Source organism: Silene latifolia, chromosome 2 (assembly GCF_048544455.1).
Source record: "Silene latifolia isolate original U9 population chromosome 2, ASM4854445v1, whole genome shotgun sequence".
NCBI lineage: Eukaryota > Viridiplantae > Streptophyta > Magnoliopsida > Caryophyllales > Caryophyllaceae > Silene > Silene latifolia.
In genome coordinates this window covers 128,834,806-128,906,894 of record NC_133527.1, presented here as the reverse complement: position 1 = coordinate 128,906,894, position 72,089 = coordinate 128,834,806, and the positions used below count along the sequence as shown (strand labels likewise).

Sequence of the window (72,089 nt, the reverse complement as noted above, 5' to 3'; positions counted from 1 at the left end):
TACTAATGATTAGGGAGTTTATTCATACTTGATATATCGTCGGCTATATGCATGCAATGCAACATCCATTGTTTTGTTCCTAGCATGTGAAGATTAGACTAAGTCGGTTGACACGTAATTAGCAAACAATTGGGTCGAAGTTGGATTTAAATGTTGATTACATGTGAAAGCATACAAGCAATAAAAGATACAAAGGAATAATTATAAATTACAATAATAGAAAATTACATTAATTACAAAGCATAAGGCGATTTATGTCGAAAATACCTTAAAAACGGATTATTTGATAAAAATGAATAAAAGAACAAAACACGACAGATCAGAAGGTGATAATACGAATATTAGTTGAATTAATACGTAAACTAATTAAACTACGTCAAGGCAGAAAAGGAGTTCAGAGACAGAACTCATCCTGGAACAGGCGCAACAGACACTGCGCCCTTTGGAAGAGGCGCAGCAGTTGCTGCGTCTGTTCCAAGGGTGAGTTATGGCTGTGAAGCCGGAACTGCAAGTCGTTAATGTTAATTGGTAAATTAACGGATTGATTTGATAATATGACTCGGATGAAAGTAATTAATGGATTATTTACATGCGATTAAAGTCATAAAAACAGTAAAACATGGATGAGACGGAAACTAACGGATTAATTATGTGAAGGGTCGATGTTAATGAATAATTAATAAACTAACTAACTAAACTAATTATACTAAACATGACGAATATATGAATATGGATGCAAATATATCAATGGTAAATCCTAGAAACTCGATATGATGAAATTGAACTTCTAAAACTCGAATTGAATATTAATGACGAAAACCCGCGAATATTGGTTATAAGGGATTTAAGTCGGAACAATGATGAATTAAACATGTGAATTAATGATGATGAATTAATATACATATGAATTATTAAACTATCATGATGAAGAATTAACAGACGAACAAGACAAAAGAAATATTTTTGATACGAATTACAGAGGACGGAGGAAGAAGAAAAGAAGCAGGAACTGCGGCAGCCTCACGAAGAGGCGCAGCAGGTGCTGCGCTCCTTTGAAGAGGCGCAGCAGTTGCTGCGTCTTTTCTCGACGTCTGTCTACCAGAAATCCGCAAAAAAAGGTTTTAAAGACGGCTTTAGAAATCGGTTTTAATTAGATGTTTTCGACATAAACCTTACAATGATGATACGATAAGATAAATAACAATAAATAAAGAGGAATTATTACACCCTCAGACTTACATGTTGACGGAACGAGATGAACTAAGAAGATCGATTAGTGAATGCTCGACGCGAATGCAAGGAAAGAATGCCCTCGTGAGAGGAAAACGATTTTAACAAGTTGATTAATTAGATTGATTGAGTGTAGTGGTCAAATTGGTCGGTCATGCAACGGAGAGGCTGGTACCCGGAAAGATCCGAGCTTACGTGGTCGAAGGTTCAAGCACGTAGGCGCCAATTAGTAAGAACGAAGTCTAGAATGCAAAGGGAGAAGAGAAGGGCGGACACTCGCGTGAGAAATATGAGGAACGAAGGCTCCTATTTATACTAAACACGCGGAGGTTTAGGGTTTCGGAGACTCTTTGGAAGTGAATCTCGGAAAGATATAAAAAAGATACGTAAATCATGCAAAGAAGGGCCTGGGAAGAGGCGCAGCAGCCACTGCGTCTCTTGGAAGAGGCGCAGCACCTGCTGCGTCTATTCCCAGGAGGTTTCCTCCTGTTTAAGAAAGATTTCCGTGTTTTAGTTATGGTAGGACGGAATTAATTCGATTATCTTTAATATCTTAGGTAAATATTACGGGATATTATTTGCCAAAAGATAAAATTTGAGAAATATGGAATAGAATTATCCGGAACATTCCAGAACATTCCGACTCGGGATTTAACAGCTATCAGAAAATGGAGACGGTTTTTGACCCGGACTCCGAATGTACTCTAATTACTGCCAAAACGACCGTATCGGGACGTAGATGACAACTAAGAGGCTGACATTAATATTTGAGCAATCACTTGACGATAATCTTATGAACTGTCACAAATCGTTCCGCATACCAAACATGCGGCCCAATCATCACCGGGTGGTTTGCGGGAGGTGCAGAAACGAGGTGTCTACAGAGCCCCCACTTTGACTGAGGCTTGGACAAGGCGAAAGTCAAAGTATAGCCATCAGGTCAATCGAAGATTACAACCTGACGACTATGGCGACGCGAGGCGGCTCAAGGGGTCTGAGCCAAGGACCTGTCGTCGGGAACATTTTAGAGTCTGTCGACTATCGGGAGGGTCGTTTAAAGTCCATTAGACTACGTAAGGAAGCTCGACCACAAGAAGAAATCATACCTGAGACTTAATCGAACTTCGCGGGGAAACAAGAAATATTGAAAGCAGCAGGACGTCGGTAGAAACTGCTGAGGGTCCGCTTGCGTCGGTCTCAAGCGAACTCTTGTTGGGAAATTTGGAGGCTGAATCTGCTTGCGTTGGTCTCAAACGAACTCTGGCTGGGTGACCATATTGATGACTTCGGGGAATCTGCTTGTCTCTGTCCTCAAGCAAACTCTCGTTGGGTGATTATTTTGACGACTAGGAACATCTTGATCGTCATGGGAGAAACTTCGAGTGAGCAGTACTGCAAAATACTACTGCGCTGGATAAAATAAGTTGAGCAATACTGCAAAATACTGCTGCGCGGGATAAAATGGGTTTGGACAACACTGCAAAATATTGTCGCGCTGGACAAAACGCGGGCCGGAACGGAAGAAAATCGTCGAAACGGACCAAAATGGTAAAATAGCATTGAAGAAAAGGCGCACCAAAGATGGGTCCACAAATAACGAACTCATAACGAACTTTTGAAAATTCGTATGGAGGGAACAAAAGGAAGAGGCGCAGCAAGAGCTGCGTCTCTTGGAAGAGGCTTGCCCGCCCTTTCTTGCGTCTTTTCCCCAATTTGGCAATTCTTGCGTAAAAACGCGAAATCAGAAGGTTTATTGTTCATTTTATTCGAAACATAAATCACTCCATCCTCTCTCAAATCTTCACCATTTCCGTCAAGGTTGGATTCAAAAGCTTGCTTTAAATATGACTAATCGAGGTATGCGTCTTAATCTTGCATTAATCGTCCGTATTTGTCGAATTTTGAGCCGCAATGATCTAGGGTTTTCGACCCATTTGATCGAAAATTTGGGGCTTTTCCCCCAAATGGATTTGCCTTGCCAAATTGATGCTAGAAATGGATAGTAGGTAATGTTAGGAACATAACCATGTATTTGCTTTGAATTTTCATCGGGTTTTGAGCCCTTGAGCGAATTTTGAGACGGTTTCACAGCTAGATCGTAAATTGCTTCGAAAATGGCCTTAGGATTGCCCATTTGTGATGAAATTTGATATTTGGAACCCTCGGATGATGGGTAAACTTCCCGTCATTTCGGAATTTTGGTTGGTGACAACTTTTGCAGGGCACCTTTCTAGGGCATAACCGCCATTATAGCGAAATGCTGCCGAATTTTCGACTTGGACCCGGGACTAGGCTTTGACTTAGACTTGACTTGACCCAATTTGTCACATGAGTGATTGGGTTGGCGGGAATATGGCCAAGGATGGCCAGAAATGAGGAATTCTCGGGCCTTGGAGGCTCGAAAAAAAAACCTTAACAAAGGCTCGCCGTCACGTGACGCGGCCTGCATTTGCTTTAATGTTGCAGGTGACGATGCTTCTATACGGGAGGACTCCCATGGATGTAGACGCCTTTGTTGTGGAGGAGGCTTTGGAGCAGGCCTTCAACGCTGCGGTGATGGCTGCTGCGGACGAGATTCCCGAGGAGGAGGCTGCCGAGGAGGAGGAGATTCCGAGACGGGCCCACCTCGGACGAGGGGGTCGTCAGCTGAGAGGGGCTCCCGCGTGGGCGGAGACTTAGGAGAGTAGGCATCTTGTGTGGGCTGCAGAGGGTCACTTGTCCTACAGGACAGTGAAGAGCTTGGTAAATAGGAATTCCCTAACTCATTGCCTATCCCTTTCTATTTTTGTTCAAATTTCTTTTCGAATTTACTTAAAACTAAAGATAGCTTTATTTCGAATCATAATAGGAGGCCGGGAACATCAGGTCGTTTTCAGGATACACGACGGCGATGCAGCACTACGAGCGGCTGTCGGCGGAGGAGAGAGCCATGATCGAGCGCGGGGCGTTCGGTCCTCTGGTTCAGGTTTGGAGGGATATCGTGAAGAGGAAGTTGCGGGCCAACCTTAGCCTGGTTCGCGCCTTCTTGGATCGATTTTGGGATACGACTTCCACGTTTCACCTGCCTTTTGGTGAGGTGGGAGTCACCTTGGAGGATTACGGCATGATTTCCGGTCCGTGCGGGGATCGAGGAGATGGTGTGGCCGGAGACTGGCATGAGGGCGGATTCGGCCGAGGCGAGGAGGTTGATTGGCTAGAACCTGTCGCCGAAGGCTGTTGCGGTGCCGGGTTTGGTACCAAGTACCTATGTTCGAGATTACTTTGCGGGGAAGACCCCGGCATCGGTGGTGATTAATGGGAGGGAGTCTGCTCCTCCTCCTTGTACAGCTGAGCAGAGGGCTCGTCTTTGGCTTTGGTGGTTCTTGTCTTCGATTTACCTCGGAGACAAGGGCGAGAGGCTATCGACGAAGCTTCTCCCCTTTCTTTCTGACCTGAGCTCCCTAGGGCGTTGGGATTGGGTCACTGCTGGTTTTGCGGTCCTCATCCGCTTTATGAGGGCCATGGTTCGTCCGGAGTTGATGGAGAAGGGGACTTCTCCGGTGCCGTCGGACACAGGCTCTATGTTGGAGGTATGAACCTTCCTTTAGATCAAAGTAAATTCTTTTCTTTTATCAAAGATCGAAAGACCGTCATTGACTATCCTGTTTTACAGGCGTGGGTGTACTCTTACTTCCCGGGCCTCGCGCCCAAGAGGACGGAGAGCCGGAGAGGGCCTATCCCGTGGTGAGGGATCGGGTCATGTGTCGGACGAAGAGCAAGCGTTCTTCTCACAACGTCTACCGGCGGGATGTGAACGCTCTTCACCGAGCAAAGCGTGAGTATCCCATTTGTATGCACTTATTCTTCTCATACTTTGTTTTAAATTGATCCTAGGAATGATCTCTGACTTCATATCATCGCAGTGGGTGCCCAGACCTTGGGCGGAGTACGCTGGAGCGCCTCCTTTTGTCGCTGAGGTCCTTCGACCTAGGAGCTCGAGTCGGCTGTTGTTGTGGACGTCGATGGGTCCTGTGTGGTACTTAGGCGAGCGTTTAGCTCGTCAGTGCTTTCGGGGCGCGTTGACGGTTCCCATTGACCCTCCGAGGACGATGTTGTGGAGCCTTCGAGGAGGCCGAGAGGAGGCGACTTGGGTGCGGCGGCGACGACCTTCTTCCGCCTCGGGTGAGGACTACTCGGCGTTCCTTTACGGGAGGTTGGCGTACTGGCCAGTGGTGGTGAGTATCCCTTATTTTTGATTTGACTTCGGGAACTACGATGAAAGGTCGTCGATTAATGAGAGCCATTTGTCTTTGCAGGAGGTTGAGGCGGCGGGCATCGAGCCCCCAGTGTACCCCGAGCTGCGTGACTTTGACGTAGCTGTGACGGATGCTGGCTTAGATGACTGGCAGCATCTGATTCGGAGGGTGAGTTCTTATTTTGCACAGTTTTCGTGTAAGAACACGTTTGATTGAACTCGGTTCGATTTCATCGAGAATTCTTTTTGAAATGCAGTCGCGCCATCTCGGTTTGTGGCACTATGGAGGGTGGCCAACCGGCTACGAGCTACGGCCATTGAGGCACTCGTGGGCGGTCGAGGTCGTCAGGTATGAACCTCATTTGTTTTCCCTTGATCTTTGGTTTTTCAGTTTTGTTTGAAATGATTGACACGAGCCAATTTCTTGTTGTCCACAGGCCGATCGTGAGCTGGAGCGAGAGTTGACCCAATCTCGGGAGGAGACGGCTCGTTTGTCGAGGGAGCTCGAGTTTCGGGATGCCGAGATCGCCGCCCTTATGGCGAGGGTTGCCGAGCTGGAGGGTGCTCAGCAGTAGTCTGCGTGGTTTTGTTTTTGAACATTTTTGGATTTTTTGGGCGCAAGCCCCCAGTTTAGATTTGGACTTGTTTGGGCGAAGCCCCCGATTATTTGCATATTTGAACTTGTTTGGGGCGAAGCCCCCTGATTGCTTGTATATTTGCTTTTTGTTGTATATACGACGGCCTGAGTGCCTTTTGTTCTTTGGGTTGCGTTATTTGTACTGCGCAGTTAGCTTTTGAACAGGTTTGGTAGACAACGGTTTGCACCGTCATGCTGCCGAAATTTACATAGACAAATCACGTAAGACATACATTTTATATACATATAAGGCCTTTAATTAGTGCAAAATGAGACTCGAAAGGATGTGAAAATGCAAAAATTTTGTCGGAAATGACCGGACGGTAGGGAGGGTTACCCCCGAAAAAAAAAAAAGAAAAAGAGAAATCTATAAGTTAGAAAATGGAAAAAAAAAGTAGAAATTAAGAAAATGAAATGATTAAGAACATATTGAAAATAAAATAAAAATGAAAACTAAATATAAAAGTGTGAAAAAATGGCGGAAAATGTCGATGTCGCCTCGAAATGCGCGCTTGTGGATTTAAGGAAACCTGAAGCATGGTAAATTACTCGGATTTACCAAAATAAAATCCCGTAGGAATAGGAAATTATTCGCATATAGAGTTAGGAAAGATCCAAACGCGGAAATCACAGGAATAAGGCTGGGGAAGAGGCGCAGCATGAGCTGCGTCCCTTTGAAGAGGCGCAGCAGTGCGCGCACTGTTCCCAAGTGTCGGTTCTGACGGATTTTTGGAAACAGCAATTAGTATAAATAGAAGCGTCGACGAAGCTTTGAATCATATAATTCTTCCGTCTCTTCTTCGTCGATTCACACATAAAAACTCCCAATAAATTTTCAAGAGAAAATTATCATCATGAAGACCTTAGAGATTCGCTTGAAGGAATGGACTAATGAGTTTTCGAACATTGAGAAACATGACATGGGTGCTTATAACCTTGGATCTTTGTTGAGTTTGAAACTCATTAAGGTCGTAAAACCGTTCTTGGACGCTTGCCTTGATTATTGGGACCCAAATTACCATGTTTTTGCGTTCCCAGGAGGTGATATTTGTCCTTTTCCGGAGGAAATTGCTGCTATTGGGGGGTGGGACCCCGAACATTTACCTGCCATCCCTTCTACTGCTCAGGGGTATAAGAGCAAGTTTAGAGATTTGCTTGGACTTACTAGACTTGAGGTGGATCGCCTTGTTACTCCGAAGGGCGTGAGGATGCTAGATTTTATAGACCGATTCATCAACAGGGCCGACCCTACCGTCTCTTATGTTGCTAGGAGGAGAGCATTTGGCTTCTGTTTGCTTCATGTTTATGTCTTTCAGGGACATGTTGATGAAGATTTGAGAGGTGATCCCCGTCTATTGGGCCTTATTGAGCAAATGGAGTCGCGCAGAGCCCACTTGTCTATGTTGGGGGAGATTACCTTGGGTTTGGACAATAGGAAATCCAACCGCGATCTTCCATTTTTGGGGAGTCCCGTTATCCTACAGGTAAAAGACATCCTTCTTTTTTCTTCTCTTTTTTTTTTTTTTTTTTTTTTTTTTTTTTTTTTTTTTTTTTTTTTTTTTTTTTTTTTTTTTTTCGTCGGTGTCTAATACCTGTTTTTTTTTTTTTTTGGAAGGTTTGGCTTATGGAACGGCTCCGATTGCTCGAGCCCCCAGTTCATGCACTTTCCTATCATGCCCGTATGATTTCGATGAGGACACGACTGTATATGGTGGACTTCACCCGGGTCTGCGATTATTGGAAGAACAAGTGAAGAATGATGATGGCCGATCGGATGGGTCGTTCCGTGGTGGCACCTCAAGTCTGTCACTGGAGTGTCTTCTTTGGATCCTACTAGGTCCGCGCGCATTCCTGGATTGGAGTTTATGGTGTGCATCTTTCCTGAGAGATTGATGAGGCAAGTCGGGTTGAAGCAGATGATCCCTAGGCTTGACACCGTTCCGCAGACTGCTATGGCGCTTACTACAGAGAGCCGAAGAGAGTGGGCTATGAAGTGGGCCCAAAGAAACATGTGGTTCTTGAACTTCTCCTCCAATGCCTTGTGGGTGTCGGACTCTTATCTGAGGTGGAGGAAGGCCGCAACTTCGGAAGAGCGAAAGATCGAGGAAGCGCGAGCCCGTTGACTACAAGGTGCGAGGGAGAGAAAGAGAAGGAGAAGCATCCGATGAAGGAGAAGAAGAAGCCGGGTTCCAAGTCATTCATCCTTCGAAGAAATCGAAGACTACTCTGTTGCGAGAGATGGTGGTTGGCAAGAATGGAAGAGTCAGGCCTCGAGAAAGACCGTTGGTGATTAGGTCTGAAGTGGTGCAAGAGCGCCCGGCTCGAGGTCGTGACAAGAAATATGACAAGAACGACAAGGGCAAGGGGAAGATGGAGGAATAGCCCAAGTCTTATTTATTATTTGATTATTATTATTATTGTTGTAATAAGAAAGGAGGGATTTTTAGAATCCTAGCCTAGTCTATTTTTATTATTTGCCGTATTATTATTATTAGAAATTGAATGAAATAAAAAGGTTAAGTGGTTATGAAACCGTTGTGATTTTCTTTAATTATCCTTGTCGAATTTCAAATGCAATGCAAATGTCCTTCTATTTACATTTTAAATATAATGGTGGGTTGAATCCCGTGAAGGATTGCCTACGTATTCACTTAAAAAAGCGAAATCAAACCCTTGCGCGTAGTTCGAGTAAATGTAAAAGAATAATTGTTCGAAGCAAGAGCTTGTAATGAACATAGAAAATAAGCATGAGCCTTTGCTTACTCGGGAGGTGCGAATTTAGTTTGTTTGATGATATGAGGATGACAAGTTTGCCAAGATGCACGAGCATGGTGACATTCAAATGGGCCAGGGGCCGTTTATTTAGTGCCACAAGAGCGACACGTAGGTTTACGCGAGGCGCGTTTTTGTTCCTGTTCTAGGCATAGTATCGTTTCAATTGGTCGAGATTTGTGGGGTTTGAGAACTCATTCCCGTCTAGGTCTGTGATTCTAACCGCACCCCCTGGGAGTATTGATTTGACTAGATATGGTCCGGCCCAGTTAGGTTTGAATTTTCCCCTTGGGTCGACAGGTAAAAGAGCTCTGACCGATTTGAGAATTAAATCTCCTTCTTTGATGTTTCTTGGCCTAACCCTTTTGTTGAAAGCTCGTTTGATACGTGCTTGATATGTTTGGACATTATGTAAGGCACGAAGCCTACGTTCATCCAGGAGGATGAGTTCTTCGTATCTATCCCTCTTCCAATCGGCTTCAGGGATTTGACTTTCGAGTAGGATGCGCAGGGATGGTATTTCTAGCTCGACTGGTTGTACGGCTTCCATGCCGTAGGTCAAATAGAAAGGAGTAGCCCCAGTGGGCGTCCTTACTGATGTACGATATCCCCATAAAGCAAAGGGTATCTTGCTTGGCCAATCTCTATAGTTGTCAGTCATTTTCTTGAGGATTGTGACGACATTTTTGTTAGCCGCCTCTACCGCGCCGTTGGTCTGTGGTCTATAGGGCGAAGAGTGGTGATGCTTGATCTTGTACTTGGCTAGCAATTGTTCGGTTTCGGCTTGGAAGTGGGACCCATTATCACTGATGATCTCATGTGGGCAACCATATCGACAGATGATGTTATTTTGTATGAATTTGGCTACATTTTTGGCCGTAAGAGCGGTGTAGGAAGCCGCTTCTACCCACTTGGTGAAGTAGTCAATTGCTACTAGGATGAAATAGTGACCTCCTGTTCCGGCTGGGGTTATTTTCCCAATGATGTCAATTCCCCATGCGGAGAATGGCCAAGGAGATGTCATCGTATAGAGCAATGAAGGAGGGACATGTTGTACATTCCCGAAGATTTGGCAATTGTGGCAATGTCTCACATATTTGATGCAATCGGATTCCATTGTGGTCCAATAGTACCCTAGACGTGTGATTTTCTTTGCCATCATAGGTCCACTCATATGAGGACCGCATTCTCCGTCGTGGACTTCTTCCATCACCTTTCGTGCCTGTGAATGATCAAGGCAACGTAGGATTACACCAAGAGGTGTTCTTTTGTATAACTCTCCTTGCATGAGAACGTATTGTGAAGACAATAGGCGTATAGCCCGTTGTCCCCTCTTGTCCATATCTGGTGGATAGGTGCCATTAAGTTTGAAGTTTAGGATTGCTTGGAACCAGGGTTCCTGTGCGATTTCTTCTTCATCGGTAATTTGGTGGACATAAGCCGGCTCCGACCGTCGTTCGATACACAAAGGCATTTCCATCATGTAGTCTGGCATGTTTATCAAAGATGCAAGTTTCGCAAGAGCGTCTGCAAATTGATTTTCTTCTCGAGGTAGGTGTAAGTAGGTTACGTGATCAAAGAATTGAGCGACTTGGTCTATCCTAGCCTGATAGGGTGCTAGGCTTTCACTTCGGATTTTCCAGGATCTCGTAACTTGGTTGATGATTAGTGACGAATCCCCATGCACTCGGAGGTTTTTGATGCCTAAGCTTACTGCCGCTTGTAGTCCAATTAGACAAGCCTCATACTCTGCGGCGTTGTTTGTCACCTCGAAGTCGAGTTTGACAGCAATCGGTGTATGCTCACCCTCAGGAGAAATGAGCAACACTCCTATCCCAAATCCTCTTAGGTTTGATGCTCCATCAAAGTATAGGTCCCAGGAGCCTACATCTGTTTGAAGTATATCCTCGTCGGGAAATGACCAAGTATCTATGGTTTGTGCGTCGTCGATGGGATTTTCTGCGAAGAATTCGGCGACGGCGCGACCCTTTATTACTTTCAGTGGCACATATTTGAGGTCAAATTCCGAGAGCATCATGGTCCATCTTGCCAGGCGTCCGTTGAGGACGGGTTTCTCGAAGAGGTATTTGACTGGATCCATTTTGGAGAATATCTTGACGGAATAGCTAAGCATGTAGTGACGTAGCTTCTTTGTTGCCCACACAAGAGCGAGGCATGTCTTCTCGAGTTGTGAGTATTTGCATTCGTATTCCAAAAACTTCTTACTTAGATAGTAAATAGCTCTTTCTTCACTTCCTACGGTTTGAGCTAGCATGGCACCCATGGCGGTTTCGGTTACCGTGAGATACAAACCAAGAGGTTGATCTTGTTGTGGTGGCATGAGCACTGGTGGTTTAGCCAATATCTCCTTGATTCGGTCGAACGCCTTTTGACAATCATCATCCCACATGGTGTGGTCTGTTTTCTTGAGTTTCTTTAAGATGGGCTCGCAAATCATCGTAAGTTTCGATATGAATCGACTTATGTATTGAACTTTTCCCAGGAATCCTCTGACTTCTTTTTCTGTTTGAGGTTGTGGCATTTCAATCAGAGCTTTGATTTTGGAAGGATCTATTTCTATACCTCGTTGGCTAACGACGTATCCTAGGAGTTTGCCAGACGTTACCCCAAATGTGCATTTCTGAGGATTGAGTCTCATGTTATACTTCCGCAGCCTTGCGAAGAACTTGCGAAGGTTCGCAATATGTCCCTCTCTCTCCTTGGATTTGACGATCATGTCATCTACATACACCTCAACTTCTTTGTGCATCATGTCGTGTAAGAGTGTAGTTGCGGTGCGTTGGTATGTAGCTCCGGCGTTGATCAATCCGAACGGCATTACTGTATAGCAATAGGTTCCCCATTGGGTGACGAACGCGGTCTTATGCATGTCTTCCATGGCCATCTTGATTTGGTTATAACCCGCATACCCATCCATGAAGGATAGTAGCGCGTGGTCTGCAGTATTGTCCACCAATATGTCGATGTGAGGCAGAGGGAAGTCATCTTTTGGACTCGCTTTGTTCAAATCCCTAAAGTCAACACAAACTCGGATTCTCCCATCCTTTTTGGGTATGGGTACTATGTTAGCTACCCAGTCAGAATACTCGGAAACTTTGATGAACCCGGCTTTGAATTGTTTGTCAATTTCTTCCTTAATCTTTAGAGCCCACTCTGTTCTCATTCGTCGGAGCTTCTGTTTCACAGGCTTGAAACCTGGCTTAATTGGAATTCTATGTTCGGCAATATCCCTGTCGATCCCTGGCATGTCTTTGTAGGACCAAGCGAAGACGTCTTTGAATTCATTTAGGAGGTCTATGAGGTCGACCCGTTCGGTAGAGCTCAAGTTAGTCCCTATCCTAAGTTCTTTGGGTTCTAGTTCAGTTCCTACATTGATGGGTTCGGTGTCCTCATTCATGGTCCCCCTTCCCTTTCCGTAATATTTCTTTGGCTACGTAGGGAGGTATTTCGGTCAAGTCCGGGTCTTGGTCATCCTCAGTATCATCATAAACAGAATTGCACTCAAGATAACGCAAAGAGTAAGCGTAACCGATTTATTCATATTAAGATTCGAGTAAAGTTGAAACAAAGAAGCCAACTGATCCATGGTCGGTGGCGGCAAAGGAACAAAGAATGGTGGGGCATTTCCCGAACTACCGTGACTACTCGATGCTAAGCTAGGAGAAACGAAGGGAGTGGGGATGACAACAGGAGTAGACTCTCTAATGACTTCTCTAGACTCCGACTCTGACTCCGACTCCGACTCGAACTCGTCGTCTTCTGGTTCTCCTTTGAACATCTCTCCTTCTCCAGTAGTGAGCTTGAAGAGCCTTCCTTGATTGTTGGTCCATTTGATGGATTTCCTCCATCCTTTCTGCTGCTTTGTGTCGATTTCTGTGATCAATGCGGTGGGGTTGAAACGATCGTCTTGAAGTATCATAGTAATGATCTCATCCTGCGCGGCCCTAATGAATCGGTCCTCTCCAAATAATAGGCTAACGGCTTGTTCGTCAAAGCAGGGTGCTTGACGGGTTTTGACGGTAGGAACCGTTTCGGGAGGAATGAAGTAGCAATCGTGAAAGATCTCGATTCCGGCTAACTTCCTCTCAAGGTAATGCCAAGGTTCGGGAAACCCGTGAAAGAGTTCTGAACTTCCTTCTTGAACGAAGTATCCATTTAAGGTGGGGAGATATGGCCTCATTTGGACTCCTACATACTTGCGATTTTGGACTTGAGCGAGCATTTCGAGAACTTCTTGTTTGTGGGTTTATACCCTAGTCCAAGTGGTATTCTCGATGAGTTGCCTTTCTTGTATGGCGCGAAGGTGTTCTTCCGAATCGGGTTCAAAGGCATTCCAGGGAAGTATCCCTGATTTTTGAGTATGTGGTTGACCACCAAGTTAGAGTAGGGATTATAGTATAAGGGTGCCAACTCACTTTCTATGACGTTCACACTTTGGAAGCCCCCAAGTTCGTATATGGGATCTGCAAGGACTTGATTGTTTGATTGCTTCTCAATTATTGCCTTGATAGGCGACGAAGTGATCGTCACAACTTTGCCATTGAGTGGGATCTTGATCTTTTGGTGAAGGGTGGATGTCACTGCTTTGGAAGCATGAATCCAAGGCCTCCCCAGAAGTATGTTGAATGAAGCTTCGATGTCCACTATTTGGAAGTTGACCTTTCGCTCGATTGGTCCCGTGGCTATGGTTAGGCTAGCAAGTCCAACCACCTTTCGTCGCGTACCGTCGTATGCACGTACACCTTGATTGGTGGGAGTCCAATCCGATTCTTTCATGCCCAATTTATATGCCGTTTTGAGGGGTATGACGTTGACCGCGGAGCCATCATCTACCAAAGTCATTGGCACATTCTTCTTTAGACAGATGACAGTGATGTATAGAGCAAGGTTGTGACTAGCGCCGAAAGGTGGCAAGTCTTCATCTGAGAAAGTAATAGGATTACTTAACTTCGGTGATTCTTGGAAGACCAAGTTGACTACATCCTCGGGAGTAGAGTTATGCGCTACATTCAATTTGGCCAAAGCTTGCAGTAAAGCTTGGCGATGTGGAAATGAGCTTGCCACTAGTTGCCAGACTGAAAGATCAGCCTTGGTTTTCTGTAATTGCTTGAGCAAATGATCAGTGGGATCGTCTTCGTTGTCATTTGGTGTGATGACATTGGTTGGACCGTTTTGAGTAGTACTTTGGTATGGACGACCCGAGCGAGTTAGGTGATCCACATCTTGATCTTCGCCATTTTGGACTATTTCTTTTACCAAAGAGTTTTCAATGAGATATTCGTCTTCATCGTCATCGGCCCAAACTCCATTGATTGCAGCTAGTTCTTTCATCCTCATGATGTCACTTTCTAGTTGTATGATTTGATCGACTAGCTTGTCGACCACGGCGACTACTTCTTGCATAGTGGCATTTTGAGCGAAGGTTAATGGTATGCGTTCTTTAGGTGTTGCCTTGGGATTGCGTAAGGTCGTTACCATGTTTTCCAGTTCCCACACTTGTCTATCTACACTCCTTGCCCATGCGATGAAGTCGGAAATGGTAGGGGAGATGGTAGAGTAGAGTCTTTCTTTCTCAATTGCATGAATTTCATTTTCGGTGGGAGAAATGAGATGTGAACAATCTAAGGTAGATTCGTCACTTGTAATCACTAGAACTCCAAGAGGATTCTGAGTGTTATTGGGCTTACCTCCTGGTGGAATTGGGAGTCGACCGTCTTCAATCATATCCTGAAGCACGTGTTTTAACTTGTAGCATTTTTCTGTGTCGTGCCCTTTGCCCCTATGGTATTCACAGTAGGAGTTTTCATCCCAGAACTTGGACTTCCTTTCAGGTTCGGGAGTAGGCCCAATGGGTTGAAGTTTGCCTTGCTTCATTAGTCTTTTTAGAGCATTGGAGTATGTATCCCCAAGGTTTGTGAACTTCCTTGGTGGGCTAGTTTTCTTGGACGGCTCGAGAAGGTTAACTTCGTCGGTCTTGCTAGTAGAGCCGTATGAACGACTTGTGGACCCTTGATATCCTCGACCTATCGTTTTGGACAAGAGCCCTTTACGGATGTCGTCTTCAATTCGTGTCCCTAGTACAGTTAAGTCCTTGAAGGTCTTGATGTTTTGATATCTCAAATGGTTGGCATATATGGGCTTGAGATTATCCACAAACTTTTCCACGAGAGTAGCCTCGTCCGGGCGTTCAACTAGTTGGGTACTAGTTTTCCTCCACCTACTTAGGAAGTCGGTGAATCCTTCCTTGTCATTTTGGGTAAGAACCTCTAGAGTACGCATGTTGACTTGGATCTCGGCATTATCCGCGTATTGTTTCGAGAATTCGATGGCGGCGTCCTCCCAAGTAGCGACCTTTTTGTGATCTAAAGTGTAGAACCATTGCTTTGGGATGGTGTCAAGAGATGAAGGAAAGATCCTTAAGAACATCTCGGGTTTGATGCCTTTGATAGACATGTAGTCCTTGAAGGCGCGGATGTGATTCAAAGGATTCTCATGTCCTTTAAACTTAGGGATATCTGTCATGCTAAAGTTAGTGGGCAATTTGGAATTGACGGCTTCATACTTACGATTGTTCTCCCTGTAAATGTCATCCCCCTTAAGGTACATCAATTGCTCCTCTAGGTATTGGAGTCTTTTCTCAGCTGCAGTTGTTCCTAGGACAGGATTCTCATCTTTAGATTCGTCATCGGAAAATTGTAGCACTCCACTTTTAGGGGGCGGTAGCTTTCCCTCCACATCAAAGATGCGGCCTTCGATAAGTTCGAGGCGGTCATAGGTTTGTTCTTGAGTGATTTGCATTTGGGCTATCGCGGCTAGGATTCGATCACTATTTTCTTGAATTTGCTGGAGGTTTGTTTCATCACTTGACCCAGGCATCTTGGAAACTGGATAAGAGATCGACGACGAATCAAAACACGATCGACCATTCTATCACACTTGCTAAAAGAGGAAAAGTTTTGACTCGTGAAGTGGGTGTGTGCCACTTGTGTTGAGTGAGTTTTGAAGAAAGACAAGGTCTTTGAAAATGTGTGTCCTAGCCAACTGTAGTGTAGTTGTAGGAGTGGACTCGAGGTGAGGTTTGAAATGGGCTTATGGCCCGAATTTTGACACGACAAACGGACAGAGTTTTGACCGGATTTTGTGCTAATTAAAGGCCCCTTTTTCGAAATTCTTGATTGAAATTGGGTTTTGATTTTTGAAAATTCGTCATGATTTGTTTTGAAATGGTGATCACGTAGGGTATACACATTTATACAAGCATTATAACGGGATGCTGAGTGCATTTAGAAGGGTTTTGGTTTAAAGGGTGGGTTGCCATACCGAACCATCAAACCCGAAGTCTGTGGAGAGGCTCGTGCCAAACAAGAGTAAGGCCGATTCCTAGTCCATTTCCTCAAGTAGTGAAGGCCCTTGATACAAACAAGAGTAAGCATCATGGTATGGATGACGTCAATCGTTATCCATCCTTAGGCCCAAATAAGAATTAGGACCGTTTAGACGGGACGATTGGTCGAATGGGTTGGGTTGGGCCTAGGAAGGCCGAATTAAACGGTCTAGGAAGACCGAGTTATGAAAACCGACAATTGTCTTGTACAAACTTATTCCCTAACCTTGTTCAAGTTTCACCCTAGCTACACGTAAGTGTATGATCCCCAGCGGAGTCGCCAAACTGTGGACAGCGGGCCGCCCACGGGGGCGCTTGGTTGAGAAACGAGGGACAAGCGTTTGCATTTTGTATGGAGTCGCCACCAATTTTTATGGGAAATTGGAACCGTTCGAATACCTCGTGTCATGTCAAGACACAAAGTAGTGACATGAACACTAAGCAATCGTTACCCTTAGCATTCTATGTCTAGAATGACTCTCGTGGATGCCAATGAACACGGGTGCTCACGGAGATCTGGAGTAAGGGGTGAGGGTACGTATTAGGAAGCTCTTTTGATCGAACACCTAATCCCGCCCGCCTCGATAGAGGCCTCTACTAATGATTAGGGAGTTTATTCATACTTGATATATCGTCGGCTATATGCATGCAATGCAACATCCATTGTTTTGTTCCTAGCATGTGAAAATTAGACTAAGTCGGTTGACACGTAATTAGCAAACAATTGGGTCGAAGTTGGATTTAAATGTTGATTACATGTGAAAGCATACAAGCAATAAAAGATACAAAGCAATAATTATAAATTACAATAATAGAAAATTACATTAATTACAAAGCATAAGGCGATTTATGTCGAAAATACCTTAAAAACGGATTATTTGATAAAAAGGAATAAAAGAACAAAACACGACAGATCAGAAGGTGATAATAAGAATATTAGTTGAATTAATACGTAAACTAATTAAACTACGTCAAGGCAGAAAAGGAGTTCAGAGACAGAACTCATCCTGGAACAGGCGCAGCAGACACTGCGCCCTTTGGAAGAGGCGCGGCGATTCTTTGCGTCATTCAAGGGTGAGTTCTGGCTGTGAAGCCGGAACTGCAAGTCGTTAATGTTAATTGGTAAATTAACGGATTGATTTGATAATATGACTCGGATGAAAGTAATTAATGGATTATTTACATGCGATTAAAGTCATAAAAACAGTAAAACATGGATGAGACGGAAACTAACGGATTAATTATGTGAAGGGTCGATGTTAATGAATAATTAATAAACTAACTAACTAAACTAATTATACTAAACATGACGAATATATGAATATGGATGCAAATATATCAATGGTAAATCCTAGAAACTCGATATGATGAAATTGAACTTCTAAAACTCGAATTGAATATTAATGACGAAAACCCGCGAATATTGGTTATAAGGGATTTAAGTCGGAACAATGATGAATTAAACATGTGAATTAATGATGATGAATTAATATACATATGAATTATTAAACTATCATGATGAAGAATTAATGATTTAACAAGACAAAAGAAATATTTTTGATACGAATTACAGAGGACGGAGGAAGAAGAAAAGAAGCAGAATCGGCGGCCCTCACGAAGAGGCGCAGCAGTGCTGCGCTCCTTTGAAAGAGGCGCAGCGATTCTTTGCGTCTTTTCTCGACGTCATCTACCGTAAATCCGCAAAAAAAGGTTTTAAAGACGGCTTTAGAAATCGGTTTTAATTAGATGTTTTCGACATAAACCTTACAATGATGATACGATAAGATAAATAACAATAAATAAAGAGGAATTATTACACCCTCAGACTTACATGTTGACGGAACGAGATGAACTAAGAAGATCGATTAGTGAATGCTCGACGCGAATGCAAGGAAAGAATGCCCTCGTGAGAGGAAAACGATTTTAACAAGTTGATTAATTAGATTGATTGAGTGTAGTGGTCAAATTGGTCGGTCATGCAACGGGAGAGGTGGTACCGGAAAGATCCGAGCTTACGTGGTCGAAGGTTCAAGCACGTAGGCGCCAATTAGTAAGAACGAAGTCTAGAATGCAAAGGGAGAAGAGAAGGGCGGACACTCGCGTGAGAAATATGAGGAACGAAGGCTCCTATTTATACTAAACACGCGGAGGTTTAGGGTTTCGGAGACTCTTTGGAAGTGAATCTCGGAAAGATATAAAAAAGATACGTAAATCATGCAAAGAAGGGCCGGGGAAGAGGCGCAGCAGCCCATCTGCGTCTCTTGGAAGAGGCGCGCAAGACTGCGTCTATTCCCGTGGAGGTTTCCTCCTGTTTAAGAAAGATTTCCGTGTTTTAGTTATGGTAGGACGGAATTAATTCGATTATCTTTAATATCTTACGTAAATATTACGGGATATTATTTGCCAAAAGATAAAATTTGAGAAATATGGAATAGAATTATCCGGAACATTCCAGAACATTCCGACTCGGGATTTAACAGCTATCAGAAAATGGAGACGGTTTTTGACCCGGACTCCGAATGTACTCTAATTACTGCCAAAACGACCGTATCGGGACGTAGATGACAACTAAGAGGCTGACATTAATATTTGAGCAATCACTTGACGATAATCTTATGAACTGTCACAAATCGTTCCGCATACCAAACATGCGGCCCAATCATCACCGGGTGATTTGCGGGAGGTGCAGAAACGAGGTGTCTACACGACGATAATTAGAACCGTTCGTCAAATGCAAATTCCGACAATGCCAAAGTGCTTAAACACGAGCTTACAAGAAGATTGAGTACTCATATGACCCATTTCCAAAATCGTTTGCCCAATTTTCACAAGAATCGCCATTTTCCCCGATATGCCCTTATTTCGAAATAAAAGGTTTTTACATGGTTTAAACTATTTTTAAACATTTCGAAACTATCAAAATAAATAATTTACTTCAAAATATAATAGAATTATATTTCATTGAATTATTATTATTTCATATACATTAATATTAAATTCAACTTGATTAATAAATTACTTTCGCAATATAATAACGGTCCGAAATTACGGGGTGTTACAGATTCAAGTCCATTGAGATTTTACATTAGTACATTCGTGCTTGTAAGTTCACTATTTGATTCTTTCTAAAATTTATAATACTATTTATGTATGTGTTGATATTTGTTTGTTATATTTTAATCTTTTTTGTGCTTCTAGATTGTGTTTACTGATTATAGGAAGAATAAAAGCGATGAGAGTAGGTACAAATTTTTCAAAAATGCAATGAATAATGAGTTGAAGCAATTTTCCAGGATTTCATTGAAATCTGTTGACATGGTGATTTCTTTAAACCTTAATTCAATAATTAGTACTTTTATTTATCAAGTCTAATCAATTTTTTTTCCTACTTGTTAGTTTTTCTTTCCGGTCGCATTGAACGCACCTTATTATCTCATGGTGTTTGACTTGAAGACCCCTGCATTTTACCTTATTGACAATTGGCTTACTCGCGCCAAAGTTGAAAACTGTTATGGTGATACTCCCATGCTCGTGGTAAGTGTTTGCGTAACGATCTGTTTGCACAGGTTTTTTGAGAGAGGCTGCCGCATTTCTGTATATTTTTATGCATGTTGCCTTTGCAATAGGCTGCCGCATTTGGGAATTTTTTGAAAGAGACCAGAGACACTTATTCTAAAGGAGTTGTGGTGTGTAAGCTTACTCCCGTTAGGATTAATATGCCTTGGAGGACAACTGACAATGTTGATGATTGCGGAGTGTTTACCATGAGACATATGGAAACGTTCATGGGTGATCCAAAATGGAAATGTGGTCTTAAAAAGAATGACGTAAGGGTTCATTTATTTAGTTTTGCTTATATTTTGTTGACTGATTATTTCAATTATTGAAAATAGTTTTATTCAAACTATTCTATACATATAGGTTGCAACACTTTCCAAGCTGAGAGACAAATACGTTTCGACTTTGCTTCTTTTTGATGGGAACGAATTGTCTACAGAAGTTCTTCTTCGAGCAAAACACCATCAGAACCAGGTTCAAGGACTCCAGGTTCAAGGAGTCGGGAAAGATGGTGAAAAATGTGTTGATGATTCTAATGAAGCATAATCCCTAGTTTAGGCACCATATGAATTAAGTATCTTTTGTTAGCACTTGTTATCGCATACCCTATGGTATTGTACTGCTGTATACACTATGTGAAAGGTGGCCACAACCATGTAATCATGTAATGTGATTTTTCAGAAAATTTCTCAAGCATTTGGTGTTTGACCAATTTCTTTGTTTTCGTTTGGTATCTGAAAATTTCTTTTGTTGAACCAATTTCTTTATTTTCTCAAGCATTTGGTGTTGGATTTAACAAGGCAGCCAAATAAGAGACATTCTGGGGAAGTGAGGCAATCAAATACGGGATTTCTGAAAACAAAGCAAACGAATACAGGAAAGCACAATAAAGACTATCAGACATTAAACAGTATACCTATATGGTATACTGAATTATATTGCGACCATTTGTTAGAATGAACGTGGGGTATTCTGAACCTGTAGCACAAATTTTCTGAATCTTTCATACATAAGTTCTGAACCTTTCATGTATATATAATAACGTGTAATGTGGCTTTGGAGAATGAAAATATACATGTAATATATAAGATTAAAAGCAATTTAGAGTCATAAATCATCTGTAGAACATCAATTAAAATTATTCAAAGCTTTTAGAACTCTTGTTCGGCCATTGACAATCAATCTTCATCATCTGAATCTTCATACTGTGAATCTGATTCTTCAACCGTTTTAGAAGATGTTCTTGAGTTGTGACCTTTTTTCCCACAAGTCTGGCATACTCTTTGTTTTTTCCCGCTTTTCTCGAGCGCTTTTAGAACACTTGACTGAATTCGCTTACCACTCCCTTTATTACGTGATTTTTGTGGAACTTGTATGTTTATCTCTTTAGGAATGCTGCACCCAACATACCATTCCATTTCCGACATCGTGTTGAGGATTGGTGGCTCGTTGCTTCGATGTTGCTTTATCTCCATTTTGACTTCTCTAAGTTTATCTATTAACATTTGTATGTCTTTCTTATTTTCTTCTGTAAGGCTGACACAAGAGTACATTTCTTCCCAAAGCTCATTTGTCATTCTTTTTTTGTTGTCTGATTTCCCAACATCCTCCATTTTATTGCCATGCTTATCAAAGACGGGCTTCATCAACGCATTCTTCGTCCATCTATTAAGAATATATATGTCTGGAATCCTTCTTATGTTCTTATGCTTTAAGACCCATATGACATGCTTACATAGCATACCCATTCGTTGATACAAACAACAACTACAAGTGATTTCTTCTCTACTTGCTGTAAATGCAACTTCCCACGACTTTCTTTCTCGCTCTATGTCGTTGATAATATATACCTCTGTGCCGTCCGTAACATGTACGTCCACCATGCCACAATTGTACACTGCTGCACATAACTCATTCTGGAAATCCTTAAAAGTTGCATGCGTGTAAAATTCTGAAGCGTGTTTTTCTAACTGAACTGGAGTTTTCAGTGGAGATGTTGAGTGTTTATTTTCCGAGTTCAGTTTTGATTGTTTGTGGCGTTGTGCATCCATTGCACTCTCAAAAGACATCCATAATTCAACAAGAGTCGCATGAGGTGTAAGAAAACGATCGAAGAAACTATTTTCACTCTCAGATCTTGATGTCACCCTCATAATACCCGCCATAAATATTTCTCTAAAATATGCAGGAACCCAATCCTCTTTAATTTCGTAGAGAGACGAGAACCAAGGATGGTCTACCAAATCATAATCAATCATGATATTAGCCCAAGCTTTTTCAAATTCATCAGGTTCACAATGATTGTTCCAAACGCATGCATTTAAACGCTTCTTGAAATCCTCGTCTTGCCATAAATACGCATCAACTTTTTCACGAAGTTTCTTTATAATATGCCACATGCATAAGCTGTGAGATGTATCTGGAAATACTTCTTCAATTGCTGGTTTCATAGAAGGACATTGATCAGTTATAATTGCTTTAGGTGCACAACCCCCCATTGCGTCAAGAAATGCTTTGAACAACCATGTATATGCTTCAATGCTCTCGTGTGATAGTAGCCCCGCTCCTACTGTTACACACCTTTTATGTTGATCAACAGCAGTAAATGGTACAAAAACCATGTCGTACTTATTTGTACGAAAGGTGGAGTCGATGGAAAGCATGTCACTTAATAAAGCATAGTTTTTCCTAGATATGGTGTCTGCCCAAAACAGCCCTGATTGACACTGTTTTTCATCAACTTCGAAGTCAAAATAAAACGTGCTACACGTCTCTTTTTTTTGAGAAAAATTATCTACCACCATTTGTGCATCAGACAAACCAATGTACTATTTCATATCTCTCACAAAGTTCTTGAAATCAGTCTCGGTAGCACCAACATTACTATAACCTCCCGACAACTCTTTCCAACCTCTAAATGCTTTTACTGGCCCTATCTTTAACCGTGCTGCTTTTACAACAAAGGTCTTCTGAATGGATGTCATTTTCCTGTTTTCCTTCATAAACAACATTGATGATGGTGATGCTAGAATATGGTTGTGTCCTTCATGGAATCCAGTAACCTTATACTTTCCATCTACTTGCAGCGAAAATTGTACCATAGCTTCACATTCAATACGAGTAATCAACCGCACACGATCTGTTTTTTTATCTTTACTCTCCTCCCTTGTTCCAGCCTTGTTGCATAACACTCTCCTCAACGTAAATACTTCAGCATTTCCTTTTTTCCTTTTTATTGTACCCAATCTAGTCTGAAAGCCACAATGTTTTGCATAATCTTTGTAAAACTGAACTCCTTCTTCTATGGTATTGTATAAATCTCCTAGTTTAGGTTTCTTCTCATCTACGCATGGTGGAAAGTACTCCTCAGGTTGTTCTGGTAGAATAGTGCAAATTGGTGTAGACAATAATGTCGAAATCGCTGTACTAACTTCATCATTTGCTTCCATTTAATCTGCACAATTGGAAATTAAAAATATTAGTACACACCATTGTTACAATCAATCAAACGTTTTATGAATCTATGATATATAAGTTCTGCACATTTACTATAAATGTTTTGTTATTTTACAAAATTACCAGTAATTTGCCAAAACCAAATTAGAAAAAATACCATACAACATTGAATTCAACTGGGTACATTGTTTCACTACATGAGGTCCACTATAAAGTAGTTACAAGTACAAATTAGGTGGAGTATCTCACACCCAACCCAGTACAAATTTTCTGAACCTACAGTACAAATTTCCTGAACCTATGGTATTTATTGCTGAACACTACAAAGAAGTACAAATTACATGGAGTATCTCACACCCAACCCAGTACAAATTTTCTCAACCTACAATACAAATTTCTTTGACCCTATGGTATATATTTTCTGAACCTATGGTATATATTTTCTGAACAACTTCTATAATACACATCATCTCTAATAACTAATCTTCCAACTCTGATCTTATAAAATTTGTTCAGAAAATATCCACACAATCAATCAAATATCTCTTTATGAATTTATGAAAAAATTCACACAATCAATCAACTCTGATCTTATGAATTTAAGATAACAATTACTGAATCCGTACAATTTCATCAATCAAACACCAATTCATTTAACCAATTCATGAATCTAAGCTAACAAATAATCAATCCGTACAATTCTTCAATCAAATAACAATTCAATCCACAAAAAAAATCGAACAAGTTTAATTAGTTGTTTACCTGGATATAATCGATTACTTGCTGTCAATTACTTTGATAATCTTCTATGCAATTGGTTTAATCATCCTTGTTTTTCGATTACGAAGAAAATTTGTGTTGTTTTTTGGGTGGATTTGTAATTGCAGTGACAGGGTTATGAAATTTAGGCGTTTTTGACATTAAACAGTGATTTTTGTAATAAGAAAGGCAAGCTAATTAATTTTGCGCGCGTTGATATATATATATATATATATATATATATATATATATATATATATATATATATATATAATGGTCGGTATCCGGTGAGAACCACCCATATAATGAGAACCATGAGAACCATTTAACAACCCTTGGATCTAATAATACACAGAGATTAACTTAACCAAACCCCAATCTTTTTTCGCGCGTCCACCCCAAACCCGCGTAATCTCAGTCATTGTCTAATTCTGCTTCTCTCTCTTCAACTCATCTCGTCGACTATCAAAACCTTCTACCATCGCCTCTTCCATAATCAAACCTTATCTTTATCTACAATCGAACGATAAACTTTTCGACAATCAACCTTTCGACGCTGCTTCAATCAATGAAGCCTTTAAATTCGAGGTAAAATTTCGATCTTGATGGTTATTTGTTGTGAAATTAGTTGAATTAGTCGATTAAATTAGATTGTTCGTGAAATTAGGGATTGATTCATCGATTAGATTTCTGAATTGATGAATTATGCTTCTGAATTTAGGGTTTCGTCAATTACATTGGGGAAACTGAGAAATAGGGTTAAGGAATTCGAGAAATTACCTAAATTTGTTGTAATCATGAAATTAGGGTTTAATTCGTCTATTAAGTTTCTGGATTGATAAATTATGCTTCTGAATTTGGGTTTCATGAATTAAATTAGGGAAACTGAGAAATTAGGGTTGGAGAAATTGAAAAATCACCTACATTTGTTGTAATCAGGACACTGGAAACCGTTTATGTGCATCAAGTTCCTGTTTAGGCGCATCAAACTATGATTTTGTGAATCAAGTTGGCTTAATTGAGAAATTAGGGCTGGAGAAATTGTGAAATTGCCAACATTTGTTAAAATCAGGGACTAAATTTCATGAATTATACTGTTGTATTGTTGCTTACTTAATTTTTGACATTTCTTGTTGCAGCAATAATGACAATGACAACTGCTCAATACTATCACAAACTTCTTCAAATGTCATTACAAACGAAGGAGTGACTGTTGAAGCTAATGCATGTCAGCCTATATTAGAAATATCTGCAATAGTAGTTGAACATGATGTGGATGAAGTTGTGACTTTCGAATTTGTTGAAGGTACAATTCTGTTTATCCTAAAGTTATGAGTTTCATGGTTATCTTAGTTATTATTGTAAAAAAGTTGGTAGCCATCCCAATTCTTGGTTGTCTAACTGGTAACTGCTTGATGTTTTCAGCTTTTTTTTATGCAATTAGGCTTAGTTTTTAGGATACCCGTCCTCTGTACATGCATGAAATAAGGTTAAGTGTGCATGAAATAAGATTCAATGTGCATCAAATAGGGTTAGAACAGTGCTGTAATTGAATGTTTATGGTCAGGGGGAGTGTACTTGGATTATCCAGTAACACAAATTTGTAAGAGTGTAATTCATATTCTTTTTTATCCCTCATCTTTCTTCCTTTAATTGCACCACATATGCAGATATCATAGTATAGGAGGCAGCAGAAGGTTCTTCAAGCCACACGAATCGGGTTTTTGAGTGTCTCATCCATCTTAAGCCTGTTATTGGTATGCTATTCGATAAGCTTGAACTAGGTGTTGAGTTTTATGAATCATATGCAAAAGAATGTGGGTTTATGACTAGATTAAGCTCACAAAAGTCTAAAAAGGGTGTCGTTACGCATAAAAAAGTTGTGTGTAATAAGGCTGGAGTATGTGAAGCGAAAGGGAAAAATCACCGGAGGCAAAGAACTAGGATAGAATGTCCTTCTTGTATTAAATTTAAGCGAATTTTGGAGGAAGGTCCTAATATGGGTAAATACCAAATTTATGGTTTTCATGAAGGTCATAATCATATGCCACAAACACCATCAACAATGCTACATTTGACACAAACGAAAGAGTTGAATGTAGTTCACAAAAAAATGATAATTGACAACTCCAAAAATAACATAGGTCCAGTTAAGTCGTATAGGTTGTTCAAGGAGTATGTTAGAGGTTATAGGAATGTGGATGCGTCATTGGAAGACTTTAACAACTTATCTAGAGATATCAAAAATTATTTATCAGAGGGGGATGCTCAAATGCTTATTGAGCATTTTATGAAGATAAAACACATGTTTCCATCTTTTTATTTTGATTTTGAGGTAGACGAGATAGGTCGATTGTCACATGTGTTTTGGGCTGACCCTATTAGTATTAAAAACTATTTGCTATTCGGGGACATGACCTCTTTTGAAACGACCTTTAGAAAAAACAAGTATAGGATGATATTTGGCCCTTTCACGGGGGTGGATAATCATAAGAGATGCGTGACCTTTGGGGCTGGACTTATTATTAATGAGAGCAAGGACTACTTTGCTTGGCTTTTTACGAAATTCGTAGAGGCTATGGGGGGTCGTCATCCAGTTTGTATGATAACTGATGAAGATGCGGGGGTAGAAGAAGGAATGAAATTAGCCTGGAAAGACAAGGTGCAACATAGATATTGCATGTAGCACATACTGAAAAATTTGCCTGAGAAGGTCGGACCTGTAATATGTAAAGATACTGAGTTTCTGAAGAAGATAAACCGATGTGTTTGGAGCGAAGATGTGGAGCCGCCTGAATTTGAGGAAAGGTGGACAACACTAGTTGAATCTTATGGGTTGTCGGATAACGAGTGGCTTAAGGAGAAGTACAGTCTTAGAAATATGTGGGTTCCAGCTTACTTTCGCGACCTGTTTTTAGGAGGTTTGATGAGGAAAACCTCCAGGTCAGAGTCACAAAACCGCTTTTTCAGCAACTTCACTAATCTTAATTTAACCCTAGTTGAGTTTTGGATGAGATTTGAGAGTGCGATGGATGCACTAAGATGGACTCATTCGAAACTCGTTGCACAATCATAAAATTCCTTTCCCCAGTTGTCGACTCCATTAGCCCTAGAAAAGCATGCATCAGAAATCTACACTCCAACAATTTTCGGCGAGTTTCAAAAGGAAGTCGAAGCAGCTTGCTATTCATGTGGTGTCGAGGATAAAGAAAAAGATAAAACCTATCCAATTCTGTACACAGATATCATAGATCAAGTTCAAAACAAAACGTATAAGGTTGGTTTTAAAAAGGATGATGTTTCAATGGTATGCAATTGCAAGAAGTTTGAAAGACATGGAATACTCTGTCGACATGCTCTGTGTGTCTTTAAAGATCGGAGAATTCAGAAAGTTCCAAGTGACTACCTACTTAGTCGGTGGAGCAAACTAGCAACCTGCCAGCCAATCGTCGACCCTAATGGCCAATTGCTTGCTGATTGTACATCAATGGATGTACAGAAAAACAAAGTTGGTGAGTTATGGTCAGAATTGTTTACTTGTGTGGAACTCGTTGAACAGAGTCCTGGGCATTGTGATGAGTTGCTTGAGATTTTGCGTGAGTTCAAGGAAAGGGTAAAAAATGCCCCTGATGAAAGTGGCAATATTGGTATTGTAAAGGTAAAGGATAAGAATGCTGAAATTGGGATGCTTTTAGGAACAAGCATCCCTAGTGAGATTAAGGTTTTGCCTCCAAGGCAGTGCAAAAACAAAGGCTCAGGAAAAAGGCCGATCTCACAAAGAGAACGAGCTGGGGAAGTGAACAAGAAAGCGCTAAGAAAATGCAGGGCTTGTGGGGAGATGGCGAACCACGACAGCAGGAATTGTGACCGAAGGACAACCGACAATGAGTAGAGTAAGTTTATTTAAAGAATATTTAAAGCATTCAACATTTGTCTTATTGAATAATTCAAGACTTTTTATTTTATTTGATAGATATTGGGACATTTGCCTTATTGAATAATTCGATTTTTTTTTTATGAATATAACACTTATAGAATGTAAAACGTGAGTTTTCCTGTCACCATTATTTCGTGCACATACGACGGTATTTCATGCACATACACATGTATTTTATGCACAAAGAACGTTATTTCATGCACACATTAGGCGAGTATCAAGAAACCTTAAGGCGATTAATTTATTCACTTTTTCACCAGATTCGGTAATCTAAAATGAGAAACTAAAATGTGATCAATTTAAATGAATCTTCGTGTACGACAAATTTTTAAAATTCAAAGTGACAATCCGAGCGAAAATATTAAGAAACCGGGGAAATGTACATGGTTTTATGATGCACTTTCATGGTTATTTCATGCACTTAGAACGTTTTCTAATGCAAGATTAAGACAAGTATTAAGAAACCGGAGAAATGTGATCCACCACTACATCCTTCTTTGCTACCACATCCCCAACCGTCGAAGTTAATAATAAAACTAGTGTAGATCCCCGTGCTACAGCACGGTATTTTTTTAGTTTTGTTTTAGAAAGAGACATTCTCATTAAATTAATTGCATAAATTAACTGTACATTTAATGTTATAATGTACTAATATATAATCTTAGTAAGAGGTAGAAAAAGAAAGTTTATTACCATCAAAAGACACTTTAAGTTAAGTTATTTTTGTCTTAAACCATTTTTACTTTACTATAAAATATCTCTATAATGCTATATCATTGCATGAAACTAATTTATGACATTAAATTACAATTAATTGGTGTAAAAATGTAAAATCTAATTAAAACGCATATAAACCTTATAACAAAAACATGTAAAAACAGTATAGCACGCACTTAAAAAGACGATTTACAAATAATTAGACTAATATTTTTTTTATTTTTAATTACATGTCCTTTAAAATATACACCATATTTAGAGTGTAACTGATGAGGATAATATAAGAAACATATTTACGTAATTTTAGGTTGCAAGTGATGTCAATAATTATATTAAGGATTGCATAAGAAGCAGGTTTGCGTAATTTTAAAGTGAAACTGATGAAGAATAAAATCTATGGAAATGGAAATGATTGCATAATAAATTATGGATTTTAATGAAAAAGTCATAAATATGAATTTTAATTAAAAAGATTAGAGTTTAATTATAAGAATATGTAATTGAAAAGATAATAATGTAATGAATTTTTTTTTACTTGTTACCTTATTTAGTTAGATGCCTTTTGGAGGGAAAACTAAGAGAATTTTTATTCTCTTAGTAGTAGGGGGGATTCCAAAATCTGAATGAAAATGCAACATTTTAAAAGTTCACATGAGATTACTTTAAGATTTGACTCTGGACACATGATTTACATATTTCATGCATGCACACTGTTATTTCATGCACGTGGAACATTTTTTAATGCATGTACGATGTAAGACAGATTTACGTACGACCTTTTTGTTGTCCAATTTTGAATATTGTCTCTCGTTTTCGTTGCCTCGTGACTTACATATTCCAAAATCTAATATGTACTCTCAAGACTTAGTGTATTACATATTCCAGAATCTAATATATACCAAAAATCTAATATTCCAGGGTCTACTCCCTTTGCACATCACTTGACTCAAGGAATCAGATCAAAAAAATGGCTCAGTGTTTCGAATGTTGGTTTACGTCATCGGCCACTCCCTTTCCACATCACTCGACTCAAGTATTTAGAAAATAACACCTACTGATAATCCTACAAAAAAACGGGGGGAAATACTGTTACGTAAAAATCACTCCGAGACAAAATATAATGAAAAGAAGATTAAAATTAGGCAAAATTTAAATTAGTCATTCAAAAGTTCTTGATATTTACCTTTCTCGTGTTTCGAATCCATTTAATGAGACATGCAATCATACTCGTAGCATATTCATTCAAATCCTACATATAAATTTCATTTGACAACAAATATTGAAAGGCTTGAAATAAAATATACTAAATAATGTTTACAAACGTTTGTTGAAAAATTTATACCTCGTAAGAACGCTCATCAGTCCATGATGCTTGATCACACAAATTTTCTAGCCACTTCAATAAATAAACTCCACAGGAACGCTAATCAGTCCATGATGCTTGATCACACAAATTTAAAATAATGTTTTCGAGTTAAAATTTTGTCTAATTTGATCGGATTTTTCAATTTGGTAGTGTCCGACAAAAGTTTAGAAAATTTAGGTAGTTTCTCGCAAAATTAAAAACTTTAGGTAGTATTTATGAAAATGAGGTAAATATTAGGTAGTTTTTGACAAAAAAACTCATTAATTAAATTCAAAATTATGAATTTTTATTCATTATAATAAAATAAAATTGGTATTAAACTATAGACTATAAGTTGCTAAATTTTTCATAATGCAATAATGATTACTTTAGAAAATAACTTAACACATACTTACTATTAGGTTTGTGACAAAAAATTCATTAAAAAAATTGTCGAAAATTATAAAATGAAATCCGTAATTTTTATGGTAAAAAAATTACTTTCATAAAAATAGATATTTCATAACTTTACTTAATTCTCTTTGATTAATTTTCCATTTTAATTTTTTTTGTTTCATATCAAAATACAATTGAGTGAAATATTAAATATTAATAAGGTCCCGATTTAAATTATATATACCTTAAAATAAACTTTATATACGGCGCATACACTGCGCGAGATTTATACTAGTGGTCAATTATGTACATAATTGAGTAAATTATGTCTATAACAGAGCATAACCTTTTAAATAAATAAGAAAAACTTAGGTCTATTTCCCTATCTAGACAAATGAAATGTTATTGACATGTTATAATCTGTCTTAAAAATGGATATGACTGTATTAAGAAAGACCACTCGTTTAGAGCACCCACAATACAGAGGATGATTTCATCCTCTTATTTTTTCTCTTTCTTTCTATTTTTTTGACACCTCATTCCTTCTTTTATCCACCCCATTTCCCACTATTTACATCCTCTTCATTTCTACTACATTTTTTTCCTCCACAATAGAGAGGATCCTCTTATATTTTTTTTTATTATACTATTTATATTTAATATTATGGGTTACTTGATACTGTTTTAATAATTTACAAATTAATAAAACTAATTTTAAAAAAAAACGTTTGTGTTGTTAAATAAATTAAATAACATAAAAAATTCATAAAATAACGGGTTTTTTTTGTCAAACTCAACATTTGAATTCATAATACAAAGTAAGATATAAAATTCATAAAACAAAATACATGAAACTTAACATTAAATTGTAATGCATATTTTTAGTTTATATTCGAGCCTTGAAACATAGTCCATATATGTTCGAACAAATATGAATGTACAATAACAATTAAAAGTATATTGAGTAATTTTTTTTCCATAATAAATAAAAATATAAATTAAAATATTATCCATATGGCAAATAAATATTAACTTGTGGGCACAAGGGCATATGCAGTGGTGGAGACAGGGAGGGGCTAGCAGGGGCAGTCGCCCCCGCTGGCATTTAAAATTTTTGAAATTTTTAGCTAAAATTTTCGAATTTTTTAAGCCCCCTTATAATATTACCGTTTCGCCCCGCTGACTTAAATTCCTGGCTCCGCCACTGGGCCTATGTCTCATTTCCTCTACTTTTCTCTAAAAATAGAGGAAGCACCCATCTTTCTCTATACAAGAGGACACCCAACGTAGTTTCCACAATAGAGAGAATGTCCTTTTAGAGATATAGAGGGTTAAAAAAGCCTCAATTCTCTCTATTATAGGTGCTCTTGAATGACATGAGAGCAGAAAAGAAAATGTTAGAAAAGAAGGCATATACACCCAAATACCGAATGAAAGGCAACGACTTGACGTCCAAGCAACCTTAAGATAGCTTGTTAAGTACGACGCCTCCTTATATACGCTTTCCATCCCTTCTTCATCTTCTTCTCCTCCTCCCTCTTTCTCTCTCTAACCCAAACCTACCTTTTTCTATTTCTCTCTCTAAATACCCAAACCCTCTTACATCCAAATCCCACCTCCAATTAATTCATTTGCTTTTAAGCCAAAATACATAATTCATTTTTCGATTTTCATTTTCATTTTAATTTTGTGGGTTTTATCGATTTTACGTATGGTTGCTCAAGTGATTAGTGATACCTCAACTAAAATTAGTTACTCCATAGCTTCCTTCAAACTCACAATTATAAATAATTAATTAAATAAATCTTTCAATTTTCATTTATATTTTGTGGGAAGCAACCAAAAAAAAAAATGACATGGTGCAACATGAATAACAACAACAACAACCACCCTTCACCTAGTTGCAGCAACATTAACACTAATTTTAATATTAGTCATATTAATAATAATATCCCAATTAGTCAGAAATCATCAGCTTCTTCATCGTGTTATGAAAATGGAGCTTTAATTATTGCTTCCAAAATTATTAACCCTATTCACACCATTTCTTGCCCTTCTTGTGGTCACCATCTACATCTTCATCAAAACCATCAGGTAAATTAACCTAATTCACTAATCACTACATTTGACTCGATTCCGCGGGTGTACGTTACTTATAATTATTTAACTTTTTTATTGTGTAATTTATTGATGTGGGTGATTAATTGTTTTTGGGGTTTGGTTGATTGAGTAATGTGAACTAATTTATTATTGTTATTGTTAATTAGCAGCAGGCAGGTGGATTTAATAGTTTACCAGCAGGAGTGAAGTTTGATCCAACAGATACGGAAGTATTAGTACATTTAGAAAGTAAGGTGAAATCTGATTTGGGGAGATTGCACCCTCTTCTTCATGAATTCATACCTACAATCGAAGGCGAAAACGGGATTTGCTATACTCATCCTGAGAAATTACCAGGTTTCTGTTACATTTGTGTTAATTGAAGCATTTTGGGTCATTTTTGAATACTTATATTGCCATTTACTTGTATTGTTTGTGTCAGATAGCAATGTAGCAGTTGATTTTTGCTGAAATTAGTTAGTACTATGAGCATACTAAGAAGTCCATTTAAGCAAAAATATTAAGTGGGCAGTGGCGGATTTAGGGGTAGCAACTAGCAAGAGTGCTCACCGCCGCTCAAACCTGAAAATCTCACAATTTGTAGTTAAAAGTTTTGAATTCTTTTCGAGTTTATCTTATGGTATCCGGTATCATTGGTGTTATACTCAAGACGTTTCATTTTAGACCAAAAGCTTACAAATTTTCATAAAATAGGCATGTCTGACCTTTGAGCCGAGTCTAATACGATATAAATGTATAAGTTGGGTTTCAACCATCATCTATAAATTTTGGTTAACATGGTTCATCTATTATGGAATTAGAGCCAGTGGCCGAAGGTCTCGGTCACGAGTTCGAATCTTGGTAGCCTCCAAGTTCTTATGATGTGGAATTTCAGCACATGGTACGGGGGAGCCTGTGCACTAACCACTCTTCAATGGCCATCCCGTGGGCATTCGAGTGAGAGGGCGTAATAGGATATAAATGTATAAGTTGGGTCTCAACCATCACCTTAATGTTTTGGTTAACATGGTTCATCTATCAGGAGCAACATAAACCCTAACCACAAATTTCGCCACTGTAAGTAGGTCAAAATCACATCTCACATGATTTGGTAACTCTATTTCTACAAAATAAATTTGAGTAAGTCTTCTATAAAACATTTTTACAATAATATTACTTTGTAAAACCATATAACAAAGATTACCATGATACCCTTATCATGGAAAATGGTGCGTGATCGGTGGAAGTTCATTTAGTAGGATTATTTAGGTGAAATATCACATGGTTTTACAATAACATTTGCGTAAAACGGTTCTTAATAATAATTATTGTTTATTTTAATAAGTGGTTGCTTTTGTTGTAAGCATTTGAGTGTTAATTGGAATTTAGTTGGAAAATGATAGTTTAGCCATATGGTACAAAATTATGCAATAAATTGTAAGCAAAACCCTTAAAATACGGTAGGTTTAATCCAAAGAAAGACGTTGTTTTACCGTGTGATACCACCTTTGTATTACTCAATCGTGCGTGGTTGCTAGTGATTAATACTAAGGTTTTTTTTAGTAATACTGATTAGCTCTATATTACTTGAGCAGAATTCCAAAATTTAATTGATTCTAAATCTGATGATATGATGTTGCTTCTTGTAATTGTAATAGATTTGTTTCTTGTACATGAGTCCTTGTCAATATTATCTCTCAAATTTGTAACCGAAATTATTCAATAATTGTGAAACCACAAATACTACTCCCTCCGTTCCAGTCATATGTTTACACTTCCTTTATTTCCCCCTCACAAAATAAAGGAAGTGTAAACATCTCACTGGAACGGAAGGAGTACTATACAACTTGTTATTTTGGGCTACTCCATTTATAGTAATTTATACGGTGTATGTTGGAATGATTTTAACTTCACTCGTAGGACACAAATAAATTCGTCCATTAACTTCCAATCTAATTTGCGAATCTAACAAAGGAAATTTTACTCCGTCGTTTGTCCCTCTTTTTCATTTAAATCCTTCATCATCCAAACTTATCAATAATGGGTGGGTGTTGTCCAAGGAAAGAATCTGCATTCTTTACATAACTCCAGGTAGGTTAAGGTTAAGAATGAACAACTTTATGTCATATTGCTTTCTTTTAGCACGTACTAGTCTATGCACAACTGTAATTAAATTACATTTTTCTGGCTTCGCTATTGCTTGTATATTATTGGTCACAACTCGCGTATATATTTAAACATGTAAATTAAAAGTCTTATGTTTGATGCATACATGGTGATGAAGGTGTGAGCAAAAACGGAGTAATGCGACATTTCTTTCACCGTCCATCAAAGGCATACACCACGGGAACAAGGAAGAGAAGGAAGGTGCACACAGACGATGATGTTGGCGAGACTAGATGGCATAAGACAGGCAAAACAAGGCCAATATTGGTCAACGGCGAGGTAAAGGGGTTTAAGAAGATACTAGTACTTTACACTAACTATGGAAGACAAAGGAAAGCGGAGAAGACTAACTGGGTAATGCATCAATACCACATTGGCCAAAATGAAGAAGAAAGAGACGGTGAATACGTTCTTTCCAAGGTTTTTTATCAGACACAGCCAAGGCAATGTGGTTCAAACATGAGGGATCCAATTGAAGAAGTAGGCTTGATTAAGACTACACCCCTTAACTTGTACCAGTCACATTACATTTCTTATGAACAGAATGCAATTAGAGGAGAAATGGAAGGTCAGTTGATTCCTAATTTTGGGTTACAAGGTGACGGGTCGTCATCGATTCAACTTGCTGGTGCTACGAAATGAGATGACTTACCTTGGAAGCTATAGAGATGTTTAATTTATATATACAAGAGCTTAATGAAAAGGGCCTTGTTTGGTGGCCGTACGTTGTAAATTCATAATACATATTACATAGAGTAGTTTGTAAACGGGAAGATAATATATGTACGGAATATATAGTAGTCGTACGTATTAAGGTATAAGAATCAATTGTGTTAAAATTGGATCGAGTTTTGTGGTGGTTTAGATTGTTAGGGTGGTTACCTAAGAGATCTGCAAAAGAACGGCTACACCATCCATGATCATCATTTCTAGTATCTTCATAACCAAGATAAGATAGGTTTAGTTTTAACTAATACGATATATATACATACAGTATATAGTAGTAGTAATTTGGTGAGCTGTTATTTTTATTTGATGAACTCGATTAAAATAGAAATATAGACATTGACAATGCAAAGATGAACATTTAAAAATTCCTTAATTCCTCGACCAAATCCATAACAAACTACGGAGTATAATACTCGTACATAAAATACTACTGACCAAACTGTTCCTAAGCGACTATACAGTATCATGTTATTACACACAGCAATTACAGAAAAAACATCGTTGCTAAGTCACAGATTACCATAAGCTTGTATTAAAATGAATTTCGCATCAAGATTTGTTAAGGATGACTCTTTCATACAAAGCTACGAGATCCTTCTTTCTCGGGCCAGTCCCGAGCTTAAGCACCTCATCACCAAAGTCGTTCTTCGTCAGAGCCTCCTTAAGTTGCAGAATCGTAAACTTTCGATAGTCGGTCGTGTCGGTTTGACGAGACTGGCTGTCATCATCACCCATAAACACCGAATCTCCATCACCTGCTGAACTTTGTTCCTGCACCGAGCTCACAGTACTCTTTCTTCTTTTGTTTGCCCGAGTAACTCTATCTGTCACATCTAAATTTTCACCCGAACCCAGACCCATATCATGATCTTCAACTCGGGAACGTTTTCCATAAGAGGTGGTCTTGAGCTTTGCATCTAGAGCAGACTCGTTGAACCGAACAGACGTCAACTCTCGCTGAACTAGGTCAAGTTTTGCTTGGGTAGCCTGTAATTTATGAGATAGAGCCTCTGCGCGGTCATTAGCTTCTGACCGAGAAGCCCGTTCCGTCTCAAGAAGGCCTTCAAGTACTTGAACAGTATCTGCTCTCTGCTCATTGTTTGACTTCATTAGCGATTCGATTTCTTTTTCTCTCTCTTCAACCCGAGCCTCCAGGAGTTTCACTTTAGAATTGGCATCCAACTCCGCTGCCCCAAGTCTTTCCACTTCATTGGCCAAATCATTTTTCACCCTTTCCAACTGGTCAATCTGTCTCTCGGCTCGCTCTATATGAGTCAATCTTTCCATTGCCACCTGCTGAATTTGACTTTTCTCCTTCTGAGCAAGTGTTGCATCTGACCGTGCTTTGTCAGCAGCCTCATTGGCTCTTTTTGCCTCTTTTTCAGCAGCTCTACACCTCTCTTGCACCTCATCAAACCTCGCAAACTCAGTTCTATACTTCTGCTCCAAAAGAACTTTCTCTTGTTCAAGTATTTGAGCTTCTCTCTTATAAGATTGTGCAGTGGCATTTGCAGCGTCTAGCTTCTCGTTTAACTCCATTATGTCACTTTTTAGGCCAGCTATATTTAAGTCATAGCTTTCTATCTTTGACTCAGCAGCCTGCACAGGATAGCGAAGTACCAGACATTAGAATCTCTCTCCAGCAAAACAAAAAAAAAAGGATTGATTAAAGAATGCCTACAATTGAGACAACAAAAGTAGGACTCCTTTCTTCCATTGAAGGGCAAACTCTTATCCTGAACTTTTTTATGATGTCCGTTTATTAGAGAGCGCTGTTATTATTCGCCCGTTATTTAAAAACTCACCCATATTTTACAACTTTATTTTCTAAACTGCCCTCTTACCATAATTGCAGTTTCTTTCTTTTCCTCTCCCTCTCCTGACATAACCAGAACTGCTCAGTCCACCTTACCATCAACCCTCTTCCTCCGCGGGGGGGAGGGGGGGGGGGGGAAGGGGAAGGAACCTAGAAAGGAACAAACGAGAAAAGGAATAGATTGCTCTTTGAATAATATAGTTGTTTGGTTTTGATCATGCAAGGGAATGATTAAAAAAACACAAATCCAACAACCACCCCACCCTAACCCTAAATCACTACCCACCCATAAAATCGCCATTACTGCCGGCCGGCAAGACCCCCGCCGTCATCAGCGCCTCTATCCCACACCACTTTGAGTCACTTCCTTTCTACCCTCTATATAGATGATATAGAAGAAAGTGATAGAAAATTTGAGTCACTTCCTTTCTACCCTCTATATAGACGATAAACATTTTAAATACATGTCCATCCGTCTCGGTGGATGTTTAACCCATAAATCCACTAAAGTGGAGAGTCTTTTTTACATGCTCACTTTTTTCCCAAATCTGATGCAAGGTAGGTGGAGCACGATAGCCAGCAAAAGGGCCGGAGGAGGTTAGGTAAACGAGAGGAGAGAAGAGCAAAGATTGATAAATAAAACAGGGACAAGCAGTTTGGTTCTACAAGATGGGTGAGGTTTGGAAGTAGGAGGGGGAGTAGAGTGATCGGAGAAGGGCAGTGTGGGATACCCAGAGCATGCAGAGTTCATTAGGACAATGGTTAGACTATCATGAGGGAGAGAGGGTTAGTAGAAGACTTAGGCCCGTGTTATAAGTAAACAGATGGGCCATAAATAGCACTTCACTTACAGAAGTTCACCACCGATTAGTCGAGTACCTATAGAATATATGGATGTCTTTCCTAATGCTAAATTAATTTAATATAATACCTTCATCTGGAAACTTAAAGTAGACATACGCTGCTCCGCATGCTCAAGTTTTGCAGCTTGATCCCTAATCTCCTCTTCCTGTAACCACAGTAACAAATGTAAATGGCTTAGTTTCAATGTATCAAGCATTAAGTTTAGTTCACACATAAAAGGTACAGTTGGTGAGACATTGTGAACACAGGAATGAGTTAATACCTTCTTTGTTAGACTGCTAGCAAACTCAGTTCTGAGTGCATCTTCCCGTAGTTGCATATTCTTAGTTCCACGTTCTTGTGCCGTAGCCGCTTTCTCAAGAGCTGCTTTGGCCTCCTGAACAGCGATGCCATATTTCCGTTTCCACTCTTCCGCTTCCTCTTGAGCAGATTGAACTTGTTCCCGAGCCGCAGCCAATCTTGCCTCTGCAGCACTAGTTCTGGACTTGAGAGCAGCTCTTTCAGCACTAGCTTGCTCTTCACCATCTTTTTGCTTTGACAAGACATGCTCGTATTTCTTTTTCCAATCAGAGGATTCTTGCCGCACTGCCTCCAAGGTTTTCGCTAAACTTGAACATCTCTCCTCCAATGAGCTGCATTTGCTCTGTAAACTAGTTATGTGATTCATATAATCATCAGCAACTTTCTTTTTTTCATTTATGGCATCCTCATAGCGCTTTAAATAATCAGCCTTAGACTTCTCATTTGCTTCCAACTGTTTGTTCAGCAAATTCATCTTATCTTCTATTGAGCGACATTTTAAACTCAATGAGCTCCTCTCAGATGTGATTCGATCTATTTGCTTCCTTACAAGATCAGCAATCGGACCTTCCAAACTGCCGCGTTTAACAATTTTCAAGAGCCAATTTCATATAATTAGTAATAATAATGATATATGAAAAATAAGTCAATACACTAAGAATAAAGCCACACCTTTGCTGTAGGAAAACTGCCAATTTATGCCATTTACCAGGACCATAAGATGACTTCTCATAATCAGAGCGTAAGTCATCAAGAACCTGCATATGAACAGCTCAGCGAATCAGAGCATTTTTAAATACAAAAAAAAATTAGACCACCGTGCACCCGTGATCGATTAATAGAAGTGGTGTCATCAGTTAACAACCCACATAAGTTGACTGATAGTATTTTCGACGCAAATAATCACTAAAATCATGCTGTAAATTTAGTAAGAGGATTGAAAAAGATACGTCGAGATACAGCATTTACAATTTCATGAATATATTGGATACTTCAGAGTCACAGATTCTTCACAACAAAGACCATTTATAATTAAGACACAAACTGATTCTGCATTTATATAGGTTTCCCTTCGATAAATTTTATCAAGCTTTGTTCTTCAACTGTAAAAGCTTCATGAGTTTGTCATCTCCATAAATGTTTTCCTTTCCTCTGCTTTTTCCCTCAGTACACTCACAAGCCTGGAGCTCCTCCGTACTACAAAGTTTCTCATAATTGTACTCTCATTTGATTACAATTTGAGTTAAACAGTGTCAATCCTTCAGATAACCTTCTGACAATTTGTATCATTATCATAGCCCCAATGCCTGTGATGAAGCTTTAAATGTCAAAGCAAAGGAAGGGATCGAACGTACCCAACCTTTTCTTTGCAGTAATAAAGAGGCTAATTTACAGTGGACAACAGTAATAAGAAAAAAACATTGGCCAAGAATATCCTCAATAGAGTTTCAATCTCATATCCATTATAGTCTGATAATGCATATTAGAACTTAGAAGGAAAAAAATAGCTACGAAATGTTCATCTTGAAGAAAAGGAGATAACAAGATAATGCGCGAGAGTTACCCGGACAAACCTACCTTGAGAACATTCTCCAACTTAGCATCAGTAGAATTACAAGCCACTCGCAATCTTCTTTCCATGTTCTGAATAGCAGTTGTACATTTCATATCTGCCTCCATAAAAGCTCTTCTTTTGTAATCCTGAATTCCAATAAAGATGGATTCCGGGTTTTAACAATCTAGACTAGATGTGGCTTCTTATGATTCAACCAAATCATATCGACCATTCGACCTAGTATATTAATTGATTAACACCAAATCTTGCTCACCGAATGTCATGAATATACAAGGACAGTCGAACGACACCATTTAAACCCAACTGGGTATATTATTGAGTTATTGACAACGCAGGCACATGTTCATACAAACATTCACAGTATGGTAAACATAATTAAGATTTACCTCAAACGCCTTCCTAAAGAAGGACTGAAGTAGCCTTTCATATTTTTGCCTTACAGAACCAGCTCCCACAGCACTAGCATTGAAGATACCTAAGGCCTTCTGTACTGATGCTTCATGTGCTTCCCTAAGTACTGCCTGAAAATAAAAGAATTCAGTCCACAAATTAATGACATACTTACAAGGATGAATAAAAGAGATATCATCCTTACTTCTTCTGGAGGCTTTGACCTGTCAAATGATGACATGTACTCCTCAGTAGCTGAATCATAAGCTCTCCTGCACTCAGCTTCTTCTACACTCTGCAGGAGGGGAAAAGGTTTACTTGCATAAAGATGAAAATTTGGTCATACAGTAAAAGAGATAGGGCAACTCCACTTAATAGCTCATAGAACCCAGCCAAAAGAAAAAAACATACTCCCTCCAAGTCTCTAATTTGTTCCCTCTTTTCTTTTCCATTCAAGTCACCTTTTGTTCCCTATTTCCTTTTCTGGATGTGGTTGTGTGGTCCAAAGTTAATTGCATGTGGGGTAGTGTGTTGTGTGTGGTCCATATCTATTTCTTTAATTCTTGTGTACAAAAGAAAAGGGAACAAATGAGAGACTTGGAGGGACTACTACTTTTCTAACAATTCAAGATTCCAGATTTGAAATGTATATGCATATATGGTAGACCGACAAATAAGGCCAAAACTACTCAGCATCCAACAAGATCCTCATTGTTACATCCTGCTATATCCCCATTTCCTGTACCCTTCACTGCCACTGTACAAGATTATTGCAAGCCACTGACCTGCCAAGATGAAGTGATTGTAGGCACTGCTCCCTGGTTCAATGCGTCTAGAAACGACTGTGTGAGACCAGCCAGCATAGGCCCATTCATTACAGTTGCTCCCACTTGTTTGGGCCTAGTTCTCTCAAATACAAACCTCGTCAGCGCTTCCAAGCCAGATTTGAACTCTGGCCTCATTTTATCCAACTGTGGACCAATAGCATTTTGTTGGCACAATTTCAAAAAGACAGCAAATGCAATTTACAGATGACATACTAACCGGTATTTGATCAAGACGCTGAAGTTGAGTTTCGTTGTTTAATGGCCGCACAAGGGTAAAGCATTCTCTGTCTGGAAAAAGTGCTCGAATAGATTCCCGGATCTAATGACAATAACGCATATGCATCAGTTGTTGCAACAAAGCATGTCCAACTGGTTCAAATTTAGCAGTCTCTAAACAACCTTTGTCACAAAAAGTATATACAATGCATTTTCCACAGCAATAACAATGAACAATCTTTTCATAATAAAAACTACATATGCACAAGTGTAGCAAGAAGCCAATAAGGTAGGCAATCCCAGTTCCAAGCTAATTTCTACAAAGAACATATTCTCAGCTAATGCACTATAATCTGACATTTAGATAACTGTCACAACGGTACCTCATTTTTTGCAGAGACATCATTTCGACCTCCTGCAACGGGTCTCAAAGCAAGCTCCAAATAATCTCGAGGTGTTATTTTCCTATTATCTTCCGTCAAGTCCAAGTAGAAGTCCTGAGATCAACAAAAAAGGAGATTATCAGAACAATCTAGGGCAAACTTACTCCAAAATTGCAGGAAAAGAGAGTACCCTCAAAAGCCACACAAATATCGGTGAAAATTGTGCCAGCTCAGAGGCTGTAGTCTTCCCCCCAGATGCTTTGACTCGAATATGTTTGGTCATTTCAGTCACGAGGGAAAGACGATCAAGTGCAGCCTCATCAATTCCACCCATCTGAAACAAATACAAAAAAGTTAGGCTGATACAACCATAAATTCAAAAACTACAACCGTGAATTCTAGTAACTAGTGAGCCAATAGCCAGCTTAAATAAAATAAAAAAGTTAACAAAAGATCAAACCATAACAGTCAAAATATGAAAGAGCTTCTAACCTGGTTGTAGATAAACATACTGGACAACAGTACCGCCAGAGAAAAAATTTGTGTACTATAGGTTCCCTACAAAAAGAGTAATAGGACAACATTTAAAGTTCAAAGATATCATTGGGAAAATAATTCATTGAGAAAATACAAGATAAAGACCACTATTTAAATAGGTCAATCCACCAGGTACTACTATTCTTGATTTTTTTTTAAAGTGGGCATGACTTTCAGAAAAACTGAACCATATTTAGCAAACAAGCGGCAAAAATTGTGCTTCATTTCATAACTATCTAGCGCTTCGTTGTCCACTATAGATGATTAAAAACAGCATCTCAGTGCCGTTCAACAAAAATCAAGGCTAATTTTAGACATTTTTAGTTTACAAATTGTGATAATAAGGAAATAAAAACTTCAGAAAAATCTAAGGTATCTTCTTTAAGAAAATATTTTAAGGTGCTTGTCAACAACTCAACACAGAAAACTATATCTGCAAATATTCATCACAAAAGTAAATACACAAACTCAAGATTGAGAGGCAACCAATTCTAACCGTTTGATCGTAAGCATCAATTCCTTCGCTATCCAGGAGAATAAGATTATAATCTGTTCCATCAAGAGCAGTCCTCTTTAAGGGAACACTCCATAGCCAAAGCCCCTTAGTGCACGGCCTATGAGTTGGTGCAACTTGGAATCCGCTGCTCCTGCCCAGAAGCTAAAAACAGAGATAGAAATTGTGAATTAAAGCTCAGTAATGATTTACAAAAGGAAAGAGGATGAACAAAACAATATCAGCACTGCGATGAGATATCTCATCGAAAGCAAGTCAAAGTCCAAATTACACAAGAACGTGAAGAGTTCAGAACTCCTTTTGCTACCCGCACGGACAATAGAGGCAGAAAAAAATTAGACAGCTGAATAAACCACTCCGAATCCAAATTCATCGATCATTGGAGATCTGGAACTATTGCAGAACCCTTTGAAACCTCTCCATTTATTCCAAAACCCCAATATTCCATTTGAAACCTTTAAGGTACGTTATTAACTTAACAGCACCAGTATAATAACAAAAAGAAAATCCAAATAATTTTATTAAGACAACATTTTTGTATAAGACAAAAGAAAAGGTAGAATATCAAAATTCCATCAGTTTATAACAACTGAAACCTCCTTTTGTGAGGCTAACTAACTAAGCTAACCTTGTAAAAGCTCAATGAAGAAAATAAATCTTTTGCACACTTAACCACAACCACCGAACTATATCTTGACAATGCAGACATAGAATCTCTAGTGGAAAGGCAAATCATCAAAACTAAAAGCAATTAATCAAGGCATTTGAATTTCGTCTGTTGTCTGCCTCATCAAGCTAGTAAACATTTTCGTAGAGACACCTCCAATTCAGTATTGGCACCATAAGTTGGCTCAGGAACAACAATTAAGCTCTAAGGAAACTAAGACTATTCAACTTTCCTTTAAATTTCAAAATTATAAAATGAGCGGAAAGATCCGTATGGACATGCAATAAAAAAAGAAATTTTAACTTAAGAACATATAAGGCCATAAGATACAAATCATGTTGCATACTCTGCGTACAAAAAGCCTAACTCTCACATAACTAAACCAATCCCAATTCCTAAACCTTAAATACATCCAAGCATAAGCTTTCAGCTGAAATTCCTTTATGTAATGGCCATTAAATTGCGTTTGAGGACCATGTTCAATATCATGGATTCATGGGCAACAACCTTGCAACCAAGAAACAAAAACTTAATTGCAACCTAACATTTCAAATTCCCTGTTTCCAAGAGAGTAATAGACTGATAAATGTTTTCAGTATTCAAAGTTCTAAACTGCAACAAGAAAAAACAACTCAAGGCACCATGACCATAACCCAACCCACATCGTATGATCCAACCACAATAAACCAATTGTGTGTTTATCAAAGCCCATCATTATAATATTCAAAATAGCATATTCCTTTCACCGAGGTTAAATGCAAACGTTATCACAACTACATCAATAAAATTAGTCACCTATTCATAAAAAGGAAACATAACACACGAGAGCAGCAAGAATCACCCACCCCCAAACCCAATGTATGGATCCCAGCATTAAAGAGTGTCCAGTTGTCCACAATAGGTGTCATAATCCGTAAGAGGATTGTGATGTATTGATGTAGTTTAACAAGGTTTTTTTTAAGCATCTTTAAAGGCAATTCCTTGAAATATTTTCCTCTATTCCTAGTCTCCCCCTTCGCCAAGAAGTTGAAGATTTTTAATTTGATAGAAAATGAAGCTCTCTTTAGAAATAGAATGATGGAAAATGCAATCATTCTCAAAACCAAAACCAAATCCCAATGGCAACACTCAAACAAGTTCTGTAAACAAGATCATTGTTGAATAACATTGAAAACACACACACACACACACACACACACACACACACACACACACACACACACACACACACACACACACACACACACACACACACACACACACACACACACACACACACACACACACACACACACACACACACACACACACACACACACACACACACACACACACACACACACACACACACACACACACACACACACACACACACACACACACACACACACACACACACACACACACACACACACACACACACACACACACACACACACACACACACACACACACACACACACACACACACACACACACACACACACACACACACACACACACACACACACACACACACACACACACACACACACACACACACACACACACACACACACACACACACACACACACACACACACACACACACACACACACACACACACACACACACACACACACACACACACACACACACACACACACACACACACACACACACACACACACACACACACACACACACACACACACACACACACACACACACACACACACACACACACACACACACACACACATTCCGGTACAATCGGTCTGATAGGTAACAATACTAGTACGAAACCGACTCACAAGAGACTAACTGAAACTCAATTAAGTTCACCTTCTTTCAAACTACATTCCGAACAACTAATAAAGATCTCAAAAACCCTAACCCTAACCCTAACCCTAACACAATCAAACCAATCCAAAACACTAAAGCAAAACCACGCCAAAACATTAAATTTATATAAAAAGAAATCAAGCAGCATAAATTAGAAAGAATAAATTGACAAACCTGATTAAGAATGAAGCTTTTACCCTGACGAGCACGACCACAAACAGAAACAACACCAATAGGCTCCTTAACAAGCTGAAGTGTTGCCAGCGCTTCCGGTTCGATTCTAAACTTCCCTTTATCATCGCAATACACGAACCGTATCGGCCGCGCTGGACCCGCCGCCGCCGCCGCCGTGGTCGTCGGTGTATATGGCGACGCCCGCGAGGGAGACGGCGTTTCCGGGGAAGGCGTGCCGTTGCCGCCGAAAAATCGCATCATTTCCTTTACTCTTTATTTTTTCGAATTAATTAGTATAGCTGCATCCAACTTCAAAGCTTTTTTTTTTTTTTTTTTTTTTTTTTTTTTTTTTGGAAAGGAGAGTAGAGAAGAGAGAAGGGGGAAAAGTTCGGATTTTTGAATGCTTGCAGAATATCAATACGGAGTATCAATTTTTCTGGTTTCAAGATTAAGGAGACGGAATTTTGAAACTTGATACTTCGTTGAAGGGCTTGGGCTGAATGATGCTTCACAAAATTATAAATGGGCTTAATAGGGTAATTGGGGTGACCAATGTCGCGGGTTCTAAAACCATATCGGATATTCGATTTTTAACTCCAATAACTTTCTTATAGAACTGTTTTATAGCATAGGACGGGCCTAATAAAAGGAGGTTAGAAAGTTAACGTCCAACTATCATTACATAACCATCCACCACAACTACAATCACCCTTTGTCGTCCATGTCATCACCTACGACCATCTACTCCGCCACCTCTCTAACCACACTCACTTACTTGATCGCCTCTCCAACCCACATGCTCACCAACTCCGCTATTGTCGTTCTCAACCTTTATCTCCTTCCACCATCAATTGATCGTAAAGAAGAGAAGGTTGATAATCAACTATCTAGGTTTGGAGTTTGATCTTTAAAGTCTCGGATTTCAAAATTGATATTTTATACTTCTAAAGTTCTTATTTATTTATCTATAAAATATAGTTAAAAGGCTACCCTAAAATGACAAATAAACGCCACTTAGACAAAGCCACGTAGGAGCCAAAAAGCCACCTAGATTAAAATTTAATGTGACATGGCATATTTAAATGTGATTTAAATGTGATGTTGCATATTTTTGATGTGACTTGACGAATTAATGTGACATGGATTATCAATTTATTGTTACATGACATTAATTTAAATCATTTATCTATAAATTAATTTAATTCACTTATATCTATAGTATTAAAGGATATTATTATTATTTTTCTTAAATTAATTTTGTGTATTAAATATATTGTCTTCCAAAATTTATGTAACCCTTACAAATTTACATCAAATTTCATAATTTATAATTAATATTGACATTTTAATTGAAATTTTTGTAATAAAACATTTTAATAAATTTCATAATTTATAATTAAAATTGAATGTTTAATTGAAATTTTTGTAAAAAAACATGTTGAGGAATTAATTAAACCTCTTCATATTACTAAATACTCACCATTATTAACATTTTCCTATTTATTTCATTGTTTTTAAAATTTTTGTAATAAAACCTGTTAATAAATTAATTAAACCTCTTCATATTACTGAACATCCACCATTATTAACATTTTTCTATTTAATTTTTTTTAATTAAACATGGTAATAAATTGATTAAAACTCTTCATAATACTTAACACACACCAATTTAATTAAAAATGTTTCCTATTTAATTAATTTTCGTAATATAATATGTTAATAATTTTATTAAAACTCCTTATATTACTTAACACCCATAATCTTCATTAACATTTTGTTCTATTTAATTCATCTCTTGAGATACTCGGCAATCAATTATCATACCATAAAATAAATTAAAAATTAAATTAAAATATGGGAATTTATGGTTGTGTAATGTCTATAAAACCTACAATACCTATAATAGTTTCTATTCACTTTATTTATTTAAAATATGCATAGTTGTCAAGAGTTTCTATGTTGTGGATTGTATTTTATGGTTTAATTTATTTATTTGATTATATTGAGTATTATTGTTGTTGTTGTTGTTGTTGTTGTTGTTGTTGTTGTTGTTGTTGTTGTTGTTGTTGTTGTTGTTGTTGTTGCTGTGTCCCATAAAGTATATTTTAATTTGTTATGTTGTTGGTTTTATGAATCGTTTGCTTTATATTTGAATTCATGTTTTCTAGTTGGTTTAATTTAAGTTACTTACATGTGACAATGTTTTGATTCGTTTGTCAAGTTTTTGCAAAGTTGATGTTTTATCTTTTGGTCAATGTATATTTTATATAACTTTAAAGCACCATGAAACGTATGTGAATGCAGATAAGGTAAACCATCACGTGGGTAATCTGAAGAGGAAGAAATACATGATACGTGCATATTCTATACACTTTATTCGCAGTTTTGGCACGTATTTCCATGCGTATTTGTTAGCTTTAAGCTATTATTTCTCCCGAAACGGTTTACTTTGCGATTTCTATGATTTATTGTAGGAATGAGTGAAAGTGAGCTGAATCAAGCCTAAATCGTCCTCCGGAGGCAACTTCAGGGAAGCTTGGAAGAAGGGAGTTCGTACTCACTCACTTTGAGATGCGTGCATTGGAGTGAAGTGGCTGATTTGAAGAGAAAAAGAGGTTACTGCACAGCTCAGCTGGTCGATCGACCAACCTCTTCAGTCGATCGACCGTGGAATTACAGCAGAAGCTACTGTACTGCATTGGCTGGTCGATCGACCATGCCATTTAGTCGATCGACCAGGCCGCGAGGTGAGATCATTTTATGTTTTAGACTTTTAAAAGCCCAATTTGTAATTAACTTTTGGCTTCGTTTATCGATGAGTTACGTGAGCAATAATTTAGGGTATGCTTTTCATTATTCAAGAACTCAGTTTTAGATCTAGTTGGGAGACAAGAAAGTGCGACGACGGATTCCGATTTCTATTACTTTGTTCATCAATTAATTAGTAAGCTTTAATGCGATTTCCTTATTCTTTCATTTTCTTGTCAATTTAATTCTTGTTGTTACTAATTTATTTTCAGCAATTCAGTTTTAATCTTTTGTCTTAATTTCAATTCCAATCATGTCAAGCTTATTCTTTGCTTTTAATTTTGTAATTGTTATAATTTTAATCATGTATAGCTAATCTTCTTGATTAGGAACGAGGTGAGCCATGGTGTAAATTAGGGTCAATTTTATTAGTATGATTTCCTTCTATATCGATCTTGTTTCCTTTTGATAAACCTATCTTACTAGATTGAAAGATTAGTAATTAAGTTATCATTAGATTTGGAATTTCCCTTGAGCGAAAGCTTTGAGAAATTCTAGGGAATTAGAAGACCGTAAGGTTAATTTTGAGCATTGATCGAAAGGCTTGCTCATATTTCTTGAGACCGTATTATAAGACCTCTACTACTTTATTGACCTGACCTTAGCCATGGTGAACCGAAGTTCCCGATCTTCTTTTTATCTTGTTGAGAAATTTCATATTTTAGCAATTAGTCATTAGAATCGAACAAATTCAAAAACCCCTTTTAATTGTTACTTTTATAGATTAAAAATTAGCAAATAGAATTGATCTTGTCTCTCTGTGGTTCGACCCTTACTATCACTGTCTATAGTTTTAGTTCGGATTATAAATTTAATTTTGATACAAAATGACGGTATCAAATTTTGGCGTCGTTGCCAGGGAGACGGTGTAATTCTGTTTGCTTTATTTTTAGTTTATTTTTCTTGTCTCAAGGAACTTTGGTTCCTTGAGGCCGTTGCTTACTCTTGCTTCTAGTTTTGCTTTTGCACAGTTAGAAGACAGGTTTTTGAGAGGAAGACTTGAGTACTCTCAGTTTTGCGAACATGACTACGATATATGACAATCTTCAGCCAAAAGAGCAGCATATTCCAAAGGGACACGTATTACCTACCCCTACTACTGGTCACTTCGAATTTCGTTCCTCTTATATTGATTTAGTGGAGCGAAATCGTTTTCTTTGGTCTACCGGACGAGGATCCTTTGAAGCACATGGAAATTTTCACGGACTCATTGCATTTGTTCCATACTGTCTACATTTGGGGTGACCGAGGATGAAGTAAAGGGGATAATGTTCTTATACTCCTTGAAGGATTCGGCGAGAGATTGGTACCCTACCTTGATAGGGTAGCAGCTGGAGTCACAGATTGGACATCTCTAGCATTAGCTTTCTACAAAAAATACTTCCCACGCACTTGCAAAGACAGATGCCTTGAGAAGTAAAATTACAAATTTCCAGCAAGGACCTGATGAGGAATTTTGTGAAGCATGGGGACGTTTCAAGAGTTTGGTTAGGGCTGTCCCTCACCACGGTTTCCAGCAGTGGTACCTTTGCAACTTATTCTATAATGCTTTATATGATGACTACAAGGTTATCCCGGACGCTTGTTGCGAATGGTAGGTTCCAAAATAATACCGGTCAAAATAAAGGTTGGAACACTATTGAGGAGATGGCAGTCCATAGAGCCGAGTTTGGAAGTTCGCGTGGAAAGTCGCGAAAGCAAAGTGATGAAATGAGTGCCGTTGTGACACTCATAACTTCTATTACTGCCCGTCTCGAGAAGCTCGAGACCTCTGAAGCTTCCAAGGAAAGAGTTGAAATTCCTGTCCATAATTCAGTTGAGACAACGGAATTGAGAGACCTAGTCCGAACTCTTTTGGTCCAGGTCGCGAAAATAGAAGCAGCCGGGATTGAGTCTACAAAGAATTTTGTCAAGCAATTGGAGAATTTAGAGACTAAGCAAGTCGCCAATTCTTCAAGCAAATGTGAAGGGCCAATTGAAACCATAAATGCCATTAATCTCCGAAGTGGCTTTTCTTATGATGGTCCTGATAAGCCAAGAGAAGACTCGGGAAAGGAGGAAAAGCAAAATTTAATTTCTGGTGCGAAAACGAACTCAATTGCCAGTACCAGCGGTCGATCGACCAACAACAGCAGTCGATCGACCGGGTTGTCAGATGAAAAAGTTTCTGACCATAAACTATTCATACCCAGCATATGCGGTCGATCGACCAATACTACCAGTCGATTGACTGAAGCTCCTGACGAAGGAGTCTCTGTCCAGGAACTATTCACGCCCAGTGTGATTGGTCGATCGACCGAGCCCAATGGTCGATCGACCGGGTCTCCAGTGCAGGACGCAAATCCGTCAACTAGTTTGCATCATTCTACACTTATTGATGATTTGACGGAGGTTTTAAACTTACGGAAGCCGAATGTCACTGATCCTACGGCCAGTGTTGCAGTCCCGTATCCGGAGCGTTTAAAGAATACTAAGCTGGAGCGCAAGTTTGGTAAGTTTTTGGAGATGGTCAAGAATCTCGAGGTGACCATTCCTTTCACTGACCTAATTACCCAGGTACCCTCTTACGCTAAATTTATGAAAGACATTTTGAATCGTAAGAGAAATTTTCATGATGATGGTAATGTTGCTTTTGTGGAAGAATGCAATGCTCTTTCGCAAATTAATATACCACCCAAATTAAAGGACCCGAGTAGTTTTTCAATTCCCTGCACTATAGGTAACCACGAAATTGGGAAGGCCCTTTGTGATTTAGGGGCCAGTGTCAGTGTCATGCCATATTCTGTTTGTGAAAGGCTAAATATTGGTAGACTTAAGGTAACCGATATCACCCTTAAGATGGCAAATAGATCGACTCAGAGACCTTTAGGAGTCTTAGAGGATGTACCCGTTCGAGTGGGTAAGTTTTTTATTCCTGTCGATTTCGTTGTTTTGGACATTGCAGAGGACAGTCAAATACCTATTATTTTAGGTAGACCATTTTTACATATAGTTGGAGCTGTAATAGATGTCAAACGCGGAATCATTACCTTAGAGGTAGGGGATGACACCATTGAGTTCAGTCTTGCTCGTAAGGCTACTGAACCTGCTGATGATGATACATGTTATTCCATTGATATTGTTTGTGGTGTTAATTATAATCGGAGGGAATCCTTAGCCAAGGATCCCTTAGCTGATCTAACCCGTTTAGATGAGTGTGCAGGTAATACAGCGGAGAATGCTGAGGAGCCAGATGCTTTGGTAGCCTCAATGGAGAGCTACGAGCTCACAGAGGAAGAAGATGAGATGCTCTTAAGCCTGGCCAATGAGAATTTGGTAAACACTTGCTATACCATTGAAGCTGATTCTGTCTGTGCTGTAGAGGTAAAGGTGCCTGAGCGTAAGCCACTTCCTACTAATCTTAAGTATGTTTTTCTAGATGATACGGAGCAATACCCAGCTATTGTTAGTGCTAAGCTTAATGATGACCAACTGTCTGCTTTGATGTGTGTGCTTAAGAAAAACAGGAAGGCTTTAGGTTACTCTTTGGATGATATTAAGGGCATCAGCCCTGATATTTGTATGCACGGGATAGAGCTGGAGGAAGGCCACAAGCCTTACAGACAGGGTCAATGCAAGTTGAACCCGAAGATGCAGGAAGTTGTTATGGCCGAGGTGATGAAACTACTCGATGCTGGTATTATTTATACAGTTGGCAACTCCAAGTGGGTTAGCCCGGTTCAGGTAGTTCCGAAGAAAGGAGGGACTACCGTGGTTAAAAATGAGAAGAATGAATTAATACCAATACGAGTTGTGACAGGGTGGCGGATGTGCATTGATTATAGACAGTTGAATGCCGCCACCAAGAAAGACCACTTCCCCCTCCCTTTTGTTGACCAAATGACTGAAAGACTTGCCTCTAACAAATTTTTCTGTTTTCTAGACGGATATTCAGGGTTCTTTCAGATCCCTATTCATCCGGATGATCAGAGTAAGACCACTTTCACCTGTCCACAGGGTGTTTTTGCGTACCGCAGGATGCCCTTCGGATTGTGTAACGCCCCAGCTACCTTTCAGAGGTGCATGATGGGGATTTTTTCTGATTATATAGAGAATATTATGGAGGTATTTATGGATGATTTCTCAGTTTATGGTAATAACTTTGATCGTTGTTTAGCTAACCTTGATAAAGTCATGCAATGTTGTATTGATGTTAATCTTGTTTTAAACTGGGAAAAATGTCAGTTCATGGTCAATGAGGGAGTTGTGTTAGGGCATCTGATTTTTGATAAAGGTATACATGTTGATAAAGCAAAGGTGCAGGTGATTGAGCAATTGCCTCCTCCCGTGAATGTTAAAGGAGTGAGGAGTTTCCTTGGTCACGCTGGTTTCTATCGGCGTTTCTGATGTGACCATAATTAGCGCATATTTAGCCCCCGAATTAGCCTTGTTCCCATGCTTTTTAGTGCATATTTGGGTCATTTCTTATCTTTAGTTCTTTGTTTTGCATATTCTTTGAGATTTTGATCCCTTGGTAGGAAAGGAGTAAGAATCTTGCATTTTCATGGCAAAACGAGACTAAATTGATCGAATCCAATGACCAAGTATCAAGGAGAGACAAGATTAGAAGGCCTTTGTACATATTATAGTAGATGAGCAATGTTGAGAAAGGATCCTTGAGTCCCCAAGGAAATCCCCAAGGAATTTATGAAGAAAAGGGAAGAAAAGAAGAAGAAATCTTGCTGAAGAACAATCCGTGCGGATTGACTACAATCCGGCCGTCCTCCACCTGCACAGTCCGTGCGGTTTCATCACAAGACGCTCGGGTTAGCCCTGCCACAATCCGCCCGGATTCACCTGAATCCGTTCGTGTTCCACCACCAGAATCCGCCCGTCCCGACTCTAATCCGCTCGGATTCCAGCACAGCGCAATTTCGTCTTCTCCAAGCTACAAAGAAAGAAGCCCTTCCTTCGAAAAATACCGGCTCCTCCCTGCTCAATCTAAAAAGTGTAATTACTAGTTTAGCCCTTAGTTAACCTTAATGCATCCCCCTAATCTCCACTATAAATACCCCATTAGTCTAATTAGAAGGAGATGTTCTTCTTATCAATTCTTAGAGTAGTTAATATCAATCAAATCTCTCATTAATTTTGTAATCAACAATTAATCAAGTTCTAATACAAGTTTTACTCCCTTAATTTCTCTTTTGTTCATCCTTTATTTTGGGTAATTGAAGATTATTTGGGTTATTATTGGGAGATTGACAACCTCTCAATCAAGCATCAAGTACTTCTTTTATATTTGCTTTATTATTGGAATCATTAGTAGGTATAATTCTCTTAATCCCTTTTTAATTATTGTTAATTACTTTCATTTATTCATCATGTTTCATTTTGTTGGTATGATTGACAACCTTGCTAGCATGATCAACATGATAATGAGTGAGTAGTCTCTTAGCTAGGGTTAATGGGTGATTAGGGGAAACCAACATGGGGAATGATTCATGCTTAAATTAATATGCTTTCATGTTTTATTTGCTTGCTTGTTTTGATCTCAACTCATGCACATGTTATATTTGATGAAATGATAAGCCTATGAATCCTTGCATTTACCACCATCTCCTATCTTTTCAATGAGACTTGTAAGACATAACCCAACTCGAGTCTCATTAGACCATGCATGTTGTTGAGTAGGGAAGACTAAGTCGACTTGTAGGTGTTGTACAATCTAATCGATTCGGCTCCGGGACCCAAACTTTCCTAGGATTGTAAGACATAACCCAACTCAATCCATCACAACAATAATTGCTTGCTTATAATTTGAGAACATGTTTGTATGATCAATTCCCATGATTCCCCTATGACCCCATGACACCCTAGTGCTTTTTAATCAATTGTTTACAACCCTTTAATTCATCTTGCTTGTTTATTTCCATTGATATTTTAGTTTAGTGACCTTCTACATCAACCCAATTTGTGACACCCCTAAGACACCACTAGTTACAATAAAAATCTCATTTCAATACCCGTCCCTTGGGATCCGACCTTTACTTGCCTCTTTACTAATTGTAGAGTTGTTTGTGAAGCTATAAATTGTGTTTTGATTCGGACGTGACCCAACGACCACACCTTAAATTGTGAACACGAAACGGACCGATCAAAAATGGCGTCGTTGCCGGGGACGGTGTTTACTTGATTTAGATTTCCTTTTATTGTTATTAGTTGTGTCTTTCTTCGCCTTGGGGAAGTAAAACTCCTCAAGGTTTGTTCTAATTGTTTTCGAGTTGTTTGATATTTTGCATGTCTAGAAGGTCACAAGGTGATTTGTTACCTTTTGACCGTGAAATTGAAAGAACCTTGACGAACAATAGAAGATTTGCTAGGAGGAATTTGAGAGGTATTAGTGAGATTGTTCAACCCACAATTGAGTTCATCAACCCTTTTCGCAATAGAAGGAGAGGAGAACCCATTACACAATACCCCACAAAATCAACCTACAATGCCTAAATTCTCGTCACATTCCGTACCCACCGAGGAGAACCTACCCAATGGTACTCCTACACCACAACATCTAACCGGAAATTTTATTGTCAAATCCGCCTTTATCCAATTAGTCGAAAGGAGCCAATTTGGGGGGATGCCTAGTGAAGACCCTCATTCTCATATGGAAACCTTTTGCGACTATTGTGATGCAATCTCTCAAACCGGTGTGACTCAAGACCAAATTCGATGGGTCTTATTTCCTTTTTCTCTAATCGGCACCGCGAAACAATGGTTGAAGGGCCTTGACAAGGCCACTCTCAGAATAGATTCTTGGAAGAAGTTGGCTCTAGCTTTCTACAAAAAATTCTACCCACCGGAAAAGACTAACATGCTAAGAGCTCAAATTACGGGTTTTAAGCAAAGGGATGAAGAATCTTTGTATGAAGCTTGGGAGCGGTTCAAGGGAATTTGTCGCTCATGTCCTCACCATGGACTTAGCGAATGGTTTTTGGTACAACAATTTTGGAACGGTTTATATGAGGATTCAAGGAACATTCTCAACATGGGATCAAATGGAATGTTCACCGAAGTTGATGACAATCAAACATGGAACAAAATTGAGGAAATGTCGGTCCATAACTCACAATATAGTAGACCTCGCAAGGCTACTAGAGGAGGAAAGCATGAAGTGGACTCCGTTACTCAATTGGGTGCTCAACTTAGTGCTCATATTGACACAATCAATTTGAAGTTTGAAAAAGCTATGGCTAGACTTGAAGAAGTCTCAAAATCACCAAAGCATCATGTTAATGCCATGACGGCATCCTCATCAATCCCAAGTGGGATATGTGAGAATTGTGGAACTTTGGGACATGACCAAAGTGAATGTAGGGGAACAAATGAACAAGTGAATGCTTTCCAAGCATACAAGAGTGGTACCCCTTATTCCAACTATTACAATGAAAACACCAAGTTTCACCCAAATATCTCATACAAAAGCCAAAATGTTCAAAACCCTCAAACAACATACACTCCACCACCCATGAGAAACCAAAATCAAAGACCCTTTTACAATCAAAACCAAGGTTACCAAAATCAAAATCCATACAACCACCAAAATGACCAAGGTTTTGATGTCCAAAAAGCGGTCCTCTAAATGCAAAAGAATCAACAAGAATTTTTCACTCAAATGCAAAAAGATAGTCAAGAAAAGGAAACCACCATCAACAACATTCTAGCTCACACCAAGATGTTGGAAACACAATTGACTCAACTAGCATCTTCAAGCTCACAAAGACAAAAGGGGCAATTACCACCTCAAAGTAATCCCCCTAGACATGAAACGGTTAGTGCCATTCACTTGAGAAGTGGTACAAGGTATGAAGCACCGAGGAAGCAAGTTGAGGATGAAGTTGTGGAAGCTAGTGATAAGGAAGAAATTGTGCAAAACTCCAAAGATAGAGAATCATCAAAAGAAGAAATTTCAAAGAAAAATGAAGACAAGGTCAAGGAGAAGGAGCCCATTGTGATTAGACTCCCTTTTCCAAGTCGTCAAGCCAAGCCCAAATTTGATGACCAACTTGGAAAGTTCATGGAAATTGTGAAGAATTTGGAAGTCTCAATTCCTTTCACGGAATTAATAAATCACGTGCCGGCTTATGCAAAATACATGAAAGATATCCTCACAAAGAAGAAGTCAATCCGGAAACTTGAGACTATCGCCTTCACTAAGGTGAGTAGTGCAATACTTCAAGCGAGTTCACCTCCAAAACTAAAGGATCCGGGAAGCTTCTCGATACCGTGTACCATTGGCGACACAACGATCAACAAAGCCCTATGTGATCTAGGGGCTAGTGTGAGTGTTATGCCGTACTCGGTGAGTAAAAGGTTGGGGATGGGAGAGCTTAAATGCACCAACATCACACTCCAAATGGCCGATAGATCGACGTAGACACCATTAGGGATATGGGAAGATGTCCCCGTGCGAATTGGGAAGTTTTTCATCCCGGTGGACTTTGTCATTGGTTATATGGAGGAAGATTCCAACATTCCAATCATTCTAGGAAGACCTTTCCTACACACCGCGGGTGCGGTGATTGATGTAAAACATGGTGAGCTCACTCTAGAAGTGGGAGATGAAAGCATAACCTTTAATCTTGACAAGACTATGAGAGCTCCTCGTTTGCATGAACCGTGTTTCATGATTGATCATTATAGCTGAAAGGATGAGAGGAAGAAATCGGAACTCCAATGGAAGAAGAAAATTGAAGATGCTCCATTCAAAGAGCAAGTGAATTGTGACAAGGAGAGCTTGCAAAGCTCATCAAAATCAATCAAAGAAGAAAAGGATGGCCTTATTGGCCAAGAGAGGAATTTGGGAGAGTTGTCTTCATCAAATCAAGAAATTTTCAATGATCAGCTTAATGAAGTTTGTGGTCTTTGGGACAACGAATTTGAAGGGATTTTTAATCCCTACATTGGTAATGCCATCGATCAAGACCGACAACAAGGGCCAAAGTCTATTGAAGAACTCTATAACAATAATGAACAAGCTTTTGATTACTTTTTCAAGGTGTTGAGCAACATCAACAACACCTTAAGCATGCCCCCTTGACATCTCATCAAGAATGAGAGTTTGGTGGAGTCCTCCCTAAACCACCATTTGTAAATATTTCTAACTCCCTAACTCGCATTTCAATTCTTGTATTGCATTTTTGTCATCTTTGGATTTTTATTTACTTTAATCAAGATAATTGTCATGTTTGAGAGAAGTGAGGGAGGGACTAATAATTTCAATTGATGTGTAGTGCTCTAGCTTAGTGTGGGGATGGCAATTGCCTAGGCTATCCATGCCTTAGTAGTGCCCCCACAATGAAGAACACAAGATATAAAGAAGAATGGAACAATGATAAGGGATATGCATTGTACACGGATGGAACTGAATCCGGGTACAAAGAGGTCGAATCCGAGCGGATTCAGGAGAATCCGCCCGTCTACAGACAATCCGAGCGTACTGGGTAGAAGACGCACGTCCCTATAAGCTGAAATTTTGAAAGATTTTTGACTGTAAGAGAATCCGAGCGTCTTGAACAACAATCCGCCCGTCTCTGAAAATCCATCCGTCTTGTAAAGAAGACGCCCGTCTTCTAAGCTGAGGAAAATAAGAAAATTTCCTGGACTGAAATCCGTCCGTCTTCTGAAGAATCCGCCCGTCCCGTGTCAGCGAATCCGAGCGTCTTCTCTTAAAGACGCCCGTCTTTAGGCGAGTTTTTCCCAACCCCTAAAGTGCAGAATCCGCCCGTCTTGAGCAGAAATCGCACGGATTGCCCCTGCAGTTCGAATTTTTTCGGTCTTTATAAAACCCCTCCCACCTTCATTCATTCATTCATTCATTCATAACACTACTTCAAAACATCAAAACCCTCACCCTCTCCATCACAAAAACAAAATTCCTCAACAACATTCACCAAAATCAAATCAAATCACCCTTTTAACAACAAATCAATCACTCCTTTTTTAATAAAAATCAAAACCAAGCACAAAATCTTCAACCTTTGAGTCGATTTTTGAATTCACAAAGGCAAAGCCTTTCACCTTTAAATCGATTTGGGTACACTACAAATTGAAGATTTTTCATTATTTTCTTGGTTAATTCATCAATGGCAAGGACTAAGGGAGCAACAAAGGCACCAAAGGCTAAGACACTTTCACAAAGGCAAAAGGCTCTTCAAGCAAAGAAAGCATTGGCTATGGTGGTAGCAACCCCAAACTTGGAAGTGCAACAACAACAACAACCTTCTATGGGAGCAACAACATCTTCTACTCCGGAAATTGATCAACTTTTGCATTATCCGGAGGTAACTTTTATTTCCGAAACCCATAGAGATACTTTTGCCAAGTTTGCTAGGAAATCATTTCAATCCACCAAGTTTATTTGTGAAGATACCTTAGAAAAATTGGGTGTTCTTGAGCAAACTAGAGCCTTTTTCAAAGCCCTGGGGTTAGAGAAATTGTTTGAATCAAAAGAATTGACATACCCCTCACTTACCTTGGAATTTTTGAGTTCTTTGAAAGTCACCAAAGTTGAGACTAGGGAGAACCTCGAGTTTCGTCTAGCTAATGTTAGTAGACGCATTTCCTTTAGGGAATTGGGTGAAATTTTGGGTCTTAGTGATGAACCGAGTTATTTTAAGAATTATGGAAAGTATGACCCCGACCCTCTTTGGGAGGCAATTTCCGGGAGGAAATTTGAGGACTTTCATGCGAGTCGTGCTCTTTTAGTCCACCATCCGGGCATAAGAGTATGGCACAAGGTCATAGAAAACACCATTATTGCAAGGAAAGATACCAACCATTTCACCAAACTTGATTTTATTCTTCTTGAATCGGCTTTGAACATTGGAAGAGTACACACCAAGCCTTTCAACTCTTTAAGGCTTTTGGTAGATAGATGGCTCAACATTGATTGTGGGAAGAAAGGCACTACCGTTATTGTCAATGGCGGCCTAGTCACTATCCTAGCTAAATACTTTGATCCTAACTTCAACAAGGATAACAAGTATAAAGCAAAGGAGGGTGGTCATCTTGTTGATATGCATACTATGATACACAAGTACAAGTGGGTTGCCCATAATCCTCTTGACACCGAGTATGGATGGCTCACTAGTGAGGCTAGATCGTTTACTTTGCCTTCAAAGATTTATCGTCTAAGCGTCCACCGGACCAATTATCTACTTCCCCTTTCAAAAGAGGCCGAGTATATTATCCGACAACAAAAGGGTGAACTTGAAATGCCATCCTCTTCCATTGTCACACCACCTTACCCTTTTGAGTACCAAGAGTTCAAGCCGGAAGGTGTTGAAGCAAGAAATGATTATTTGACTCTTCTCATGCAAGCAATGCACAAGCAAGCCTTTGAGGACCGGAAAAATGCTTACTTGGCTCAATATCCAGCCCTCCTACACTTAGCTAGGCAAGGACTACTTGATCCATCATGTCCTTTGCCTAGTTGGGCGGATAGAGAAGTCCTTTTTCCGGGTGCATCTAGGGTCGTTTCGGGTGACAATGAGGTTGTCGGTAATGAAGAGGTTGATGATAACATTGATGAGGAAGCAAGTGAAGAAGGAGAAAAGGATGGTGAGCAAGATGATGAGCAAGGCGAAGAAGAAGAAAGTGAAGAAGCAAATGAAGAGGGAAGTGGCAATGTGACCACTTCTAATGAGGAAAGTGATGATAGTGATGATATGATGGAAGATTAGCAAGCCTTGGAGGCTCCTACCCTCTCATGGTTTGTCTATTTTTCTCTTTGTTTTAATTATTTTCTTGATCATTGTTGGAATAATCCTAGCACCATAGAGGACTCACACCTCGGTACCATTGAGGTGTTCTCATTTTATTGTTCCCACTTTCAAAATCCAAAATGACAAATTAGTTTCATGCATTGCATAGTGTGTGCATGAACTACACCCACCCTTGGACATTAGCAATAGTGTCTAACTCGGTTTGGGGAAGTTAATGCATACACAACGGGAGGTAATCTAAATTATCCTCTCCGTCATAACAAAAACCATGCATCATGTAGTGTAGACTAGTGTAGATTGCATTTAGTATAGAAATCATGCATCATCTTTGCATAATTTCCCATCATTTTGGCCATTGAGGACAATGCTCATATTAGTGTGGGGATGGGGAATTCTAACTTAACTTTATATTCCAAAATGATAAAAATTGAAAATTTTTGAAAATCATAAAAATTTGAAAAAATTAAAAAGCCAAAAACATGTTTATTTCCTTTTGTAGTCTTGTGTATATATTATTTTGTATATATTGTGTTTGTTCTATCCTTGTTCACATTGATTGAATACGCCACATCCGAGACATGAGGATATTGAAGACCGCATGGTATGATCTTTCCAATTTTCTTTTTCCTCTTTATGTTAATGACTATGTGGCTTTATTTTGTTTGATGCGGTATAACAATGTGAACTTAGGACTTGCATTTAGTTTATATGTCATATTAGTTGATAGAATCACTTACATTAGGATGTTTATAGTAGTTGCATCATAGCATATAGTTGCATTTAGATAAAAGTTTTGAAAAGTGCCTAATTAGGAACTTTGACAAGAGCAACTAAGCCATTACAAATACTTGTTCAACTTAAGACTTTGCCTACTAGAATGGTTGTAAAACACCCTAGATAGTGTCATACTAGTGTCTTTTGACCCATGACCCAAAGCCTAGTCAAGGGTTTGCATGTGAGTCACCTATCCAACCCCGTGATGCGATGTGGACTTGGTTAACTTGTCTAGGTGACCTTGATTGACCTTGTGGTAAGGCAACCTAAAAATATTTTCTATCAATAAGCTTGAAGTGCTCATTTCAAAGAAATTTTGTCATGTGGAAGAAATTTAATGCCAAGGAAACCTCAAATGTTATGAATTGTTGAATGTTGAGAAATTTAATTTGTTTTGATGGAGGCGTACCACTTCAATGTGCTTTGGTGCGGGATCCATTGAATTGGGCCCCCACACGGTTGTGAATTCGGCCGCCCAGAGACAGAGTGACTATCACCCCGAAAAGCTATTGTCTAGAGGTTAACCGGTTGCCTAATAAGCGATTGGCGAAAGCAAAGGACACTAGCCCGGAAGGGACAAACCCCATCTAAAATTCTTGAAATGTGAAAGTGAAATGAGGACAATTTTGAATACTAGTCATATCCACTCGTTGTGTATAATGATTTGAGCATTTCATTCCCAAAAAGCCTTTTTGTCAAGCCACTTTGTCGAGCTTGGGACGATCCATGAACTTTACTTTTGTAGAGAATTCGAGACTTGTCATGTCATATGCTACTAGCATCATAGGGATCATCATTCCACCACCATCCGATCGCTCTTGACGAAAGCATTTGGAAATTGAGGACGAAAGTAGTCTAGTTTAACACCATTTGGAGGTGATTTAGTGCCATCCTCTTAGCCTTAGTAATTTGTTGAACTAGTATTTGTGAAGGATTACATGCTCTTAAATTTGTTCCTCTTTAGTGCCTCTGCCGCTTGATGAGGAAGTGGCTATTCTTTTGTAGACGCATCCATTATGTGATTTTGTGTGCTTAATGTTTGGATGTGTCGCCATTTTGGCAAGACCCACCTTGCCTTGCAAGAAGGCATCCTACCTCATGGTTGTCTTGTTGTGAGTTGAAGAGGCGGAGTGAGAACCGCTAATTGTCTCATATCGGCTATGTTATTAGGTTAGTTTAAATAATGGTCCTGGTCTTTGTCACCTCTTTACTTGGGACGAGCAAAGGTTCGGTTTGGGGATATTTGATGTGACCATAATTAGCGCATATTTAGCCCCCGAATTAGCCTTGTTCCCATGCTTTTTCGTGCATATTTGGGTCATTTCTTATCTTTAGTTCTTTGTTTTGCATATTCTTTGAGATTTTGATCCCTTGGTAGGAAAGGAGTAAGAATCTTGCATTTTCATGGCAAAACGAGACTAAATTGATCGAATCCAATGACCAAGCATCAAGGAGAGACAAGATTAGAAGGCCTTTGTACATATTATAGTAGATGAGCAATGTTGAGAAAGGATCCTTGAGTCCCCAAGGAAATCCCCAAGGAATTTATGAAGAAAAGGGAAGAAAAGAAGAAGAAATCTTGCTGAAGAACAATCCGTGCGGATTGACTACAATCCGGCCGTCCTCCACCTGCACAGTCCGTGCGGTTTCATCACAAGACGCTCGGGTTAGCCCTGCCACAATCCGCCCGGATTCACCTTAATCCGCTCGTGTTCCACCACCAGAATCCGCCCGTCCTGACTCTAATCCGCTCGGATTCCAGCACAGCGCAATTTCGTCTTCTCCAAGCTACAAAGAAAGAAGCCCTTCGTTCGAAAAATATCGGCTCTTCCCTGCTCAATCTAAAAAGTGTAATTACTAGTTTAGCCCTTAGTTAACCCTAATGTATCCCCCTAATCTCCACTATAAATACCCCATTAGTCTAATTAGAAGGAGATGTTCTTCTTATCAATTCTTAGAGTAGTTAATATCAATCAAATCTCTCTTTAATTTTCTAATCAACAATTAATCAAGTTCTAATACAAGTTTTACTCCCTTAATTTCTCTTTTGTTCATCCTTTATTTTGGGTAATTGAAGATTATTTGGGTTATTATTGGGAGATTGACAACCTCTCAATCAAGCATCAAGTACTTCTTTTATCTTTGCTTTATTATTGGAATCATTAGGAGGTATAATTCTCTTAATCCCTTTTTAATTATTGTTAATTACTTTCATTTATTCATCATGTTTCATTTTGTTGGTATGATTGACAACCTTGCTAGCATGATCAACATGATAATGAGTGAGTAGTCTCTTAGCTAGGGTTAATGGGTGATTAGGGGAAACCAACATGGGGAATGATTCATGCTTAAATTAATATGCTTTCATGTTTTATTTTCTTGCTTGTTTTGATCTCAACTCATGCACATATTATATTTGATGAAATGCTAAGCCTATGAATCCTTGCATTTACCACCATCTCCTATCTTTTCAATGAGACTTGTAAGACATAACCCAACTCGAGTCTCATTAGACCATGCATGTTGTTGAGTAGGGAAGACTAAGTCGACTTGTAGGTGTTGTAAAATCTAATCGATTCGGCTCCGGGACCCAAACTTTCCTAGGATTGTAAGACATAACCCAACTCAATCCATCACAACAATAATTGCTTGCTTATAATTTGAGAACATGTTTGTATGATCAATTCCCATGATTCCTCTATGACCCCATGACACCCTAGTGCTTTTTAATCAATTGTTTACAACCCTTTAATTCATCTTGCTTGTTTATTTCCATTGATATTTTAGTTTAGTGACCTTCTACATCTAACCAATTTGTGATACCCCTAAGACACCACTAGTTGCAATAGAAATCTCATTTCAATACCCGTTCCTTGGGATCCGACCTTTACTTGCCTCTTTACTAATTGTAGAGTTGTTTGTGAAGCTATAAATTGTGTTTTGATTCGGACGTGACCCAACGACCACACCTTAAATTGTGAACACGAAACGGACCGATCAGTTTCATTAAGGATTTTTCAAAAATTGCTAAACCACTTACACAATTGCTCCTTAAGGATGCTGTCTTTGAGTTTACTGATGAGTGCCTTTTAGCTTTTAACAGGTTAAAAGAGGCTCTAGTTTCTGCACCAATCATTCAGCCGCCTGATTGGGATCTCCCATTTGAGATTATGTGTGATGCCAGCGATTATGCGATCGGTGCAGTTTTGGGACAGCGGAAGAATAAAGCTTTGAATGCCATATACTATACGAGCCGAACTCTGGATGAGGCTCAAGTCAATTATTATACAACAGAGAAAGAGTTTCTAGCTGTAGTTTTTGCCTTAGACAAATTTCGGTCTTATTTGTTAGGTTCTAAGGTTGTTGTTTATACTGACCATGCAGCGCTGAAGACTCTCTTTCTTAAGAAGGATGCGAAGCCAAGGCTTTTGAGGTGGATACTCCTTTTGCAGGAGTTTTATTTGGAGATCAAAGATAAGAAAGGAGCAGAGAATGTGGTGGCTGACCATTTATCTCGTCTGCAGCTGACAGAAAGGGAGGATTCGTTACCTATTAATGATTCTTTTCCTGATGAGAGTCTGTTAGCTATTACTACTTCAGGGTCTTATCCACCTCCGTGGTTTGCTGATTTTGCTAACTTTGCTGTGACAGGTAGGATACCACCCGAGCTTTCATTGCAGCAGAAGAAGCAGTTCGCTTATGATGCTAGACACTACTTTTGGGCTGATCCTTATGTTTTCAAGGAATGCGCAGACGGTCTTATTCCGAGATGTGTGCCTCAATGGAAGGTGAAGGATATCCTAGAAGCTTGCCACTCTTCTGCCTATGGTGGTCACCATGGTCCATCACATACTGTGGCTAAGGTACTCCAATCTGGTTTCTATTGGCCAACTTTGCATGCAGATAGTCGCAATTTTGTTGCTGAGTGCGATGCTTGTCAAAGATCGGGGAATATTTCAAGGAGACATGAGATGCCACAGGTGGGCATTCTTGAGGTTGATATTTTCGATGTCTGGGGCATTGATTATCAAGGACCTTTTCCGAGCAGTCAAGGTAATAAATATATCCTCGTAGCTGTAGATTATGTATCCAAATGGGTAGAAGCTATCGCTACTCCCCATTGCGACGCAAAGGCCGTGATTAAACTGTTTAAAAAGATTATTTTCCCTCGTTTTGGTGTCCCTAGGGTTGTCATTAGCGATGGGGGAATGCATTTTAAAGAGAAACAACTTAGTGCTTTATTGACTAAATTCGGTGTCCAACATCGTAGAGGTTTGGGGTATCATCCCCAAACTAGTGGTCAGGTTGAGATTTCTAACCGGGAATTGAAAGATGTTTTAGCTAAAGTTGTTTCTAAATCACGGAAAGATTGGAGTCTTAAGTTAGATGATGTCTTATGGGCTTATAGAACTGCGTTTAAAATGCCAATTGGGATGTCACCATTCCGATTGATTTATGGTAAGACGTGTCATTTACCTGTTGAGTTGGAGCGTAAGTCTTGGTGGGCTATATGTGATTTGAATTTGGATCCTAACCTCTCTCGGGAGAAACGCATGACACAGCTGAATGAGCTGGAGGAATTTAGGCTGCTGGCCTATGATAATGTTAGGATCTACAAAGATAAAACGAAGCGCTGGCACGACAAGAGAATAATTAAGCGCGAGTTCCATATTGGCGATAAGGTACTTCTTTTTAATGCTCGTATCTGTTTATTTCCTGGTAAGCTGAAATCCAAGTGGACTGGCCCCTATACGGTCACAGCAGTTACAAAATTCGGATCAGTTGAATTGGAGACCTCTGTTGGAGAAAGGTTCAAAGTTAGTGGCCAATATGTGAAACATTATCACGGTGCAGACGATTTCGTTGGGCAGGTCGAAGTACTATACTTTGACCCAATTTTAGAAGCTGAAAACTGAGGTAAAAAGGTCATGCGGGACCTCTTAAACCAGCGCTAACCGGGAGGCAACCCGGCTTGTACATTTTTTGTAATTAGGTTTTTTACATTTTTATTTCATTTGAATTGCATTAGGACTTTTAGCTTATTTTCTTTTAATTAGCAATTACTTGGTTTGGAGAATGTGCGCCTTTGAGAATTTTTGCAGGTGATTATTTTATGCAAAGTGCGTAGGGTGATTTACTGAATGTTTGTGAGAGAAAGACGGGAAAATAATGTTGACAAAGCAATTTTAACGTACAAAAGGATTTGTTGCCAGTACCTGCAGTCGATTGACCAAGTTCATCAGTCGATCGACTGAGAAACAAAGGGGCAGAAGCTGTTTCACAGGGATACTGGTCGATCGACTGGGTAGGGTGGTCGATCGACCACTACGCGAAGACCAGAAGCTGTTTTAAGGAAAGACTGGTCGATCGACTGGGTCAAGTGGTCGATCGACCACTTAATTGAAAAAAATCAGAGAAAACCCTTGTCTTCCCCTTTCTTGCGATTTTTCTTGCTAATCCATCCCTCAATCTCGAATTTTCTTGCTTAAATCTTCAAGTTCTCGTCAAAGGTATGTCTCTAATCCTCTTCTAATCCTTTACATTCAATTCTCGCTGCACTTTAATGCCCAAATTTCGAGCATTGTTACATTGAGACGGAAAAATCGATTTGGGGAAAGTCGATTTAGGGCTAGTTTCTTGTCGATTTTTATGCTTTAATATCTTTTGCTACCCTTTTCCCTTGATTTTCAAAACAATTTAGCAACTAGGCGGTGCTTAATCCCGTTTTCCCCAATTTTTTTTTTCGAAACCCTAATTTCGTTTCAATTTCTGATTGTGTTTCAGGTTTTCATAAATTGTCATTGTTATGGGAAGCTTGTTGCTAATTTGTTGTTTGTAGGAAATAACAATGACGAAAGGGAAGCAGCCGATGTTCGAAGGTCAGTCCAGTCAAGGAGCTGCCAAACGGCCGCGAGGTCCGCCATTGATGATCGAGGATACTACGGATAGTCTACCTGACTATCCGCAGGTTATTTTTCCACCTCTACTCAGCGATCTAAATTCGCTCTCTTTGTCGCAAAAATGAAAGTTCAGGCCACTCGTTTTCTTCATCGGCCTACTTTAGATAAATTAGGATGTTTCGAGTCTATTGTGTCTCTGCTAAATGGGACAGGAATGTCGGGTCTTGTGGACATGACTGAGTTCACTTACTACACTTTGACCCTCGAGGTTTTCTCGTCTTATGTTTTTGACCAGGCTTCTTTTGAAGCCAATAGGGATGGCCCTTGCATTTATTTTCGGCTATTCAATGTCACCTACTCCCTGACACTAGCCGACTTTGCTGGATTTTTGGGTCTTTATTTCGAGGGTAACACCTCGGAAACTTCTGATGTTCACCGGGTCATGTGGTCGTGTATCTCTGACTGGAACGGCCCTAAGAGGACGGGCACTTCCGTCCACTTGCCCCCTTTTCGTTATTTTTTACGGCTGATGGGTAACACCATTTTCGGCCGCAAAGAGTTAAATAATGTGAATACTATTGAACTGTCTATCTTGACGGCCTATCTGAACATTGAAAGTCGGGTAGCCCGTATCTATAACATCGCGTTTTTGACTGCCTCTCACTTTCACAGTATAAGTGAGGGCACTTTGGCCACTATTGCTTGTGGTGGGTTGGTCACGCGTATCGCCAACCGTCTAGTTCTTCTTTTCCCTTGAGAGGAGGCCCCTATTGACCCTGACCTACACTTCATGGATCTTGCCTACGCGAGGTTTGTGAAGTGGGTCGACAGTCGGAGTCGGTGGAAGACTGACTCTTTCATCTGCGACCGCATCCCTGTCCTTGGCCTCCCTCCTATCCTGCCCCTTACCACTGTCCAGGGGGCAGCTCGCCCGCCCTTGCCTAGCTACATGCTTCCTATTGGGGTGGGCACCGCTACTGCTAGCACCTCGAGGCGGGTTCGTACCTCCTCTTCACAGGCACCCTCCTCCTCCACTCCTGCTCCCACAGGTTACCCGACCACTTTCCGCCCCCGTAAACCTATGGTTATCCCTGCGGTCATGGACCAAAGGGCGATGTCACGTGTGTTGAGTGACTTGTGTAGGAGCTTTGATCAGCACAGACTAGACACGGCCCTGGCCCTGTACCCAGTTTACGAGGAGTACGCCCGGACGGGGATGCTCCCATGAGGTGCCTGGACTCACCCGTCCTTCTTTGTTCCTCCGGTGGGCGGTTACCCTCAGCCTGCTACGAGAGCTGCTCCTACTACTACTACTGCCGCTGCTGCTGAGGCGGAAGAGGAGGATGACTCAGGGTCAGATGAGGATAGTGGTTCCGAGTATGACGGTGGAGATTAGATGCTTGTGACCTCCCCTATTTTTGGCTGGTTTGGGGAGGTCTTCTTTTGTGAGTTCCGATCCCTTTTCTTAGTTTCCTTTTATTCTTTTGTTGCTTTTATCCTTCCCTATATTGTTGTGAATGATGGTGATTTGCTGCTGAGCACAATGGGGGCATTGTGCGTTTTGGTTTGGGGAGGGTATTTGCATATGTCTTTTGCATCTGCATTTGTTTTTTTATTGCATTTCAGTCACATGTTTATTGCATTTTAGCTTGCATTTGTGTTCTTTCAAAAAAAAAAAATCGAAAAATTCATAAAAATAAAAAAATATCACGTTTACTTTTGCATATAGTCGAGTCGGATTGGAGTTTATTAATGATGACATTGCACTATTAGTCAAATATATGCCATTCCTTGCCTTTTCACAACTGCTTAGCGAGAATTAAAAGTGATTTCTCAAATTTTGTTGTGGAATTTACTTCGGGTTATTAGACTTGACTCATTCATTTTTTGGCAAACTACTTATACTTTCTGAGATATAGAGCCTATAACTGGTGACATTCATGACCGGTTAATTTAGGATTGAGAGTAGTACTCCCGTCATTTCATGTTTTGCACGTGTATGAGTTTTGATTGCTTATTGCCTATACGCATCGGTTTGTGGTCGGTATTACATGTTTTGAGAACTATTGCATCTCCTCTTTTCTCATTTTGCCACATCAACTCCACTATAAGCCATATCTGCCAGTTGCCCTTAACTACATCCCATACTTAGCCTACCATTGTGCCGAGCTAGGAAGTAGTAGAGGAATTTGTCGAATTATAGCAGTTTTGGTTCGTTTTGTACTGTTGGAGTGAGTATTTATGAGAAGTGCAGGAGTTGCTAAAGTGTCAGCCTGAAAAAGAGAAAGTCAGGAGAAAAAAAAAACAACTCAGAAAAAAAAGAAAAAAAAGAGGAAGTTGATCTGGGCAGTGAGTATAGTCCAGCAGAGGTGGTCGATCGACTGGGTCTGATGGTCGATCGACTGCCCATCCAGAAAAAAGAAAGTGAAAAAAAAAACAGAAAGAAAGAAAAAAAAAAGGGGAATTTGGAAAAAAATAAGAAAAAATTCGGCTGAGTTGAGAACACACCTCATGTGCTTATTTTATGAATTGGAGGTGTCTGTTTTGGGATAGTGTGTTGCCTAGACATTTAGAGGCAATGGTATATTTCGAGTTGGAGGAACGGGATACGGTTTCTGATGGTTTGTTAGGTACTAGCTTGGCTCTTACCCTCACATTTCCATACTTGTTTTGACCTTTCTTTCCCACTTAGCCTCACATATCCAAATCTTGCAATAGTTCGGCATGTAATAGTCCTTGACGGTGGTTATGCGTGTGTACGGTAGCTAGAATTATTATTCATATTAGTCCAGCATACATGTTTTGTCGGTCGCAGTCTAGGTGAGAGTCTGTATTTTCTTCCCTCTCTTCTACATATATTCTTACCATTTGCCTTGTTGAGAGAAGACTGACCCGGGAGAGTCCAAATTTATGAGTCTTGCAAGGTCGAACGCCCGATTTAATTCCATAATATGCATAAATTTGTTCACTTGCTTTGAGCTTTGCGGTAGTCGATTATGTGCATTAAACGGTTTAGCATTGACTTGTAGCTAGCTCTGAGATATACTCCTTTCCATTAGGTCCTTTTAGTTGCATTTAGTGCTTGCTTGGGGACAAGTAAGGTTTGGTTTGGGGATATTTGATACGTGCATATTCTATACACTTTATTCGCAGTTTTGGCACGTATTTCCATGCGTATTTGTTAGCTTTAAGCTATTATTTCTCCCGAAACGGTTTACTTTGCGATTTCTATGATTTATTGTAGGAATGAGTGGAAGTGAGCTGAATCAAGCCTAAATCGTCCTCCGGAGGCAACTTCAGGGAAGCTTGGAAGAAGGGAGTTCGTACTCACTCACTTTGGGATGCGTGCATTGGAGTGAAGTGGCTGATTTGAAGAGGAAAGGAGGTTACTGCACAGCTCAGTTGGTCGATCGACCAACCTCTTCAGTCGATCGACCGTGGAATTACAGCAGAAGCTACTATACTGCATTGGCTGGTCGATCGACCATGCCATTTAGTCGATCGACCAGGCCGCGAGGCTGAGATCTGTTTTATGTTTTAGACTTTTAAAAGCCCAATTTGTAATTAACTTTTGGCTTCGTTTATCAGTAGTTACGCATCGATAATTTAGGGTATGCTTTTCATTATTCAAGAACTCAGTTTTAGATCTAGTTGGGAGACAAGAAAGTGCGACGACGGATTCCGATTTCTATTACTTTTTTCATCAATTAATTAGTAAGCTTTAATGCGTTTCCTTATTCTTTCATTTTCTTGTCAATTTAATTCTTGTTGTTACTAATTTATTTTCAGCAATTCAGTTTTAATCTTTTGTCTTAATTTCAATTCCAATCATGTCAAGCTTATTCTTTGCTTTTAATTTTGCAATTGTTATAATTTTAATCATGCATAGCTAATCTTCTTTATTAGGAACGAGGTGAGCCATGGTGTAAATTAGGGTCACTTTTATTAGTATGATTTCCTTCTATATCGATCTTGTTTCCTTTTGATAAACCTATCTTACTAGATTGAAAGATTAGTAATTAAGTTATCATTAGATTTGGAATTTCCCTTGAGCAAAAACTTTGAGAAATTCTAGGGAATTAGAAGACCGTAAGGTTAATTTTGAGCATTGATCGAAAGGCTTACTCATATTTCTTGAGACCGTATTATAAGACCTCTACTACTTTATTGACCTGACCTTAGCCATGGTGAACCGAAGTTCCTGATCTTCTTTTTATCTTGTTGAGAAAATTCATATTTTAGCAATTAGTCATTAGAATCGAACAAATTCAAAACCCCCTTTTAATTTTTACTTTTATAGATTAAAAATTAGCAAATAGAATTGATCTTGTCTCTCTGTGGTTCGACCCTTACTATCACTGTCTATAGTTTTAGTTCGGATTATAAATTTAATTTTGATAGAAAACGACGGTATCAATACAAAAGGCACGAAACTGAGGTAAAATTAAAGGTAAAAAAAGTAAGGTAGAAACTGATAAGTAATGGATGATTGTTGATCTCAAAATAGAAGTCTTATAGTACTTTTAATTTGTTATTAAATGTATATTGTGGTGTAATTTTACTATTATACTTTCCCGATCAACCTATTTGAATTTGTATTTTTGTATTCACGAGTATAATAATCTCTAACGTATATTTTTTGTTCATTTTATATGAACTATTATCAAGGCATGTAATAAAAGAAAGCGAAAGTGAACCTTCGGGTAAATATTAAATAGTATGATTTCTAAATTCTACTTCGTATGTTTTTAAGTTTTTGTGTTTTTTTTGTCAAAACAGGAATAATACATAAAACTTACTCTCATAATTTCCTTTAAAAAAACTTACTCTCATAATTAATGGTAAATAAATAAGTACAAATAATTGAATGAAAAATCTTTAAAATCTTTAAAATTTACTTTTTGAACCATGACAATAATTAATCATTTTAATTATGTAATTTCCTTTTCCAATTTAAGTTTTCTCCAACTCCCACCTTTTGATTGTTTTTTTTATAAAATTTACTTTAATTTTTTAAGTGGTTTATGCTTTTTTAACCATTATAAGATGATCATTGATCTCAAAATGGAGATCTTATAATATTTCTTTAAATTTGTTATTAAGCGTATATTGTTGTGTAGTTTTACAATTATGCTTTCCCGATCAACCTATTTGAATTTGTATTTTTGTATTCATGAGTATAATCATCTCTAACATATATGTTTCTTTTTCATTTCATATGAACTATTATCAAGGCATGTACTAATAGGAAGCGAAAGTGAACCTTTAGATAAATATTAAATAGTATGGTTTCTAAATTCTAATCCGTATATTTT

At 39.1% G+C, this 72,089-nt stretch overlaps 4 protein-coding genes and 2 non-coding genes across 8 annotated transcripts; 1 reads left to right on the top strand and 5 right to left on the bottom strand.

Moving 5' to 3' along the window:
- Window positions 1–21,014: 21,014 nt before the first annotated feature.
- On the bottom strand, window positions 21,015–22,640 carry LOC141641299 (protein FAR1-RELATED SEQUENCE 5-like). The gene has a single exon (XM_074449970.1). The coding sequence runs from the start codon at window positions 22,638–22,640 to the stop codon at window positions 21,015–21,017; it is 1,626 nt and encodes a 541-aa protein (XP_074306071.1).
- Window positions 22,641–22,664: 24 nt separating this feature from the next.
- On the bottom strand, window positions 22,665–23,285 carry LOC141641298 (protein FAR1-RELATED SEQUENCE 5-like). The gene has a single exon (XM_074449969.1). It carries the CDS (start codon window positions 23,283–23,285, stop codon window positions 22,665–22,667), a length of 621 nt encoding a protein of 206 aa, XP_074306070.1.
- Window positions 23,286–32,060: 8,775 nt separating this feature from the next.
- Window positions 32,061–35,551, top strand: LOC141642969 (NAC domain-containing protein 10-like). 2 transcript variants are annotated; one of them, XM_074451968.1, is made up of 3 exons: window positions 32,061–32,540; window positions 32,717–32,903; window positions 34,831–35,551. In XM_074451968.1, the coding sequence occupies exons 1-3, from the start codon at window positions 32,298–32,300 to the stop codon at window positions 35,352–35,354; spliced, it is 954 nt and encodes a 317-aa protein (XP_074308069.1). In that variant the 5' UTR covers window positions 32,061–32,297; the 3' UTR covers window positions 35,355–35,551. The 2 variants fall into 2 exon arrangements, with proteins under 2 accessions (XP_074308069.1, XP_074308068.1); XM_074451967.1 differs by having other exon boundaries at window positions 32,160–32,540; window positions 32,714–32,903.
- Window positions 35,552–35,710: 159 nt separating this feature from the next.
- On the bottom strand, window positions 35,711–46,145 carry LOC141642968 (uncharacterized). 2 transcript variants are annotated; one of them, XR_012543564.1, is made up of 15 exons: window positions 45,531–46,018; window positions 42,847–43,008; window positions 42,306–42,371; window positions 42,004–42,147; window positions 41,814–41,927; window positions 41,432–41,533; window positions 41,173–41,358; window positions 40,593–40,682; window positions 40,384–40,518; window positions 40,000–40,122; window positions 39,094–39,179; window positions 38,384–38,996; window positions 38,189–38,266; window positions 35,843–37,040; window positions 35,711–35,752 (listed from the first exon to the last, which is right to left on the bottom strand). XR_012543564.1 is itself a non-coding variant. In XM_074451966.1 (14 exons), exons 1-14 carry the CDS (start codon window positions 45,789–45,791, stop codon window positions 35,991–35,993), a joined length of 3,210 nt encoding a protein of 1,069 aa, XP_074308067.1. In that variant the 5' UTR covers window positions 45,792–46,145; the 3' UTR covers window positions 35,711–35,990. The 2 variants fall into 2 exon arrangements, 1 of the variants encoding a protein (XP_074308067.1); XM_074451966.1 differs by having other exon boundaries at window positions 35,711–37,040; window positions 45,531–46,145.
- A 3,597-nt stretch (window positions 46,146–49,742) lies between these two features.
- Window positions 49,743–49,851, bottom strand: LOC141644987 (small nucleolar RNA R71). Its single transcript, XR_012544585.1, has one exon. It is a non-coding gene; the product is annotated as a small nucleolar RNA R71 (small nucleolar RNA).
- A 5,337-nt stretch (window positions 49,852–55,188) lies between these two features.
- LOC141645570 (small nucleolar RNA R71) lies at window positions 55,189–55,295 on the bottom strand. Its single transcript, XR_012545049.1, has one exon. It is a non-coding gene; the product is annotated as a small nucleolar RNA R71 (small nucleolar RNA).
- Between the last annotated feature and the right edge of the window lie 16,794 nt (window positions 55,296–72,089).

Bases quoted from the DNA above. Each gene is read 5' to 3' on its own strand.
- LOC141641299 (XM_074449970.1), bottom strand. From the start codon at position 22,640: ATGGTGGTAGATAATTTTTCTCAAAAAAAAGAGACGTGTAGCACGTTT.
- LOC141641298 (XM_074449969.1), bottom strand. From the start codon at position 23,285: ATGGAAGCAAATGATGAAGTTAGTACAGCGATTTCGACATTATTGTCT.
- LOC141642969 (XM_074451967.1), top strand. From the start codon at position 32,298: ATGACATGGTGCAACATGAATAACAACAACAACAACCACCCTTCACCT. The intron at 32,541-32,713 runs GTAAATTAACCT...ATTGTTAATTAG, and splicing joins ATCTTCATCAAAACCATCAG to CAGCAGGCAGGTGGATTTAA. The intron at 32,904-34,830 runs GTTTCTGTTACA...ATGGTGATGAAG, and splicing joins TCATCCTGAGAAATTACCAG to GTGTGAGCAAAAACGGAGTA.
- LOC141642968 (XM_074451966.1), bottom strand. From the start codon at position 45,791: ATGATGCGATTTTTCGGCGGCAACGGCACGCCTTCCCCGGAAACGCCG. The intron at 41,928-42,003 runs GTACTCTCTTTT...TGTTGATCTCAG, and splicing joins TATTTGTGTGGCTTTTGAGG to GACTTCTACTTGGACTTGAC. The intron at 41,534-41,813 runs GTACCGTTGTGA...TATTGTCATTAG, and splicing joins ATGTCTCTGCAAAAAATGAG to ATCCGGGAATCTATTCGAGC.